General features: G+C 46.4%; 1 protein-coding gene across 1 annotated transcript; it reads left to right on the top strand.

Moving 5' to 3' along the window:
- Nucleotides 1-1,382: 1,382 nt before the first annotated feature.
- Nucleotides 1,383-35,206, top strand: LOC129148511 (ankyrin repeat domain-containing protein 26-like). The gene is made up of 6 exons (XM_054713502.1): nt 1,383-1,539; nt 9,309-9,486; nt 10,023-10,124; nt 13,476-14,408; nt 34,023-34,157; nt 34,857-35,206. Exons 1-6 carry the CDS (start codon nt 1,394-1,396, stop codon nt 35,028-35,030), a joined length of 1,668 nt encoding a protein of 555 aa, XP_054569477.1. The 5' UTR covers nt 1,383-1,393; the 3' UTR covers nt 35,031-35,206.
- The last annotated feature ends 25,970 nt before the right edge of the window (nt 35,207-61,176 follow it).

The raw sequence follows: 61,176 nt of genomic DNA, 5'->3' as shown, positions 1-61,176 counted from the left end.
CCGCCCCCCCCCCCCCCCCCCCCCTATGGGCCGCCCCCATGGGGGTGTGGCCAGCCTCGGTGAGGGGCTGATGGCTATTTTTAGGCTGGCCACACCCCCTTCAGGGTGGGGGTCCCCGCTGGGGTGCCCTGCCAGCCTGGGTGAGAGGTTGATGGCTGTTTGCAGGATGGCCAAGTCCCCCAGCGGGGACCCTCACCCTATGGGAGTGTGGCCATTCTGGATGAGGAGCTGAGGGCTGTTTTCAGGCTGGCCATGCCCCCTGGCAATCCAGGCTCCCAGCCTCTCTTTTTTTTCTTTACTTTTTTTTTTCCAGCATCTCCTTGAGTGGAGGCCAGGGCCGGCTAGAAGCAAGTATCTGGGATTTATTTATCTTCTATAATTGAAACTTTGTAGCCTTGAATGGAGGCCAGGGCCGGCCCCGGCAGGCAGGAAGCTTGGCTTCCTCCATCTCGAGGGGCAACTCAAGCCTCCTGTTTGCTCCAGCTCTGTGGCTGCTGCCAATTTTGTTGTGTTAATTTGCATACTCACTTGTGATTGGCTAGTGGGTGTAGCAGAGGTATGGTCAATTTGCATGTTTCTCTTTTATTAGTGTATATAGCCTTTCTTTTGCTGCCATAAAATACTAGGTAATGCATGGACAGATCATTAAATCTTGGTTTTATTTCCGTTATCCGTAAATATTGGCTAAAGTAAGTAAAGAAATACTTCTATATCCTTTAACTATAAGATTTTATAGTGATTGTATGTGACAGGGGAGTATTACTCATTTTTCCAGAATTGCACAATAACCAACGATTCATTGGTTTCACTCTGCTCCAGTGTTGTGGTAAACTTTTGTTAATATGTTTTATGAATACCACCACTTTTTTTTATACCCTCAAAGATCTAAAGAAAAAAGAATTGTAAATGGCAATGGGGGAAGGAATAGCTTCGTGCAGACACAGGAAAGCTTTCTATTTGTTTCTGAGGCACAATGTCACAATGTCCCCCAACTCTGGCTGTAATGCAAGACCTAGATGGGAAAGACAGAATAGGACACACTTTGCATCTCTGTCCTTTTACTTCTCTGTCTCTGCTAGATTAATGGGGTGGGGGTGTGGGAATGCTAGGTAGCAAAGAGTGGATGTGATGTGAATAAGAGCACAAACTTAAGACAGCCCTTTGAAAATCTTGGAAAATTCTGCTTCTTTACTGAAACAGAAATAAAGCAGAATTTACAGCTTCAATGACCTATAATGATAAAAACACAAAATATTTTTATTGATTAAAGTAATGGAAATTGAACTAAGAGTCAAATGATAAAATTAATGAAAACATAAACAGTCTTTTTAATGAGTAAGGTCATAACAATATCCTTAATATCAAACTTTCATCAAAGGTCAAAGAAGAAGAAATGAAACAAAAAAGCAATAAAAGGAAAGTGTCAGGAAACTTGTCTAATGGTCTTGCTGATAACAGTGATGCATGGAGTCCTCAAAGCAAAGGTGAACAAACTGATCAGCAGCAGTGTCCTGTTACGGAGAGTAAAGATCCGGAGAGGTAAGTCTACAGCAGTATTTAATAGTAGGTAATAATGCTTTTCCTATAAAAACAAACTCCAATTTGAGAAAAATATTCATGATTAACACATTTTATATTTTTACTGGGGAGATTGATCCTTGCCTGGTCATCAGAGAAAAAAGGTAAATCAACAAACAATGAGATACCATTTTTTGAATTTAAAATGATAAATATTTTATCTTAAAAATAACAACCAGAATTGGCACATGGGAGGAAAAGGCACTCCCCTGCACGACTGGTACATGAAATTGGCACCTTTTTTTCAAAGGGTAATTGAGCTGGTTTTGAAACTTCAAGTATATCATTCCTTTATCCCAATAGATTCACTTCGAGAACTAGATCCTACAGGAAAGCATGACTTGGATATACACACACATACACATTCTAAGGACATCAATTATATATTATTACTAGTGGCCCGGTGCACGAAATTCGTGTAGGGGGGGGGGGACAGAATCGCTCAGCCTGGCCTGCACCCTCTGCAATCTGGGACATCCCTCTCACAATCCGAGAACACTGGCTCCTAACCGCTTGCCTGCCTGATCACCCGTAACCACTCTACCTGCTAGCCTGCTTGCCCCATATTGGCCCCCCTTTCTGGCTTTCTCACCCTCAATTACCCCCCTGCTGGCCTGATCACCCCCAACTGCCCTCCCCTGCTGGCCAGATCACCCCCAACTGCCCTCGCTTGCGGGGGTGGTTCCTCCCAACTGCCCTCCCCTGCTGGCCATCTTGTGGTGGCCATCTTGTGCCCACATGGGGGCAGGATCTTTGACCACATGGGGGAGCCATCGTGTGTGTTGGAATGATGGTCAATTTGCATATTACTCTTTTATTAGATAGGATAGAGGCCTGGTGCATGGGCTGGTTTGCCCTGAGGATGTCCCGGATCAGGGTGGGGGTTCCCTTGTGGCGTGGGGTGGCCTGGGCGAGGGGACTGTGGTGGTTTACAGGCCAGCCACACCCACCAGCGAGCCAAGCGGAGGCCCTGGTATCTGGGGTTTATTTATCTTCTACAATTGAAACTTTGTAGCCTGGAACGGAGCTAAGCCTTCTGCTTGCTCCATGTCGGCAGTCATTTCTATTGGGATTTATTTATCTTCTATAATTGAAACTTTATAGACTTAAGTGGAGGCCTGGGCCAGCCAGGGTGTGTGGGAAGCTTGGCTTCCTCCATCGCCGGGAAAACCCAAGCCTCCCTCCTGCTCTCTGTGGCCGTAGCCATCTTGGTTGGGTTTATTTGCATATTTGCTCCTGATTGGCTTGTGGGTGTGGCTTGTGGGTGTAGCAGAGTGATGGTTAATTTGCATATTACTCTTTTATTAGATAGGATATTCACTGTAGTTTTGAGGCTGTAATAAGTATGGAAATAACTATTTTGCAGAAAATACATTTTAATTATACTTAATTAAACAAATGAACAAGGTTCTACAAACAAAGCAAATTTTAAATTTTATAAAAGCAGAAAAAATTTTTCCTATTTAATCATTTTTGAATGATCATATATTCAGACACTATAGTTGAGGTGTCACTTTAATGTTTGATTTTGAGGGGCTTGCTTTAGGTAATCCTGCTTTGAAAAAACTATCATGTTTAGCTTGAACGATTGAAGTCTGCTGTTTTTTTATAATTAACTCCCTGATACTTTGAAAATGGGTTTAATGAAGCTGAATTTCATTATCTGACGAATTGTCAATAAATGTTATTAGATTGTGGAGATAGGATCCAAGCACTGATAACTTTGTGATTGAGGTGTGTTGTTTCTTCTTCCTCCTCATTTTCACTCCCATCCTCATCTTCCCAGGTCATCACCTCATCTGATACTTCACTTTCAGTCATAGTGTGGTACCCAGGGTCACCTTCATCTTCTAACCATTGTAAAACATCTTCCTCAGCTACTTCTTCTCCACCAATATTCTATGTTGTCCCACAGTAATCAGTAACCTCCAGCCCTTCTAAATGCAAGTCTGCCTTCCTTGTCAAGTAAATTCTTCCAACCATTTTCCAATGTTTTCACTTTCACTTCTTTTCATACTGCAGCAAAATTTAAAAATTGCTGATTTTAAACAGGAATTCTTTAAAACAGTAAATTTTGTAAGACACGCAGTCCTCTTGTATGTTCATCATTACCTTCATTCTGCAATACAACCACTACTTCCTCTAAAAACTTTTTACAGATATTTATTTGATTGCCCTAATTATATTTTAAGGTTAGGGTTGGAATTATGTGTTTTAAATTACATACATAATTTTAACTTTATACTGAATAGGTCTAGTAATGTGTGCATTCTCCATTCACCAAAAATAATCAAATGCCCACAGCTGGGGCACGGCTCAGTGCACATGTGAACATTGGTGGCACAGGTTAAAACTTCTGCAGAAAGTCACTCTACTCACCAACCAAACCAACTACCCACACGCCATGTGGTGTGATCACGTCCTGATCATTTGCTGAACATTGTTTAGGAGCGGTGACCCTTAGATTTAAATATGCAGACTATAGTTGTCAATAAGTGGTGAGATTACTACAGTAGTTTTACAACATGTGGCCTATTTGATAAATTTGTTAAAAATAACTGTGAAGTGCTGGGGGGTAGGGGACAAGGGGGGAAGTCAGTGGGGGAAAAAAGAGACATATGTACTACTATTTGTAATACCTCAAACAATAAAATTTAAAAAAATAACTGTGAATTGATCACAAAAAATAACCTGTTAATTTAATTATAAGCATTTTTAATTTAATGGTTACATTTGTTAATTTTCACATATGACATATAGACCAGAAGTTTTATCTATTAAATTCGAAGTCTGTTAATTCAAGGTCCACAAAAATTGAGTGTTTACTGTACCAGTATATCCAGAATCCAATCACATCTTCCAGGCCAGGTCACTACCATCTGCTATCTAGATTAGCTTAATAATCAACTAATTGATTTTCTCCTTCCTCCCTTCTTCCCTTTCTCCCTCCCTCTCTCTCCCTCTCTCCCTCCTTCCCTCCCTCCCTCCCTCCCTACCTCCCTTCCTTCCTTCCTTCCTCCCTCCCTCCCTTCTTCTTCCCTCCCCCCTACCTGCCTCTCTCCTTCCCCTTTCTTCTTAATTTACTTCCATCAATTCTAGTCTTTGTTCAATCCTATCACAGTGAGCCTATTAAAAGATAAGTCAGATTGTACTGTTCCCCTGGTTAGTTCCTTCCAATTGTCTGTTTCCCTCAAAGTCCATGCCTTCCACAGGCCTCCCAACTGGGGATTGAACCCAAAACCTACATAGGTGCTGTTCCATCAGCTATGTTCAAAATGAAAACTGTTTTATATTCAATAATTAGAGACTTATTTTTGAAGTTTGGGTCAAGAGGAATGGTTTAATAATTGCTCTCAAGAAGATCCTTTTTAATATGTTTTTATTAATTTCAGAAAGAGAGGAAGGGAAAGGGAAAGAGAGATAGAAACATCAGTGATGAGAGAGAATCATCAATCAGCTGCCTCATGCATGCCCATTACTAAGGATCCAGCCAGCAACCATGCATATGCCCTGACTGGGAATTGATCTGGTGACCTCTTGGTTCATGGGTTGATGCTCAACCACTGATGTTTAGTGTTTAAATTTTTAGTTTTAACAAGAAGTGTAATTTGTCTAACTATATATAGGTTACAATTTTATTGTAATCCTCACTCAAGGATATATTCTTAATGATTTGAGAGAGAGACAAACATCATTGTGAGGGAGAAACATCCATGGGTTGCCTCCCAGTATGCTTCCCATCCAGGAACTGAACCTGAAACCCAGGTAGATGCCTTGATGGGGAGTCAAACTGGCAACCATTTGGTGTATAAGGTGATGCTCCAATCAACTGAGCCACCCAGCCAGGCTTTTTTTGTACATTTGTGGAGGTATATAATCACGATATTCTTATGCATGCATTTATTCCATAAAAAAGTAAGTATAATTTTCTGTTGGTAAATTTTAGCTTTTTATATTAAGACTAGAGGCACAGTGCACGAAATTCATGCACGGGTGGTGGTGGTGGTGGGGGGTGTCCTTCAGCCTGGCATGCACTCTCTCCAATCTGGGACTCCTCAAAAGATGTCTTACTGCCGGTTTACAGGGATCGGGCCTAAATCAGCAGTCGGACATCCCTCTCGCAATCCGGGACTGCTGGCTCCTAACCGCTCACCTGCCTGCCTGCCTGCATGATTGCCCCTAAACACTCTGCCTGCCAGCCTGCTCGCCCCCAACTGCCCCCCCCCCACTGCCAGCCTGCTTGCCCCCAAATGCCTCCCACCAATATGCTCACCCCCAACTGCCCCTGCTGGCCTGCTTGCCCCCACCTTTCTTCTCCACTGGCCTGCTCACCCCCAACTGCCCCTCTGCTGGACTAATCACTCCAAACTGACCCCCCTGCTGTCCTGATCACCTGCAACCTACCCCCACTGACGGCCTGCTCACCCCCAACTGGCACCCCTGCTGGTCTGCTTACCCCCAACGGCCCGACCCCCACCAGCCTGATCAACCACAACTGCCGTCCCATCCTGGCCTGATCACCCACAACTGCGCTCCCCTCTTGGCCTCTAACCGCCTCTACCTCGGCCCTGCCACCATGGCTTTGTCCAGAAGAACATCTGGAAGGTCTCCTGGAAGGTCTCCCAGTCTAATTAGCATATTACCCTTTTATTAGTCTAGATACAGGCCTGGTGCATGGATGGGGGCTTGCTAGTTTGCCCTGAAGGGTGTCCCGGATCAGGGTAGGGGTTCCCTTTAGGCGTGGGGTGGCCTGGGTGAGGGGGTCTGTGGTGGTTTGTAGGCTGGCCACGGCTCCATGGGGTGAGGGTCCCCACTGGGGGAAGGACGGCCAGCCTGGGTGAGGGGCTGAGGGCTGTTTCCAGGCTGGCCACACCCCCTTTAGTGTGGAGGTCCTCCTGGGGTGCCTAGCCAGCCTGGGTGAGGGCCCTAGGGCCATTTTCAGGTTGGCCACGCCCTCTGGTGATCCAGATTCCCAGACCGTCCTTTTTCCTTTCCTTTTTTTTTTTTTTTTTTAGCGCCTCCTTGAGTGGAGGCCAGGGCCAGTTGGAAACAGGTATCTGGGATTTATTTATCTTCTATAATTGAAACTTTGTAGCCTTCAGCGGAGGCAAGGGCCTGGCCAGGGAGGGCGGGAAGCTTGGCTTCCTCCATCACCAGGGGCAACCCAAGCCTCCTGCTGGCTCCAGCTCCATTGCCACTGCCATCTTTGTTGGGCTAATTTGCATACTCGCTCCTGACTGGCTGGTAGGTGTAGTGGAGTGATGGCCAATTTGCAATGTTTATCTTTTATTAGTGGAGACTAGTGGCCCGGGGCATGGAATTAGTGCACAGGGGTGTGTGTGTCCCTCAGCCCAGCCTGCACCCTCTCCAATCTTGGACTCCTTAAAGGATTGGGCCTAAATGGGCAGTTGGACATCCTTCTCACAATCCAGGAGTGCTGGCTGCCAACTGCTCAGCTGCCTGCCTGCCTGATTGCCCCTAACCACTTTCTGCCTGCCAGCCTGATCACCCCCTAACCACTCCCCTGCCACCCTGATTGCCCCTAACTTGCCCTCCCCTGCCAGCCTGGTGACCCCTAACTGCCCTCCTCTGCAGGCCTGGTCGCCCCCAACTGCCCTCCCTTGCTGGCTTGGTAACCCCTAACTGCCCTCCCCTGCTGGCAATCTTGTGTCCACATGGGGGCAGCCATCTTTGACCACATGGGGGTTGCCATCTTGTGTGTTGGATTGACAGTCAATTTGCATGTTGCTTCTTTATTACATAGGATTAGATGCAAAAGTTACCAAACAATTTCATTTTCAAAGAAAACCATAACTAATTGGATTGTTGCCATTTTCTAACTATGTATATAATGACATGCAGGTATTTTTCTCCAATTTTTTCCCAGTTTTATTGAGCTATAATTGACATTAACATTATATATTTTGAAGGGATACAGTGTGTTTATTCGATACATTTTATGTTGCTAAATGATTACCACAGGATTCTTTGTTCACATTTCCATTACATCACATAGTTAGCAATTCTTTCTTCGTGGTGAGGACATGTAGATCTACTCCATTAGCAACTTTTAAGTATATAATACAGTGTTGTTAACTATAATCACCATGCTGCACATCAGACAGGGTTTAATCATATATGAACATATATGACATTTATTTAAATAATGCTGGCAATATGAGAGATCAGTTGGTCATCCAAGAAAACCTATTCTGTACCCCAACACCAATATGCCAGCTGCTTCTATGGGGTAGAAAGACAAAGATTACATGGGGAAGTAGGCAAAATAAATAAGAATGGGTATGATGCAAATGCAATAAAAATGGGTATAATGGTTACAGATTATACCAATGAAGTCTGGGACTCCATTGTTTCATCACCAAGGTGGTTAATCTTTTCAGGATGATAGGTGGTTAGGAGGATGGACCACATTTCCAGGTTAACACCCAAGTCCAAGGGGGCTGGGAGGAACTTCCATACAGATGAGACTATGTTTTCTTTAATCAGAACAAAACAATCACGGTTAACAGAGCATGATTAAAATTTGTTATAAATATAGCTAGTCTCTACTATTTTATTTCTGCCCCTACCAGTAGGATTTCCTTCTTTCTCTTTCCCTGGCAAAATTCCATTGTGTGTGTGTGTGTGTGTATGTGTGTGTGTTTACCTAGCATATATGTGTGTGTGTACACACATTTACTATATAAACACACATATACTCATACATTCACATACTTAATACACGCACATACAAACAAACATCCTCTTATTTGTTCATTTATTGGTGGACACTTAATTTACACATCTTGGCTATTGTGAATAAGGCTGCAATGAACATGGGAGTGCAGCTATCTCTTTGAGGTGGTGATAAAAAATGTATGACTACTCTCTAAATGCTTGTTATATCCATTGGTCTAATGTTTGGTTCCAGTTCAACATTTCCATCTCTTCACACTGAGCCTTTAAGTGTCTTTAAGGATGAATTGAGCCCTGGCCTCTGTGGCTCAGTTGGTTGAGCCCCATCCCTTATACCAGAAGTTTATTGATTTTATTCCCAGTCAAGACATATACCTAGGTTGTGGGTTTGATTTCTGGTTTGGCTATGTATGGGAGGCAACCAATCAATGTCCTCTCTCACATTGATGTTTCTCTGTCTGTCTGTCTGTCTGTCTGTCTGTTTCTCTTTCCATTCCCCTCTTTCTAAGACCAATGGGAATACCCTCAAGTAAGGATTAAGAAAATGTAAGAAAATGAATGAATGGAGTCTCTTTTAGGCAGCATAGAGCTAGGTCTTATTCTAATCCGTCAAGCCATTCTCTACTCTCTTTTTAATTGAATTTATTGAGGTGCCCCTGGTTCACAACGTTACACAGCTTTCAGGTGCACATTCTACACCACCTCATCCGTACACTGCATTGTGTGCTCGCCACCCCAAGTCATCCTATGCCTTTTGATTGGAGAATTCAGTCCACTTACAAAGTAATTATTGGCAGGTAACGACTTCCTAACACTATCCAGTTGCTTTGTGGCTATTCTGTAGTTCCACTGTTCCTCTCTTGCTGCCTTCCTTTGCGAATCAAAGATTTCCCATAGTGTGCTTTGATTCCTGCTTTTTCTCTTTTGTGAATCTGCTGCAGGTTTTTGCTTTGTGGTTACCATGAGATTTACACAAGACATCTTATAACAGTTTATCTTCTGTCGAACACGTCTTTCGTTATATTTAACTACAGGTTTACCTTAAGAGGAGAAAAAAAGAAGACAGAAAAATGTCATCTGTTACGTGAAAAATACAAGGTACAGTTCAGAAATAAAGAAGAACACTCTATTAAAGATGCTGACATGAACCCACAAATTGAAACTGCCATCAGAGCAAAAAACATCACACTGACGATTATAAGAGAAAAGGAGGTAAATTTATCTTTGGGTAAAATCTCTTATTTCTAACAGTACTTCATCAATACTTATATCCCTGTCATTTAATGTATATTATTGAGTTAAAACAAACCAAAAAAAAATGTTCTCATTCAAAATGTGAACTGTGACCTTTATGATTTAAATTATTATTAAACTTATAACTATCCTTGGCATCTAATAGATGCTCTGTGAATGTTTTCTAAATGAAGAAATGGAAAATAAATTGAGCCTACCCATTAACATAAATGTTAATTCTGGCTCATAAAAAATGTTAACATACAGGCTAAATTGCCTTGAGACTGTGATGAAACTAGCCAAATGTTCATAAAGCAATTTTATTTCGGAATACTGTATTTTTGCTCTATGACAAATGTAGCTATCACAATTTTAGTTTTTCATGTAAAGGAAAGATCCTTGTACTTTAAAAGGCTACATCCTTTTCACAGTTTGTTTAAGGTACAGCTCTTAAGTTTTGGACTTTTTTTTTTTTAATGAAATGAGACAAAAAACTAAATGAAATGTGTCCTTAGGTTGTCGAACAGCAAAATTACACCCGGAGGCAACTTTCTCAAGAACAGAATGCCAACATATTACAGGACGGAATTCTGACCAAATACATTGGCAAACCAAAGGTGACAGAAATAGCTCATAAGAAAATGAATTCTGAGGTAGTTTATTTAGTCTTTTTCAAATGCATGTGAGTATGTGTGAGTTTGTATATACTTGAAAAAAACAATACTGTACATATGGAAACTATAGAGGATTTAAAAAGCATATCGGTGTGTGTGTGTGTGTGTGTGTGTGTGTGTGTGTGTGTGAAAGAGAGAGAGAGAGAGGGGGGAGAGAGAGAGAGAGAGAGAGAGAGAGAGAGAGAGAGAGAGAGAGAGAGAGATGACTGATGACTGATGACTTTTGGGGTCCATTGGATAAAATTATATTAATTCAAACCCATTTGTCCCAAGTAGTGACATTCACAATGGCCTCACCCAAAGAAAAGGCTTTTAATATTTTCCATAAGAATTGTTGTGTTGTCCATGATCTCAAAGGTATTGCTACCAACAACAGATGTTCCAGATTTTGGCAGTGATTTTATTTACTTGATATATTAAAATAGAGGTTAGTTTTCACTTCCAGTGATGGTATGGAGCAAAGTATAGCAGGTGCAGAGATCATAGTTCAGATGTCAGCCTCCTACTTTTGAGAAAAATAATAATTTGTTCTAAGTAGTATCCCTTTTTAATACAAGGGACTTCTGAAGAGAATGCAGACGATAATATATATTTAGTGATAATTTATTGGTATTTTATTCCTAGTAAAGTAGTTCAGCGTATCCCCCCGCCCTGCCATTTCACATTTAATACTACTTTAAACATCATGAAAACTAAATGTTATTGAAGCAACAAATAACCTCATTAAAAAAAAACTGTAAATTTTATATTATTCACCATTTGTTTTTTGAAACATGAGCTTCTTTTGTGTTTCTATATCTACACTAGAGAAGAACTATGGATTGGTGCCAAGGGCACGAATTGTGGAGTCTGAAAACCTGGGGGAAATCCTGAACTTGCATATCTTTTTTTTTAATTTCTTTATTGATTAAGGTGTCACATATTTGTCCTCATCCCCCCATTCCCATTCCCCCCTCCCAACGCATGCCCCAACCCCCTGTTGAACTTAACCGTTGGATAGGCTCATATGCATGCACACAAGTCCTTTGGTTGAACTCTCCCCCTCCCCCCACCCTCCCCTATCCTCCCTCTGAGGCCCGATAGTCCGATCGATGCCTCCTTGCTTCTGGTTCTGTTCTTGTTCCTCAGTCTATGTTGTTCATCATTTCCCCTAGATGAGCGAGATCATATGTCACTAGATATATACTTATGAGAACTGAATGTGAGACGAGCAATAATAGTTATGCTGACAGGCAGATGGATCAGTCTGTAGTGAGTTTCTTTCTGGACCAACAGTTCTTTTGAGACCCAATTTCAATGTCCACCAGTTCCTTATGTGTACATGTCAGCACTGACCCCTGAGCTCTGGATGGTGGACAAATGGTGGTAACGGAGGTCCGACTCCCTATGGTTTGGTCTCGGCGAACCCAGGGGCACAGCTTCACCCGGACTAAGGGGCACGTGGCCTCACCCGGATCTAGGGACACATGGTCTCACCCAGACCCAGGGATGCTTGGGCTCTCCCAGACCCAGGGGCACGTGTCCTCACCCGGGCCTAGGTGCACGAGGCCTCACCCTGATCCAGGGACACATGGTCTCGCCCGGACCCAGGGGTGTGTGGCCTCTCTCAGACCCAGGGGCACGTGGCCTCACCTGGACCTAGGTGCACGAGGCCTCACCCAGATACAGGGACACATGGTCTCACCCGGACCCAGGGACGCTTGGGCTCTCCCAGACCCAGGGGCACGTGGCCTCATCCGGGCCTAGGTGTACGAGGCCTCACCCGGATCCAGGGACACATGGTCTCACCCGGACCCAGGGACGCTTGGTCTCTCCCAGCCCCAGGGGCACGTGGCCTCACCGGAGCCTAAGTGCACGAGGCCTCACCCGGATCCAGGGACACATGGTCTCACCCGGACCCAGGGACGCTTGGCCTCTCCCAGACCCAGGGGCACGTGGCCTCACCCGGGCCTAGGTGCACGAGGCCTCACCCTGATCCAGGGACACATGGTCTCGCCCGGACCCAGGAGTGCGTGGCCTCTCTCAGACCCAGGGGCACGTGGCCTCACCTGGACCTAGGTGCACGAGGCCTCACCCGGATCCAGGGACACATGGTCTCACCCGGACCCAGGGATACTTGGGCTCTCCCAGACCCAGGGGCACGTGGCCTCATCCGGGCATAGGTGTACGAGGCCTCACCCGGATCCAGGGACACATGGTCTCACCCGGACCCAGGGACGCTTGGTCTCTCCCAGCCCCAGGGGCACGTGGCCTCACCCGGGCCTAGGTGTACGAGGCCTCACCCGGATCCAGGGACACATGGTCTCACCCGGACCCAGGGACGCTTGGCCTCTCCCAGACCCAGGGGCACGTGGCCTCACCCGGGCCTAGGTGCACGAGGCCTCACCCGGATCCAGGGACACATGGTCTCGCCCGGACCCAGGGGTGCGTGGCCTCTCTCAGACCCAGGGGCACATGGCCTCACCTGGACCTAGGTGCACGAGGCCTCACCCGGATCCAGGGACACATGGTCTCACCCGGACCCAGGTGCGCTTGGCCTCCCCCAGACCCAGGGGCACGTGGCCTCACCCGGGCCTAGGTGCATGAGGCCTCACCCGGATCCAGGGACACATGGTCTCACCCGGACCCAGGGACGCTTGGCCTCTCCCAGCCCCAGGGGCACATGGCCTCACCCGGGTCTAGGTGCATGAGGACTCACCCGTGCGTATCTTTTTAACCCCTCCGTTCCAGATTGTGATAACTGAATGAGTTCATTGATGGATATAGAAGTGCTTAGGAAAATGCTTGATTATCAGTTATTAGTAGAGGTAGTTTTTTTTATAACTGACTATGAAAGTATTAGAAAAGTAGAATATCTATGGATTAATATTGAAGACAAAAGAATTTTAGGAAATTTAGTTTATCCTAATATATGCATGGTTAATACTCTTATGTCTCTTATGTTCAGACTGTAATATCAATTTGTAAGTGTAGTTAGAATTATTAATTTTTTACTTACATGCATTCTGGGCTAGTGATGACTTGGAAAAACCCTTTCTAATTCTGAGACTCTTAAAATTGTGTTCTGTTTTTTTTTCCCCCACTAAGAAATTCATCATATTATATTACATTTTTTAACTTTGGAGAATTTATGCTTGTATAAAGTTAGAGGTTTGGAGCCAAATCTATTGTTTTCCAGTGGGATATCCACTTACTGCAACTTTTTATTATAAACACGGTTACTCTTTAATGTCAGAGGCTCCCATGACATGTCATTTCAATGTTTTAGCTAAAAGTCTCCTTTGTGTTACTTAGGTTTCTGAGAGTTCCGACAAAGACAAAAGGCTATTGCGTGAAAACCACATGTTGTGGGAAGAACTCGCCAAATTAAGACTGGAAATAGACACAATAAAAATTCAGACCCAGGAAATGGAAAAAAAATATGTTGAGGACATTGCCATTGCCCAAGAAAAGAATGCCTGTCTTCAAAAGACATTAAGAGAAACAGTATTTCAACACAATGCACAGCTTGACGTTCTAAGAGCTGAGCTTATCAAGCTCAAGTGTAAACTGGAGCATGAACAAGAAAACAGAATAAGACTTGAAGCAGAAGTTGAATCCTACCGGTGTAGACTGGCTACTGCTGTAGAGGATCATGACCCTTGTCAGGCATCCCAAAGAGACTTACCGTTTGCTTTCCAGAGATCAATAGATGAATGGTTTTCCTTATGGGACAAAATGAATTTGGATATGTCTAACGTGAGACAGAACAATGAGAACCTTTTTCAACGACTTGCCGGAGTAGAAAGTAAAAGCAACACCTTAGAAATGGAGCTCCGCCACGTAAGAGATTCTGTCCAGGAAAGGACATTGGTTTCAGGGGGAGGAAGAGACCACAGTCAAAACCAGTGTGAAAAGGAGGACGTGGAACACGTGAATCAAAGGGAACAAGGGGAAGTGGATCAAGATAGGGGAGAGCAGGAATCCTTAGTGGAGAAGCTATCTCTCATACAAAATGAAATTGTGCTGATTAGAAAGCAACTGAATCAGGCTCCCAATAACACTCACGGAGAAGAAAAGACAGTGATTAACACCCAACATCAGATTCCACATACCAGGAAAATATTTGATCATGAAAATGAAAATTATGTGCTTAAGCTGCTTCAGATGATTAAGGAGATAATCAACGAATGGGAACATTTCAAAGAAAGAAGACTTCAGACTGAAAAGGATAAGGGAGAAGGAGATGTAAGTATCCAGACAGATAAGAATTTTTCAAAATTTCTAAGAGAAAATTCCGAGTAATATTTGATGATGGCTAAATGTTGAATCTAGTTGAATATTACAAATGTAAAGATTATAGACCTAGCTGGTTTGGCTCAGTGGATAGAGCATTGGCCTGAGGACTGAACGGTCCCAGGTTCAAGTCCGGTCAAGGGCACATGCCCAGGTTGCAGCCTCAGTCCCCAGTAGGGGTGTGCAAGGGACAGTCGATCAATAATTCTCTCTCATCATTGATGCTTCTTCTCTCTCTCCCTCTCCCTTCTTCTCTGAAATATATATATATATATATATACATACATATACACATATACAGTATAGTTTATAAATGTGTTTGCTCTATCAGCTTTAAAGCAACATTGTATCCAGTAGGTGAACATTAGATCTGAGAGGTGCTTTGTTTTGAGTAAAGGCATTGTCCTGCCCATGAAATTTTAAGAGGTTACGTTATAGATTACTAATAGATAGAGTTTTATATTAATAACTTAGTCTTATATTGATAGAATGATAATTTTAATTTTTCTGTCACCAAGTTTAAAACAGGAAGTAGGTAAATGGAAATGCTCTACCTAAAATGAGTATTTTGACATTAAGATTCAATCAAATGGATGAATTTGACAGCTAAATCCAGGTTTCCCAGATGAACTGAAATGTAGATTCTCTATCATAGAGTACCTTTCCTTCAGTAGCATCTTAGACATTTTAGTTTGCATGATGTTATTTTTATTCATGCCCATTTGAATTACATTTGGAAGTATTTCAGTCTCAAGTAATCTATTCACATGACCTCTCAGCTCTTTTAAAGGCATCTGCTTTTCATTAAATCAAAATTTGGGACAAATATGATGTATTTTAGCAAATCTATATCTTATTTAAACTTTCCACTACTATTTAAATTGTTCTTTGCATACTTTTACAAATAATGTGCTCCTGAAGCCTCCAGTGCCCGCTTTCCCGCAGGCCTGAGCCCCGGAGTAGCTGGAGATGAGCTGGTGATCCCAACAGCCTGACGCCTGGCGGCGCAGGCAGCGTTCAGCCTGGGAACTGGCAAACGGGTAGGAGATGGCCCCGATCGCAGGAGGTTAGGCCTAGGGACCCTACCCACACAATTTAATGGTGTGCTGGGCTTCTCGTTTATTATAATTGTACCAGAGGCCCGGTGCACGAAATCTGTGCATGGGCGGGTGTCCCTCAGCCCAGCGTGCACCCTCTCCAATGTGGGACCCCTCGAGGGATGTCCAATTGCCCGTTTAGAACCTCCTGCTCTCTCCCTCGCTGTAGTCATCTTGGTTGGGTTAATCTATATACTCGCTCCTGATTGGCTGGTGGGCGTGACTTATGGGTGTAGCGGAGTATTGGTTAATGTGCATATTACTTTTACTATATCGGATTATCTTTATAGTGCACTTATATCTTTTTAAAAAAATATATATTTTATTGATTTTTCACAGAGAGGAAGGGAGAGAGATAGAAACATCGATCATCTGCCTCATGCACACCCCCTACTGGTGATGTGCCCGCAACCACGGTACATGCTCTTGACCGGAATCGAACCTGGGACCTTTCATTCCACAGACCGACGCTCTATCCACTGAGCCAAACCGGTTTCGGCAATAGTGCACTTATATCTTAAACCCTGGCTTTTATTCTGCAATTTGTATATTTTTTAAAAAATATTTACCCTTAGGAAAGTTGAGAATTATGCATCATTCTTTATAGAAGTCAAGAAGCTTTGTTTTCTACTAAATAACACTGCAGTTCATGCCATTAGAAAAGCCACCTCACAAATAGTTTTCAGATAAGCTCTTCACCTTGGGTTTTTTGGAGGTGTTGTAGGACTGTGCCTTTAAAATTCTTACATTCTAAAAATCCTTTGAGGCATCAGCTAAAGGTTTCTGAAGTCTTAAGGGTTTTATAATTCTCGGCTTTATCCTTAGACCATATCTTCCTGGACAGCCTGGAAGCCATTTCTTTATTTTAGCACTAGAGGCCTGGTGCACAAAACTGTGCATGGGTGTGGCCAGCAATTTTGTGGTTGTATAAAAGCGCAAGTGTCTAGCATGAAAAGGCAGGTCCCAGCTGACCTCCGGGCTCTGAGAAATACCAAGGCCTCAGGTCCCTGCATGTCCCCCTCCGCCTGAGTCACAGCACCCAAGTACCCACACGAAGATGCACTGAGCATGGCTGGACCCCACAGGCCAGGGCACAGCATAGACCTCAGGGCTGCCCAGTGGAGCCACACAAAAGCCGGGCGAGCAGAGTGTGCACTCTCAGCTGGCCTTGCAGACCAGCTACTGCATTAACCCATTGGGAGCCTGACCAGCCCCTGTGGTCCAGGCGCTGTGGCTGGCTCACTCGGAAGACACCACGTGGATGTGGGGTGTGATCCTCGCGGGCACCCGGCACCTGAGCATGGGGACTTCCCCAGTGTGTGAGCCCTGGTGTCCCGGGGGAGGGTAGCAGGGGGAGTGAGAGCGAGCTTGGTGGAACCCTGCATTCTCACCGCACCTCAGTCCCCATCACTCCTAGCCCCAGGTAGCCGGTGAGAGGTTGCAGCCCCATGTCATAGTGAGCCGTCAAAATCCTGGTCTTCCCATCGAACTCCTAGTCGAATGACTGCCCAATGGAACAATTTGCATATTAGGCTTTTATTATCTATAATAATAAAAGTCTAAGCAACCATTGTAACCAAACCGATGACAAAACAGGCTGCGTGGGGGGACCAGGCCAGCAGGGGTGTTAGTGAGGGGTGACCAATGACTGAGCAGCAGGCGGCGTGCAGCAGGCGACCAGGCCAGCAGAGGAGTTAGTGAGGGACAACCAAACGACCCAACAGCAGGTTGCATGGGGCAACCAGGTCGGTAGGGGGTGGGGGGGGCAGTTGGGGCAACCAGGTCGGTAGTGGGGAGCAGTGAGAGGCAACCAGACTGGCGGAGGGGGGCAATTGGGAGCGACCGGCCCAGGCTGGCGGGGGTGGGGGCACAGTTCAGAGTAACCAGGCAGGCAGGCGAGCAGTTAGTAGCCAGTGGTCCCAGATTGTAAGAGGAATGTCCAACTGTTGGAATCGGGCCTATACTGGTGGTAGAACATCCCCTGTGGGGTCCCAGATTGGACCAGGTGTAGGCTGGGCTGAGGGGACCCCCCCACTGTGCATGAATTCTATGCACCAAGCCTCTAGTATAGTATTATACAACAATTGGACATGTGGGGGAAGCTATAAATCGGAAATGGATATTTGAAATCCTTAAGTCCTGTTTCTTTTGTATTTAGAGGCCCAGTGCATGGGAATTCATGCACTTGGGAGGGGGGGTTCCCTCAGCCTGGCCTGCATACTCTCACAGTCCAGGAGCTCTCAGGTACCTAAGCCACAGTCTGGCCAACCTCTGCAGGAGGCGACCAGCGGGCCAATGGGGGGACAGTGCTGGCAGGCGAGTGGCCAGGCCTGCCCCCCAACCACCCCTCCACCGCTGTTGGCTGCCACCACGGTCCCCTCCCTCTGCCCTCTGGAACCCACCTTGGTTGGCTTGGGGCCACCCACTTGCCAGTTCTGCCCCCCGCCAACCATTCTGCTGTTGAGTCATTTTGCATATTAGGCTTTTATTATATAGGATTGTCTTTCTTTAGCTTATAGGTTTCACTTACACCTGCTTCCTAGCAAGAATCCCTGTCATCCTCGTTACAGTGCCATTGTGTTCACTTGTCCAGAAGACTTGCTGTCAGCCACCTCAGGGGCCATCAGGCTTCCACTCACCATTTCTTAGAGGACCTTGTGGGTTTTGTTCTCATGCGTCTCTACATTTGTCAGGTTCAATCCACCTCGCGATCAAAGGCTCTCCCACCATGTGTGTTTCTATTTCAGTGTCAGCACTGTTTTTATTTTATTTTATCTTGTTCAAAGTATTACATGTCTTCTTTCTCACGCATCGACCCCTCCCCAGGCACTCCCACCCCCAGGACAATTCCCCACTGCCCCAATGTCCATTTCCACTGATGATGCATACAAGTCCTTTGGTTGATCTCTTGCCCCACACACCCCTACCCTCCCTGCATTTCCTCTGAGGTCTCATGGTCTGTTCGCTGTTTCTCTCTCTCTACATCTATTTTTGTCATCAGTTTATGTTGTTCACTATATTACACAAATGAGTGACATCATGTCATATTTATCGTTCTCCGACTGGGTTATGTAGCTTAGCATAATGCTCTCCAGGTTCATCCATGCTGTTGTAAATGGTAAAAGTTCCTTCTTTTTTACAGCAGCGTAGTATTCCATTGTGTAGATGTACCACAGTATTTTAATCCACTCATCTGCTGATGGGCACTTAGGCTGTTTCCAAATCTTAGCTATGGTGAATGGTGCTGCTATGAACATAGGGGTGCATATTCCTTTCTGATTTCTTGGGATATACTCTTAGAAGTGGGATTACAGGGTCAAATGGGCATTCCTTAAGTCCTGTTTTTAACTTTTGAGACAACTCCATACTGTTTTCCACAGAGACTGGAAATAGCCTATATTCCCACCAGCAGTGCACGAGGGTTCCTTTTTCTCCACATCATCACCAGCACTTTGCTGTTTGTTGATTTCTTGATGATAGCCATTCTGACATGTGTGACATGGAACATAATTGTTTTGATTTGCATATTTCAGAGGATTACTGACTTTGAGCGTGTTTTCATGTTTCTTGGCCTTCTGTATGTCCTCTTTTGATAGGTTTCTATATAGGTCTTTTGGCCATTTTAAAATTGGATTGTTTATCTTAAATTTTTGTTTTATTTTTTTAAAATTTTTTTTTATTTTTTAAAGTATTACATATAGTAATACATATATCTCCTTTTTCCCCATTGACCTTCCCCCAGCACCCCCTAGCCCCTGTCACATGCCCTCTTCTCCCCCCACCCCCCACCCTCCACCTAGTGTCTTGTGTCCATTGGTTATGCTTATATGAATGCATACAAGTCCTTGGTTGATCTCTTCCCCAACACTCCCCAGCCTTCCCGCTGTAATTTGACAGTCTGTTCCATGCTTTACTGCCTCTGTATCTATCTTTTTGTTCATCAGGTTATAATGTTCTTTATTTTCCATAAATGAGTGAGATCAGGTGGTATTTTTCTTTCATTGCCTGGCTTATTTCACTTAACATAAAGAATTCCTTTTTTATAGCAGCGTAGTATTCCATTGTGTAGATGTACCACAGTTTTCTGATCCACTCATCTGCTGATGGGCACTTAGGCTGTTTCCAAATCTTAGCTATGGTGAATGGTGCTGCTATGAACATAGGGGTGCATATATTCTTTCTCATGGGTGTTTCTAGTTTCTTGGGATATATTCCCAGGAGTGGGATCACTGGGTCAAATGGGAGTTCCATTTTCAGTTTTTTGAGGAAACTCCATACTGTTCTCCATAGAGTCTGCACTAGTCTGCATTCCCACCGGCACTGCAACAGGGTTCCTTTTTCTCCACATCCTCGCAAGAACTTCTCATTTGTTGATCTGTTGATGATTGCCATTCTGACAGGTGTGAGATGGTACCGCATTGTCATTTTGATTTGCATCTCTTGGATAATTAGTGATTTTGAGCATGTTTTCATATGTCTCTTGGCCTTCCTTCTTTCGAAAATATTCTATTTATCTCTGTTGACCATTTTTTATTGGATCGTTTATCTTCCTCTTATTAAGTTGTAACAGTTGCCTGTAGATGTTGGAGATTGAACCTTTATCAATGATAACATTTGCAAATATGTTCTCCCATACAGTGGGATTTCTTGTTTTGTTGATGGTTTCTTTTGCTGAGTAATAACTTTTTATTTTGATTTAGTCGCATTTGTTTATTTTCTCTTTAGTTTCCATTGCCCTAGGAGTGGTATCAATGAAGAAATTGCTTTGGCATATGTCTGAGATTTCTCTGCCTGTGGATTCCTCTAGTATTTTTTTTGGTTACTTGTCTTATGTTTTAGTCCTTTATCCATTTTGAGTTTATTTTTGTGTATGGTGTAAGTTGGTGGTCTAATTTCATTTTTTGCATGTATCTGTCCAATTTTCCCAACACCATTTATTGAAGAGATTGTCTTGACTCTATTGTGTGTTCATGCCTTCTTTGTCAAATATTAATTGAGCATAGTGGTTTGGGTCGATTTCTGGGTTCTCTATTCTATTTCATTGGTCTATATGTCTGTTCTTGTGCCAGTACCAGGCTGTTTTGAGAACAGTGCCTTTGTAATACAGTTGGAAATCTGGTATTGAGATCCCACCTACTTTGTTCTTCTTTCTCAGAATTGCTGTGGCTATTTGGGGTCTTTTTTTATTCCAGGTAAATTTTTGAAGAGTTCTTTCTAGGTCTGTATAATATGCCATTGGTATTTTAATGGGGAGTGCATTGAATCTATAGATTGCTTTGGGTAGTATGGACATTTTACTGATGTTGATTCTACCAATCCATGAACATGGTATGTGCTTCCGTCTGTTTATGTCTTCCTCTATCTCTTTTTTTCAGTGTCCTATAGTTTTCCGCATATGGGTCTTTTACCTCCTTCATTAAGTTTATTCCTAGGTATCTTAATTTTTTTGGTGCAATGGTAAATGGGATTGCTCTTTTAGTCTCTCTTTCTCTAAGTTCACTATTGGTGTATAGAAATGCCATAGATTTCTTGGTGTTAATTTTGTATCCTGCTACATTGTTGAATTCATTTATGAAGTCTAATAGTTTTTTTTCTGGAGTCTTTCTTTTTTTTTTATGTACAATATCATGTCATCTGCAAATAAAGACCGCTTTACTTCTTTTCCAATTTGGATGCCTTTTATTTCTTCTTGTCTAATTGCGATGGCTAAAATTTCCAGTACTATGTCAAACAGGAGTGGTGAGAGTGGGCATCCCTGTCTTGTTCCTGATATCTTAAAAATTTTTAACTTGTATGAGTTAAATTTTGGAGATTAAACCCTTACCAGAGAATAGTGGTTTTGTAATACAGTATGATATCTGGTATTAAGATTACTCCTACTTTGTTCTTCTTTCTCAGGATTGCTGTAGCTATTTGGGGTCTTTTTTTACTCTAGATGTATTTTTCGAGTGTTTATTCTAGGTCTGTAAAATATGCCATTTGTATTTTAATGGGGAGTGCATTGAATGTATAGATGGCTTTGGGTAGTATGGACATTTTAATGATGTTGATTCTACCAATTCATTAAAATGGTATGTTCTTCTATCTGTTTATGTCTTCCTGTATCTGTTCTTTCAGTGTCCTGTAGTTTTTTGCAGATAGATCTTTTACCTCCTTAGTTAAGTTTATTCCCAGGTATCTTAATTTTTTTGGTGTGATGGTAAATGGGATTGCTTTTTTAGTCTGTCTTTCTGTAAGTTCACTATTGGTGTAAAGAAATGCCATAGGAGAACCAAGATGGCGCCATAGGTTAAACACCTAACCTGCAGCCGGGCACAACAATTTCAAAAATACAACTAGAGGTCAGAACGGACATCGTCCAGAATCACAGGAAAGTTGGTGGACTGAAATGCCCACAGCTGGGGGGAAGGAGAAGGCCACGGGGACAGTCGGGGAAGCCGTAAAAGCCTGAGGTATGGAGAAACGGGCGGAGACACGAGCACACGCGCCTGCGGGGAGGATGGAACCGGAGAGGAAGGGGCGGCTGAGGACCTGGCCTGCGTTCACTGGCAGGAAGGAGATAAAGGCTCCGGAGTGCGCTGAGCGTCGGCTCCGATTGCACTGAACCCCATTCCGGGCGAAACTCTGGGAAACTCACTCACTTTCGCAACTCCGCCGCCCCCGCAGGCCGCCTGGCCCGGGACGCTGGGGACGCCGCCGCAGCGGCGGCGCCCGGAGCCCGGCGGCCTCCCAGCACCCGTCCCCGCCGCGCAGCCCCCGCGCGCCTGGCGCCGCGGGCCGCGCGCCCCGCACACCGGACGGAGGCCCGGGAGCCCTCTCCGTGCACCTCCCGGCGGCGCTAGACTTCAGTAGAGTTGACTGAATTCACGGGATTAAGAAGTACAATATGGGGGGACGCCGCGGCGGCGACGCCCGGAACGCGGCGATGGCGGTGCCTGGAGCTCGGCTGCCGCCCAGCGCCCGACCCCGCCGCGCAGCCCTCGCGCGCCTGGTTCCGCGGGACGCGCGCACCGCGCACCGGACGGAGGCCCGGGCGCCCTCTCCGTGCACCTCCCAGCGGCGCTAGACTTCAGTAGAGTTGACTGAATTCAAGGGATTAAGAAGTACAATTTGGGGGGACGCCGCGGCAGCGACGCCCGGAACGCGGCGATGGCGGTGCCTGGAGCTCGGCGGCCGCCCAGCGCCTGTCCCCGCCGCGCAGCCCTCGCGCGCCTGGTTCCGCGGGACGCGCGCACCGCGCACCTGACGGAGGCCCGGGCGCCCTTTCCGTGCACCTCCCAGCGGCGCTAGACTTCAGTAGAGTTGACTGAAATGAAGGGATTAAGAAGTACAAATTGGGAAGTTTGAAAAAGATGGCGGTGGAGGTTAAAGGCTGTTCTGTTGCCTCGCACCCAGCGAAATCGGAGGGGATGAGGTGTGGAGGCGGGTGGGTCTGGCTGGTGGCGGGGGAAAGGGGCTTTTGTTCCAAACCTAGGGGAGATTAGCTCTCCATCACCCTGAAATCCATCTTCTGGCGAACCGCGGGAGACCCAGATGCCTGCGGGGAGAGGCGGGACTCTTGCGAAGGTGCGCCCAGCAATCAGTGTTTGCTGCGCTGGAGTGCGGAACGAGGGGACTTAGATACGTGGAAGGCAGAAGGACCAGACTCACAGCCATCGCGGCTCGCCGCACCATGGCCTGTTGGCGCCCTGAGACCCCGCCCCGCCCTGGGACCCGCCCCGCACGTTTTGAAGACCTGCCCCGCAAGTCTTGCAGGCACACCTGCGCCCCAAGCAACGGCTTATGCATGTGGGTGGCCTGCTCTCTGGCAGCGGACCAGATGAACTGCTGTTCTAGTCGGACTGCTCCAGGGCCACTCAGACAGGAGGAAGAAACTACAGTTTTTGCTGTAATCCTTGCTGAGTGCCTAAGGCAGTAGCTGATCTACACCCCATTGGAGACCCAGAAACGAGGGCATCTAGTGGTCTGTGGGAGATGACACCAGATTTCAACCACGTGCATAAGGGACACATTCAACAGGAATATTCAGTGAGCGCCAAAGCTTTGCTGCACCAAGACCCGGCCCATAAACGAATCTCCTGCACAGCAACTCTTCCTTTATAGACAAAGAGAGCCCCCCCAGTGACACCAACAACAATCAAGACTTAACTATACAAAGGAGGACCAAGATGGAGGCATAGGGCGGAAGCCTGATTGCTGCCTACCACAACAACTTTGAGACTACGACAAGAGAGCAGAGCAGACACCATCCAAGACCACCATAGGGCTGGCTGAGTAGATTCTCTACAACTAGAATAAAAGAGGGGTATGTGGGATGATGCTGATGCCGGTGACCCAAAGACCACACTTTAAGAACTACGGCTCAGGCGACACAAAAGAACTATGGCTCAGGCGATACAACAGCGGCCTGGAACGTGCTCGGCGCAGTTCCCCCGGCGGTCTCCGGCTGAGGGGACGGCTCCACTGGCAGCCAAGCACGGACAGACGAGCCCCTATGAGACATGGGGTGGGAGACTCCGCGCTTGCTGACCTCCGAGTCCGTCAAGAATCTCAATGCCCTGGAAGCGGCCAGGTGCGCATGCTCGGCGACCGGCCACCGATGCAGACCCAAGGGCCGACGCAGCGACGCCAGACCGGCCCACCGCCATGCACCAGGCACACCGGAGCTTCGCCGAGCCGCCGCCCGACGAGTTCTGCAGCAGCCATACTGGAGCTCTGGAAGGATGGCCAGGGGAATTGCTGAGGGGGGATTGACCGGCAGGAATTGGGATCGGGAAGACAGGGCCCCGCTGAGACCCGGGTGCGGGCGGGGTTGCACGCCTCTGGGCTAGGGTGTGGTCACACGCCTCTGGGTATAAGTGAGGCCTCACGTCCCTGGGTCTAGGTGAGGCCGCATGCCCCTGGGTCCAGGTGAGGCCGGACTCCGGGTCCGGGTGAGGCCATGTGCCCCTGGACCCGGATGACGCTGGATCCCGTGCCCGGGCGAGGCCAAGCGCCCCTGGGTCTGGGAGAGCCCACACACCCCTGGGTCCAGGCGAGACCATGTGTCCCTGGATCCGGGTGAGACCTCGTGCACCTAGGCCTGGGTGAGGTCACGTGCCCCGGGGTCTGAGAGGCCAAGCGTCCCTGGGTCCGGGTGAGACCATGTGTCCCTGGATCCGGGTGAGGCCGCGTGCACCTAGGCCCGGGTGAGCCCAAGTGGCCCTGGGTCTGGGAGAGGCCAAGCATCCCTGGGTCCGGGTGAGACCATGTGTCACAGGATCCGGGTGAGGCCTCGTGCACCTAGGCCCGGGTGAGCCCAAGTGGCCCTGGGTCTGGGAGAGGCCAAGCGTCCCTGGGTCCGGGTGAGACCATGTGTCCCTGGATCCGGGTGAGGCCTCGTGCACCTAGGCCCGGGTGAGCCCAAATGGCCCTGGGTCTGGGAGAGGCCAAACGTTCCTGGGTCTGGGTAAGACCATGTGTCCCTGGATCCGGGTGAGGCCTCGTGCACCTAGGCCCGGGTGAGCCCAAGTGGCCCTGGGTCTAGGAGAGGCCAAGCGTCCCTGGGTCCGGGAGAGACCATGGGTCCCTGGATCCAGGTGAGGCCTTGTGCAACTAAGCCCGGGTGAGGCCACGTGCCCCTGGGTCTGGGAGAGGCCAAGCGTCCCTGGGTCCGGGTGAGGCCATGCGCCCCTGGATCCATCCGGGTGAGGCTGGGTCCCAGGCCCGGGTGAGACCACGCGCCCCTTGGGTATGGGTGAGGCCACGTGCCCCTTAATCCGGGTGACGCCATGCCCCTGGGTTCGGCCGAGACCAAGCCAGAGGGAGTCGGACCTCCATTACCACCATTTGTCCACCATCCAGAGCTGAGGGGTCAGGGCTGACATGTACACATAAGGAACTACTGGACATTGAAATTGGGTCTCAAAAGAACTGTTGGTCCAGGGGGAAGCTCACTATAGATTGATTCATTTGCCTGTCAGCATAACTATTATTGCTCGTCTCACATTTAGTTCTTGTTAGTATATATCTAGTGACATATGATCTCGCTCATCTAGGGGAAATGATGAACAACATAGACTGAGGAACAAGAACAGAACCAGAAGCAAGGAGGCATCGATCGGACTATCGGGCCTCAGAGGGAGGATAGGGGAGGGGAGGGGGAGGGGGAGAGTTCAACCAAGGGACCTGTGTGCATGCATATGAGCCTATCCAACGGTTGAGTTCAACAGGGGATTGGGGCATGCGTGGGGAGAGGGGTGGGATGGGAATGGGGGGATGAGGACAAATATGTGACACCTTAATCAATAAAGAAATATAAAGTAAAAAAAAAAGAAAAAAAAAAAAAGAAATGCCATAGATTTCTTGGCATTAATTTTGTATCCTGCTAAATTGCCAAATTCATTTATTAAGTCTATTAGTTTTTTGATGGAGTCTTTTGGGTTTTTTATGTACAATATCACGTCATCTGCAAATAAGGACAGTTTTACTTCTTCTTTTCCAATTTGGATGCCTTTTATTTCTTCTTCTTGTCTGATTGCAATGGCTAGTACTTCCACTAGTATGTTGAACAGGAGTGGTGAAAGCTGGGATTCCTGTCTTGTTCCTGTTTTAGGTGAAATGGTTTTAATTTTTGCCCATCGAGTATGAAATTGGCTGTAGGATTGTCATATAAGGCTTTTATTATGTTGAGGTATGATCCCTCTATTCCCATCTTGCTGAGGGTTTTTATAAAGAAACGGTGTTAGATTTTTGTCAAATGCTTTTTCTTCATTGATATGACTATGTGATTTTTATCTCTCAATCTGTTTATGTGATGCATCATGTTTATTGATTTGTAGACATTGTACCATCCTTGAATCCCCAGGATAAATCCTAATTGGTCATGGTGTATAACCTTTCTGATGTAATGGTGGATCTGATTTGCTAGAATTTTGTTGAGAATTTGGGCATCTATGTTCATGAGGGATATTGGCCTGTAATTCTCTTTCATTGCGTTGTCTTTATCTGCTTTTGGTATGAGGGTGATGCTGGCTTCACAGAATGAGGTTGAAAGGTCCTCCCAATAGAATTTTTTGGAATAGCCTGAGGAAGATAGGTTTTAGTTCTTTCTTGAATGTTTGGTAAAACTCCCCTGTGAAGCTGACTGGCCTCAGGCTTTAGTTTGCTGGAAGATTTTTGATGACTGCTTCAATTTCTGCCATAGTTATCAGCCTATTGAAATTTTTAGAATCGTCCTGACTTAGTTTTGGAAAGTTGTGTTTTTTCTAGTAATATGTCCACTTCCTCTAGTTTCTTGGAATAGTTGTTCATAATATTTTTTAACAATCCTTTGTATGTCTATGGGGTGTGTTATTTTGCCTCTTTCATTTTGGATTTTGTTTATTTTTCTCTCTGTCATTTGTTTATGCTCTGATCTTTATCATCTCCTTCTGCTTACTCTAGTCTTTTCCTCTTGCTCTCTTTCTAATTCTTTTTTTTTTAATATATTTTATTGATTTTTTACAGAGAGGAAGGGAGAGAGAGAGAGAGCTAGAAACATCGATGAGGGAGAAACATCGACCAGCTGCCTTCTGCACAACCCCTACTGGGGATGTGCCCACAACCAATGTACATGCCCTTGACCGGAATTGAACCTGGGACCTTTCAGTCCGCAGACCGACACTCTATCCACTGAGCCAAACCGGTTTTGGCTCTTTCTAATTCTTTAACCTTTTGCACTTCGATGTTGAGTGTGACTCGATACAGTTAGCATCAATAGCAGGAATCGAGAAAAAAGCGAGTGCAAAGGGTTAAGTTTTATAGTTAGATGATTTATTACCTTTTTTTTTTTTTTTTTTTTGCGGTAGGCCTGTAGAGCTATAAACTTACCTGTCAGGATTGCTTTCACTGTGTCCCACAGGATTTGGATTGTTGTGTTTAATTGTCATTAATTTCCAGGATATTTTTAATTTATTCTTTGATCTCTTTGGTAACCCAATCATTGCTTAATTGCATGCTATTCAGATTCCAAGTGTTTGGATTTTTATTTTGTTCTTGTAGTTTATTACTAATATTATGCCATTGTGGTCTGAGATGATGCTAAATATGATTTCAATCTTCCTGAATTTGGAGAGGCTTTGCCTATGACCCAATATGTCATCTATGTTTGAAAATATCCCATGTGCACTTAAGAAGAATGTACACTCTGAGGATTTGGGGGTGAAATGTTCTGAAGATGTCAATTAAGTCCATCTGAGCTAGTGAGTCATTTAGGATTGCTGTTTCTTGGCTGATTTTTTGTCTAGAGGATTTATCCAGTGATGTTGGTGGGGTATTAAAGTCCCCTACTATGATCATATTGTTTTTTTAAATAAATCTTTATTGTTCATATAATTACAAATGTTCCTCTCTTTTCCCCCCATAGCTGCCCTCCGCCTGGTTCCCACCCCACCCTCTAACCTTACCCCACCCACTGTCCTCATCCATAGGTGTACAATTTTTGTCCAGTCTTTCCTGCACCCCTAACACCCCTCCCTCCCATGAATTGTCAGTCGACTCCTTTTCTGTGCCTGATTCTATTATATTCATCAGTTTATTCTGTTCATCACATTTTTTATTCACTTGGTTTTTTAGATTCGTTTGTTAATAGATATGTATTTGTTGTTCATAATTTTTATTTTTATCTTTTTCTTCTTTTTCCTCTTCTTAAAGAATACCTTTCAGCATTTCATATAATACTGGTTTGGTGGTGATGAAATCCTTTAGCTTTTTGTTATCTGTGAAGCTCTTTATCTGCCCTTCAATTCTGAATGATAGCATTGCTGGGTAGAGTAATCTTTGTTGTAGGTTCCTGCTATTCATCACTTTGAATATTTCTTGCCACTCCCATCTGGTCTGCATAGTTTCTGTTGAGAAATCAGCTGACAATTGTATGGGTGCTCCCTTGTAGGTAACTGTTTGTCTCTTGCTGCTTTTAATATTCTCATTGTCTTTTGCTCTTGGCATTTTAATTATGATGTCTTGGTGTGGTCCTCTTTGGATTCCTTTTGTTTCTGGTTCTCTGCACTTCCTGGACTTGTAAATCTATTTATCTCACGAGGTGGGGGAAGTTTCCTGTCATTACTTATTCAAATAGGTTTTTCAGTACCGCTCTCTTTTCTTCTGGCACCCTCAAAATTCGTATATTGGAATGCTTGAAGTTGTCCCAGAGGCTCCTTACACTATCTCATATTTTTGGACTCTTTTTTTCTTTTTGCTTTTCTGGTTGGGTGTTTTTTGCTTCTTTGTATTTTGAGACTTCATTCTCGCGATCCTCTAGTCTGCTGTTGGATCTCTGTGTATTATTCTTTATTTCAGTCAGTGTATGCTTAATTTCTAGTTGGTCCTTTTTCATTTCCTCGAGGGTCTCACTAAATTTATCGGCCTTTTCTAGAAAATTCTTGGAAAACCTTATAACCGTGGTTTTGAACTCTATATCCAGCACTTGGCTTTCCTCCAATTCTTTCATTTGTGACCTGTTTCTATAGAGCCCAGTGGCTCAGCCTCCCCAGTTACCTGAGGTGGACACTTTTTGTGCACCCTTTTGTGGGCTGTGTGCACATTCTTGTAGTTAAGCCTGGATTGTTGTTGGTATCACTGGGAGGAATTGACCTCCAGGCCAATTGGCTGTAAGGATCAGGTGTGTCTACGATGGGAGAACCTCTGTGCTGGAGATACCGTTATGAGATAAGACGTGCTTCATTGTGGCTTTGGCGCTCATTGAGTCTGCCCCCTGAGTGTGTCTCTTATGGATCTAAGGAGTTGTAATCTGGATGGTCCTACTCTGACCCCTGGGTACACCAGCTCTTGGATCTCCCAGGAGATGCTAATATAGCCTCTGCCTGAAGCCACCCAGCAGGAGCTACGGAGAGATCTGCAGATTCCTCCTCTATGTTTGGGTTTTGGAGGTGCCCAGATGAGGCCCAGCTGTGAAGCAATGCAAGCTGCTGCGGGGCCTTGGGCCTTCTTTTGGATGTTCTCGGTCTAACTGACTGACATGCAGTTTATTAGGTAAGTTTAGATTTCAAAGGACCAGGCCAGTCATATGCAAAAGCCTCTGCTGTCAGCTTGGACTGGGCAGAGTCTCAGGGCGGAGCAACTATCGATGGCTTCCCATCAGCATTGCCCTAAGAGGCCCCCGGGTCTCAGTGTCCCACAGTAATCACTGCAAGCACCTCTGAGAGAAACTCTTCCTCGAGTTTCGCTCGCTGCCAGCCAGTCCAGTTTCTCCCCATATGAGTCTGGGTCCCCAGAGTCTCACCTGGAACTGGAGTTCAGAGCAGTAGGGAGCTTTTGTCTCCCTCCCGCTTGAAAAAGACAGCCGCGTACTCAGTTGACAGTCCTCTCCATGCGCACTCCTCCGTACTTCTCCACTTCCGCAGATCCTCTGAGTCTCAGTGTGCTTTTCTCTTTCCTTATAGTTGTAGAATTTCCACTCAGCCAGCCTTCTGGTGGTTCTGGATGATGTCCGTTTTGTGTTTTAGTTGTAGTTTTGAAATTGTGCGTGGCAGCAATTCAGGTGTTTACCTATGCCGCCATCTTGGTTTCTCCCCTACTATGATTGTAATGTTTTCAATCACTCCCTTGATATCTTCCAATTTTTTTTATGTGTTTTGGTGTATTGTGAAGTGGCCTTCATTTTCAGGTCTATTTTATCATATATATATGTATTTCTAAACCCAGCTTTATTTTTCATTTCCATTTGCCTGGAAGATATTTTTCCATCCCTTCACTTTCAGTCTGTGTGACTCCCTTATTCTGAGGTGGGTCTCTTGTAGACAGCATGTATATGGGTCATGATTTTTTATCCATTCAGCCACTCGATGTCTTTTGTTTGGAGCATTTAGTCCACTTACGTTTAAACTTATTATTGATTGGTACTCATTGGTACTTATTTTTATTTTTTGTGCCTGTGTTCCTTCTTCCCTTCTTATTTTTTTTCCTTTTATAGCAGTCAATTTAGCATTTCTTGCATTGCTGGCTTGATGATAATAAACTCACTTAGTCCTTTATTGTCTGTGAAGCTCCTGATGTCCCCTTCAATTTGAAATGATAGCCTTACTGCATAGAGTATTCTTGAATTCAGTCCCTTGCTTTGCATCACTTTGTATATTTCATTCGATTCCCTTCCGGCCTCATGTGTGTCTGTTGAGAAATCAGTTGTCTAATGGTAGATCCCTTATAGTAACTTTCTGTCTCCCTGTCAGCCTTTAAGATTATTCCTCTGTCATTGGTGTTTGCCAATTTAATTATGATGTATGGTACTTTGGTGGTGGACTTTTTGAGTTCATCTTTTTTGGGACTCTGTGTGCTTCTTGGACTTGTGTGAGTTTTTTCTTCCCAATATCAGGGAAGTTTTCTGTCATTATTTCTTCAAACAGGATTTTATTCCTTGCTTTGTTTCCTCTCTTCTGGCACCCCTATTATGTGGATGTTATTCATTTCCTGTAGTCCCATAGCTGCCTTAGGCTCTCCTCCTGCTTTTAAGGTGTGTTTTTTCCAGTTGCTGCTCTGCTTGGGTGTTTGTTTTTTACCTTGTATTCTAGTTCACTGATGCAGTCTCAGCTTATTCTACTCTACTGTTGATACTTTCCATTGTGTTCTTTATTGCAGTTATGTCATTTGATACTTTCCATTGTGTTCTTTATTGCAGTTATGTCATTCTTCATTTCCACTTGGTTCTTCTTTATTTCCCCTTGATTCTTACACATGTTGAATTTTTCTTCCATCCTTTTCAGTGTCCTTGTAATCATTGCTCTGAATTGTTGCTCTTACAAATTGCTTGCCTCCATTTTATTTAGTTCCTTTTCCGATGATTCCTCCTTTTATTTTGTATGTTGGCTGTTTCTTTTTCTCCACATTTTTGCTGTTCCTTTGTGTGTGTTTTTCTATATATTAGATCAAACTTCTATGTCACCCAGATTTTTTTGAGTTTGTCTTGTATAGTGGATGTTTTGTGGGACCCAGTGGTGCAACTCTCAGGTCTTCTGGCTGGATATTCTAGGGATGCTCCCTACTTGGGATATTTGGGTTCTCCTGGTGTAGTTGGGTCTTGAGTGTTATTGTCCCATTCAAGGATAAAGTCTCCTCTCCAGGTGTCTGGTTATGTGGATCACTGTATACCATATTAACAGAATAGCATAAAATACAGCTCGACAATACATGATACAAAGGGACCAAAACAAAAATGTACTCACAAGATCAATAACCCCAATGAAAGTGACCATCAGAGGAAAGATAATTAGAAGAGAGAAAACAGAGCAAAAATGGTATTGAGAAACATAAAAAAGGTAAGAGAAAAGGAAAAGCAAAATGAGGAAGAAAAAATATCCCATATATGGGGAGAAAACACCACAAAACAAACAAATAAACCAAAAAATACAAAAAACAAACACCCAAAAACAAGGGTGGGATGGGGGGCAGAATCTGTAGAGGCTCTCTTCATCCAGAAAGGTAAATGAATTGAATGAATAGAGCAATGGCCATGGTTCAGTGTAGAGGAGGTAGAAAGAGAATGAGTGGATAAAAAGAAAAGTAAAAAACAAAATAAAAAATTAAAAGATAAGAAAATGACAAAAAACAATTTTTAAAAATTTATCTATCTATATATTCATCTATTTTTGGAAAAGGAGAATAGAGGAGAGAACAGATAGACTTGAGTTTAGTGAGTGGAACTAATTAAGCCATTAGGAGGAGAGCAAGAAAGGAGAGAAAAAACAAAAGCATAAAAAATTGACCAGAGAAGAAAGAGAAAAGAGAAGGGTGCTTGGACTTGAAGCAGGGGAGAGGAAATTAGATACATGAGTAAGCCAACAGAGACTACAGTAATAACATGTAAATAAAGCAGATAAAGAAGATCAATTTTTAACAAGGGGTAAGAAGAAAGGAGACAAAAATTATAGCAGGGATAGGAGAAGAAAAACAGGATGTCAAAAGGGTATAAAAAATAAGATAAAAATGGGATGAAGAAAAATAATACAAAAAATAAAAGACTAATAATAGTAAATAAAAAATTAAGTAAAAGATAAATATGAAAAAGTGAAATGTGATTCATTTCAGCCCAGTTTTAATGTCCCGTGGCCGCTGGTTTAAGACCCCTCTCTACTGTTCTGTCTGCCACTTCTCAGTTTCTTGTTAGGTAGTCAGTACCATGTAGAAGTTCCAAGTGATCCACGACTCCTCTGCGTCTGTCTCCACAGTCTTGGTTGCAGGCAGACGGGGCCAATCTGCCCACTTTGTCTAGCTGCTTTCATTCTTACGTACACCGGTGTCTATTTCTGACACGGCCTTTAGGTGAGGTTGCTGCTGTATTGGTTTCTGGGACAGAACATCACCTTCACCCAGTTCCCAAGGGCTCCCTGAGGCTATTCAGAGCCTCAGGGGCAGTCTCAGCTGTGCACCTGTATGAGGACTGACCATGTGGCCTGGGCTGCTTCGTTCTTCACAACATGGGGGCTGGGTTCCCAGAGTGAGCTTTCCTGGGGAGAGAGTCAGATGGCAGCAGACATCGCAGTCACACAAGTAGTCACCATTATCACACACCTTCCTGCAAGTGTGTTGTTTATGGTGGTGATGATGTTGTTTTGTTTACTATGTTCCCTTATTTTGTGGGAAGTAACCAAGAATTTCAAGATAGCATTATTGGATTAAGCCTCCCACGCCCACTTTTTCTGGTTCTAAAAAATGTAGGGCCGAAACCGGTTTTGCTCAGTGGATAGAGCGTCGGCCTGCAGACTCAAGGGTCCCAGGTTCGATTCCGGTCAGGGGCATGTGCCTTGGTTGCGGGCGCGTCCCCAGTGGGGGGTGTGCAGGAGGCAGCTGATCGATGTTTCTAACTCTCCATCCCTCTCTCTTCCTCTCTGTAAAAAATCAATAAAATACATTTAAAAAAAAATGTAGGGCTATGTCGCTAAACTTGAACAGTGAGAATTTTAATTTCTCCATAAATCAGGGAATCATTTCTTCTTGGAATGCAATTCAAATTAGCATCAAATGTTTCTGTTCAGTAAAAGACCTATGGCATTAGAATCGGTATTTATAAGATTCATTCATTAGTCTCATTTTGGAAGTCTTACCTTGGGAAGCATTTGATGACAGTTCTGAAAACCATAATATGTTATCTCTAAAACTCTTTTAAAGATTGTGAAGAGTTGAGATGGGAGAAGAGGTAAGAGCTTTTCTAGTAAGGGGCAATGTGTAGTCATTTTTGTGGGGGAAAGACATGAAACAGTCATAGAAAAAGGAGCATAAAGTCAAGTGCAGGCGTTGTGTGGCAAAGATGACAACAATAAATGTACGTTTGTGACTCCTGGTCATTTTAACTTTGGTTTTGATTCTGACTAATTCAAGCTTCCACATTCCAAGACTCTACCACCATACAGATAACGTTTTATTGCAACTGAACTCATTTCAAAATGCCATACTGATGAACACACCTCCATAACCAAACTACATTCTTTTATTCATGCAGGATGATGATCTTATAGCAAAACTGCCACCGGCATCTTCAAATAAAGAAAAGACACCTCAACAGGAGTTCACAGTGAACGCACTTCTAAAGGAATGTGAAGAACTAAAGGCTGAAAAAGACAAGTTGAAACAAAAGGTAGTAAAACTCAGAGCCTACAAGATAATGCATATGGCAGAAGAGTCTGAAATGGAAAAGTATAAATTGAAGTTTGAAGCAACTGCAAAGGATGTCGCCGACAAAGTGCAACTACTCGACTTATATTTACAGGTTAATTTATCGATTTAATGTGCTATAATTCACTTCACTGCAAATTACATTTTGGATAAATACAGTGTTTTTGCCTTTCCTTTACTTCCTTGAAGAGCAATTTATTTTATAGATTTTTGGAAGAAAGGTGGCATTTGTTTTTGCTTTTTATTATTTCAGTTTCCATCACTATTATCACTGAATTGATCTTTCCAATAGATTCTTAGTAGTAAAATCATTTTATTTTCAAGACCAGTTAATGTTAAACAAGACTATTTGAGAGAAAAGGGGGGATGAGATTTAAAAATTGTTCCATACTCTTGAATTAAGTTATATCCTTCTACTTTAAAAATTTTAAACTGATTCTGTTATTCTTTGAATTATCAGATTACACGAGTACTAATAGAAGAATGATTAACTTTAGAACTCAGATTTAATTCAGTGGACATTGATGATAAATATTTTACATGTCAGCTTTTTTTCACACCTAAAGCTGATCTCTGAGTCGTTGACTCAAAACTAAAGAAAACAATGATAACTGTTCAGATTATACTTACTTTAAAAATGTATCCTTTTTATTTGCTTTAGACACAAAGCATCTCAAGAAATCCCGGAGCGTTAACATGTACTCGTAATGCTACAATAGGAAGTCATTTGGAACTCAGAACTCCTCTTTCGCAAACTACTCAAGATGAAATCAGAAAGTGTATTAGAAATATACAAGAAGAACTGAAATGGTGGAACTTATTGGAAAGGAAATGAACTTTATAAGTCAAATGGAGAATCAGAGAAGACAAATTTAACTGAGTAATTAGCCTCTAAACTTAAAACATAATTACTGTTGTGCCAGGTTCATGAGCTTAGTGGGGCGTGAAAGCTCACTAAATAGTATAACTTTGTCAAATGATGTGAGTAAATAAATTTACCAGTCAAATGTTCTTCCAGGACAGTTGCATCTCCCTCCTTTTTTGGTTTTACGTGCCTGTAATTTGTTCCCCTTAATATTTTCATGCAGTTAACCTGATCTGCCAATCTTCAAGCTGAATGTCTTTGAAGCTCCAAAATTTAGCAATCCTATATAATAAAAGGCTAATATGCAAATAGACTGAATGGCGGAACAACTGGTCACTATGACGCGCACTGACCACTAGGCGGCAGATGCTCAATGCAGAAGCTGACCCCTGGTGGTCAGTTCAGTGTGCTCCCACAAGGGGACCGCTGCTCAGCCAGAATTCACACTCATGGCTGGCGAGGGCAGTGGTGGTGGCGGGAGCCTCTCCCGCCTCCACAGCAGTGCTAAGGATGTCCACCTGACAGCTTAAGCCGGCAGTCGGACATTCCCCGAAAGCTCCCAGACTACGAGAGGGCACAGGCTCAGCTGCGGGACCCCCCTCTGAGTGCATGAATTTCGTGCACCGGGCCTCTAGTATTATTATAAAATCGCTTGTTAGAATTCCTGTAAATAGAAACATTTATGATAACAACTTAAACACAATGGGTTAAGTGACTCCAATACAACCTGATACTTGGTAAATTTACTTTCTTGATTGTGACCTTTGTTGTTATCACTAGAGGGCACCTTTACACAAACTATCCTTTATACTTTTCCACTCTATATAAAGACTTACATGTTAAATAGGGAAAGATTAACATAGGGGTGAGGGGCAGTGTAATTGACAAAGTGGCTAAAAATAATGTGATCTGCAGGAGGAAGGTGTGGGGATACAGAAAAGGCAGATCGCACCTCCATCGCCGTGGTAACAATGTTATAAGCAATGGCCTCTGGAGCTGTTTTCGGTCGTTTGATCACCAGTCAGGCCATCTTGTTCTCTCTCAGAAGTTGTTGCTCTAAATGATGCCTTGGTGTCAAATGATTAAATCCCTAAGGTAATGAGTGGATTGTACAAGGGTGGTGAAGGCCAATGCTTGACAATGTCTTTGAGGGATTTATTTTAAATCTCTAAAGTGGCTACTAAATATGTCCAAGGGCATCTGCAAGGATCTTGCAAGTACAGCCCTTCCAGAGGCAGCAAGTATTACCTGATAAGCTGACTGCATCACTGACAGCCCTCCCTACTTGGGATTACTTAGCTCGGACCCCCTCTCCCCACTCCCTAGAAACATAAATACTTTTCAGAACAGTTTAGAACCTATACTTGCACAGAGTAGCTCTGCTCGGACACATTTTCTTGGTTAAAATGCTATTTTAATGGGAAATCCCATTTGCTATTGTGGCTACTTGAAAAAATGCCAGTCACTCAGGGAAAAAATAAAATACTAAGCATTTGCTGTTTGCAGTCTTCTCAGGGCTCAGAAGCAGCTAGCAGAGGTCAGCACCGAATTGCTCCTTCTTGTAGGAACAAAACAGATGACTGAGCACTACTAATATGAGGCCAGTCCTGGAGACACCTTGTGGTGGGAATCCTGATAATAGTTTTGCAGCCAATAGAAAACTTGGGGATTCCTACTCTGAGAATCTTTTCTTATGAATTAAATAAACTTGTAATACTAAACTGATTAATTTCTGTTTTTAAGTGAAAAATTTTGTCGTCTTCTTATTTGGAGAACATTCTTAATTGCTGCTTTCCTTACGGCATTTTTATTTCAGTTTTTATAAACTGTCTTGCTGAGCAGTTGTACATTTTCTAAATAGTGAAATGAAGGAAATACTTGAATTTTTATTTTATATCTTTGCATTTTTAAATGAGGTTTACTTATGTTTGTATCTTGCCAGCCCTTGAATGACCGACGACTAAGATGGCAATGTCAGGCTATCTTGACATAGCAACTAGCTTTCATTGTGTATCAGTTACTAATACATCCATTCATTATCTCATTCATGGAGCTTTTAAGTTCCATAATTCGTTTGGTTCTTCTTATAGTTTTCATCTCTTTGGTAAAGTACTACTTTTGTTCATTAATTTTATTCCTGATTTAATTGAGCTGCCTTCTTGTATCTCATTGAGTTTCTTCATGACTGCTGTTTTGACTTCTCTCTCCTTAGATCACGATCATCCATTATTTTGAGTTCCTTTCTGGAGAACTGTCATTTTCTTCCTGTGTAATTGTTATCTTGTGGTCCATGCTGCTTGAGGGGTTGTTCCTCTGCTGGCACATTTGAAGCGGTGAGCACTTTTCTTATTTAGGAACATTTTCCTTTCCACAATTCAGCAGGGTGATAATTTGAGGTCTTTCTTTCGTTGTCCAGTAGATGGTAGAATAGCACAGTTTTTGTTTTCTCTTACCTGTACTACTTAAGCTTGGGAGGAGTATGCTTGTGAGTAAAGGTGTAGGAGGCTATGCCTTGGACTTGGGAGTGGAGGTGGGGTGACCAGGCTAGTGGGTCCTGGTGCTGGATCTGGGTTGACTGGGTCTCAGGGAAACTACCCCCGCCCCAACCCGGGCTAGGGGATGTGACCAGTTGAGGGCAGACAGTTTATGAGCCCATTGAGCTGCTACCTCATTCCTTATGGCCACTGGCAGCAAGGTACTGTGGCCTGGAGGCTGGAGACTTTGCTTTGCTGCTGCTGCTGCTGCTGGTCTGTGAGGGCGTGAGCAAGGCTGCAACTGGGGAGGGATCTGGAGTTGGGGGGTGGGAGAGTTAGGAATGCTGCTGGCAGTTGCCCTGCACTGGTTTGTCATGTGGGAGCTGCACCCCGACTCAACCACTGCTTCTGTGTTTGCTGGGCCTGTAGGTTGAGCCTTGCTGCAGTGATGTGTCTGTCCCTGTTGTCCCCTCTACCTGCGTCTCATCCTGCCTCTCCTACACATTCCAATACACCCACCTTCGGAAGTACTGGCCCATGGACCTTTTAGCATGGGGCACACAGGAACCTGTGTTGGGTTCTGGATGTCCGACTAGTTGTCAATTTCAGGGGACATACTAAGGAGGTCTCACTTCACCATGATGTTGTCACTCACTAAAATACCCATTTCAATCAGTGCATGTTGGCTTTTATGGCCTTAATGCAGAGAAAAACAGCATAGGCCTGTGCTAAATGAGGCTTCAACCTTGTTTCTCCATTTGGCTTCATCGGAACACATCATAGAAGAGCAAAGCTGGGGATTTTTAGACCAACTTTTGGGAAAATATGGTCTAAGTGCTTCAAAGTTGTGAAACTGGACTACTGGGTACAAAAGAAAATGAAGGGCAAATTCTTCTATAAATTGGTAAGCATGAGGCAAACCTAAAATAACCTTTTAGTTCTCACCAGGAAAATCAGATAATGTCTCATTTTAGAAGATGAAGATGAAAGAGTGTGCAGCTGCAGAAGCCATACAAGAGGTTTTTTATTCTACTGCCGCGCTTTGTAAAATCTGGGGTATTTAAAAAATTAAATCCAAAGTAGAATAAAGGATTTGAGAAAAAAGCATTGAGTGCAAAGGGTTAATGGAGAGTAAAAAAGTGCCTCTTTATCCAGATACAGAGATTAGTCACACTTGCCTGAAGAATGCCTGGAAATACTTGTTATACAGCTGTTGTTTACAGAGTCGTTATATCTAAGGCAGAAGGTGCCTCTAGAGCTGCTGGGAATATAATTATTGCTGCTAGGACAACATAAAGTAACTAGAGGCCCAATGCACGAATTCGTGCACCAGTGGGGTCCCTGGGCCTGGCCTTTGTGATCGAGCTGAAACAGACATCCCCTGAGTATCCCAGATTGCCAGAGGGCACAGGCCAGGCCAAGGGACCCCACCAGTGCATGATCAGGGCCAGAGAGAGACCCTGGGAAGGCTCCAGGCCATGTCCAGCCCATGTCACTCAGTTGGGATCAGCCGAACCCCAGCAGCAAGCTAATCTGCCGGTAAGAGTGTCTTCCTCCTGGTGGTCAGTGCATATCATAGCAAGCAGTTGAGTCACCATAACATATATCATTAGCATATTACACTTGGATTGGTTGAACAGTCAACCATACACTTAGCATATTAGGCTTTTATTACATAGGATACTCTGAGAGGTGGCAACATGCTAAATTGGAAGAATGGGGTGGGTTCTGGGATGGGCCATTATGAAACAACAGATTTCTACAGATTTTTAAGCTGTGATTCTGGAGAGTAAAATGTTAAAAATGCCTTAATATTGAATTTGTATTTCAATCCCCTTTATTTGCAAGGTTTTGACATTTTGGACTATCTCTACCTCATTTTTCCAACTTTAAGCACAATAATTATAATAAACTACCACTAATCAGTGCTTTCAGTTTTCTCCACTTTCAGAATATTTAGATGTGTTGCTTTTCTCACCATAACACGAAGGTTAGCCTTGCCCACTTGATCTCATTTAGTGGTATAGATTATTGTGTATCTGTTTTGATGATTTTTACCTTTAATACTTACATTCTAGTTTAATTCTGGGATGTTTATTCTATACATCAGAAATAATTTCAGTGTTATGTAATGGTATTATAAAATACAAAAGGTAAAATTAGGGCAGATATATCACTAGATTTTCTTTATTTTTTTCTTTAATCCTCAACCAAAAATATGTTTTTTAATTGTTTTCGGAAGAGTGAGAGGAACATGGATCAGTTGATCCCCAACAATTGATTGAATCAGCTACCTAGATGTGTGCCCTGCTAGTAATGGAAACTAAAGCCTTTTGGTGTGTGGGCTGACACTCTAAGCAACTGAGCCACCTGCCAGGGACTAGTTATATTTTCTTGCACATAAAATATTTTACTTATAACTGAAAACTGGAAAATTTATTTCAGGAAATTTTTTTAAGAGATGAAATTTATTTGGTTTCAAAATATTTTGTGTTCAAGTGTTTCTCAGTATTTGTATTTCTAACACAATTCATGGCATGACACTTCCTGAATCATTGCTCTTCAAATCTGTTAAATAGGGAGACTCAATTTTACATTGATTGATTTTAGACTTTTGTTCCATTTGTGACACTTTCATAAAATATTAGAATTATAAATATTTTAAGTTTTTCCATTTCTCAAATGTGTATTCAATAGTTTAGCCACTCTGTATAAAAATACATGAAAGTTAAAACAGTTACGATTCTTAAGATTTTAACTTGAGGGAAACCGCGCCATCCTGAAAGGGAAAGTGGATCTTATCGGAAGCCTGAAAATCCACAACCGCAGCAATCAACGAACAGCTGGAAGCCCCAGAAAAACTGTCCCCAATTGGCGCAAACACAAGGATTCAAGGGAGCTCTTCACTCCACCACGGAAAGGTCAGATTTCACCTTGGATAAGGAGAGAGAGAACTACATAGCCAGACATCCGGAGAAGAGAGACAATGGGGAGACAAAGAAACAGCTCGCATATGAAAGAAAAGCAGGTATCACCAGAAAAGGAAGTAAATGAATTAGTGGCAAGCCACCTATCAGAGCAAAAATGCAGAGAAATGGTCATAAGGTGGCTGAAAAGAATGGAAGACAAACTCGACAATGAGTAAGAACCAAGAGGAAATGAAGAGGAACCAAGAAGAAATTAAAAATGACATTGCTGCTGTAAAGAACTCAATAGAAAGTATCAAGAGTAGACTAGAAGAAGCAGAGGACCGCATCACTGAGCTAGAAGACAAGATGGGAAAAAATACCCAAGTAGAGCAGCTTCTAGAAAAAAAAAATTAAAAAGCAGGAGAGCCCTAAGAAAACTTGGGGGACAAAACAAAACAACATATGCATAATAGGGATTCCAGAAGGAAAGGAAACTGAGCAAGGAATAGAAAACTTGTTTGAAGAAACAATGACAGAAAACTTTCCTGATACGGGGGGGGGGGGGGGGAAACCCACACAAATTGAAGAAGCTGTGGTACATCTACACAATGGAATACTATGCTGCCATAAAAAAGAAGGAATTCTTACTATTTGCAGCAACCTGGATGGGATTGGAGAACATTATGCTAAGTGAAATAAGCCAGTCCATGAAAGGAAAATACCACATGATCTCACTCATTTATGGATAATAAAAAAATTATAAACTGTTGAACAAAAAGATAGATACAGAGACAGTAAAGCATCAAACAGACTGTCAAATTACAGCAGGAAGGTTAGGGAGAAATGGGGGAGATAAGAGATCAACCAAAGGACTTGTATGCATGCATATAAGCATAACCAATGGACACAAAACTCTGGGGGGTGAGGGCATGTATGTGAGTGGGGTGGGGGGGCAATGGTAAGATATGTACACACATAATACCTTAATAAAAAAATGGAAAAAAAAAGAATGTGTATCATAAGGCAACTTTAATAAACTCACAAAGAAGATAAAAAAAAGAATGATAGCAATAAGGAAGGAAGGAAGATAAGGGAAGAAAACACAACAACAACAATAAAGCAAAAGGCACAAACAAGAAACACCCAGGAGGGAAAGATGGCGACCGGCAGGAAGGTAGGGAGGGAGTGTGAGAGAGTGAAGGAGCAATAGAGCAGTGTGTAGATGTGTGTGGTGGGTGTGTGTGTATGAGCTAGGGACAGTTAGATTCTGCAGGTCTTCCAAGGGGCTGCCAAACTGGGCAATCATAGACTGCGGAGTCCCGTGCACAACACGGACATTTCTGGGCGGCCAGTGCAGGCACAGAGACCACGCCATCTTGAGATACAGAACTGCTTGAGACTAGGATCCTTGCCTCAGCACCACCCAGTTTGGTCTCAGACGCAAACCAGGACCCTGCAGCCACTGGGGACAAAGACCTGCGACCACAGCTGCAGACCAACAGACAACAAGAATCCAGAAATCCCGGCTGCAGATTTCTGTGAGTCAAGAATCCTATCCCCCTCCCTGCAGGCTCGTGGGCACTGCCATAGTAACTGATAGACCTACCACTCGCATGGGCCGCAGTGCCACTACGGGAATTTGACCCTGAACATGCACAGAGACTGGGAATCTGCTCCCCATGATGCAATCAGGCGACCAAATTCAAGCCCATGCAGGGCAGGAGTGCCACCTGACTTCGATTCTGGGCAAGCACACACGGAAGTCTGTTTTCCGCAGCGCAGGAGCACTCCTCCGGCCGACACAGTGCTACTGTGAAACCTAGTCCCCCAAGGTGATTGGGACCCCTATTCTCTGAGCGGGAGGCAGCACTGAACACCACTGACTTGACTCTGTTTCTTATCGCATACGCCTTGGATATCTGACACGCAGCGCAGTCACACTAAGAGCCAGTGACTCCAATTCTTGGTGCGTGCGCACAAATGGGCCCTGATTCCACAGGGAGAAGCAGGATAAAGCAACAGAGACTCTGATACTTGATTCTTGGTGCAGACACAGGGGCACTGTGACTCCTGGCATGTGCTAGGGCAGTGGTCGGCAAACTCATTAGTCAACAGAGCCAAATATCAACAGTACAACGATTGGATAGACCAAAAAAGAATTCAGAGTAATGGTCATGCAATTCAAACATTGGATGGATGAGAAAATCAACAACCTATGCAAGAATCAGGAAGAAATGAAAAGTGATATAGCTACAATCAAAAACACCATGGAAAGTTTCAACAGTAGACTAGAAAAAGCAGAGGACCGAATTAATGAGTTAGATGATAAGGTAGAGAAACAAGCTCAATCTGAACAGCAATTGGAGAAAAAAATTAGAAAGCAGGAGGAGAGCCTACGGGAGCTTTGGGACAACATGAAACAAAGTAACATACGTATAATAGGCCTGCCAGAAGGACAAGAAGAGCAGCAAGGTTTAGAAAATCTATTGGAAGAAATAATGACAGAACACACCCCGGATATGGGGAAGAAAAAAGTTACACAAGTACAGAGAGTCCCGAGCGAGATCAATCCCAAAAGATCCACACCAAGACAAGTCATAATTTCAATGGCAAGTATTAACAACAAAACGAGACTCTTAAAGGCTGCAAAAGAGAAACAGATTGTTACCTACAAAGGATACCCCATCAGATTATCAAATGATTTCTCAACAAAAACACATCAAGCTAGAAGGGAATGGAAGAAGGTATACAAAGTGTTGCAAAGCAAAGGACTGAATCGAAGAATACTCTATCCAGCAAGACTATCAATCAAAATTAAAGGGGACATAGGAGCTTTGCAGACAATAAAAGGCTAAGGTAGTTTATCACAGCAATGCAAGAAATGCTAAAGAGAATTCTGTAAAAAGAAGAAATAAAAAGGTAAGAAGGAACACTGGCACAAAAATAGAAATTACTCCAAACAAGTACCTTTCAGTAATAACTTTAAGCATAAGCGGACTAAATGTTCCAATCAAAAGCCATTGAGTGGCTGAGTGGATAAGAAAAACACGACCCATATATATGCTGTCTACAAGAGACCCACCTCAGAACAAGGGACTGACACAGACTGAAAGTGAAGGGATGGAAAAATATCATTCAGGCAAATGAAAAAAAAAAAAAAAAAGCTGGGTTAGCAATACTTATATTTGACAAAATAGACCTCAAAGTGAAGGTCATAACAAGAGATAAGGAAGGCCACTTCATAATATTAAAGGGATCGATACAACAACAGGATATTACCCTGATAAACATATATGCACCAAATGCAGGAGCACCCAAATACATAACAAAACTCCTGGAAGATATCAAGGGAGAGATCGACAACAATACAATCATAGTAGGGGACTTTAATACCCCACTGACATCACTGGGTAAATCATCTAGACAAAAAATCAGCAGATACAGAAATCCTAAATGACTCACTAGATCAGATGGACTTACCTGACATCTTCAGAACATTTCACCCCAAAGCCACAGAATATACGTTCTTCTCAAGTGCACATGGGACATTTTCAAAATAGACCACATATTGGGTCACAAGCAAAGTCTCCCAAAATTCAATAAGACTGAAATCATACCAAGCATCTTCTCAGACCACAATGGCAAATAAATAAATAATAAATAAATAAATAAATAAATAAATAAATAAATAAATAAATAAATAAATTAGAAATAAACTACAATAAAAACAATCCCAAAATCTCAAACACTTGGAAGCTGAATAGCATGCTATTAAATAATGACTGGGTTACTAATGAGATCAAAGAAGAAATTAAAAACATCCTGGAAACTAATGACAATAAAAACACAAACAATCCAAAACCTATGGGACACAATGAAAGCAGCCCTGAGGGGGAAGTTTATAGCTCTACAGGCCTACCTGAAGGAGAAGGAGAAGGAGAAAGAGAAGGAGAAGGAGAAGGAAGAGGAGGAGGGGGAGGGGGAGGGGGAGGGGAAGCGGGAGGGGAAGGGGGAGGGGGAGGAGGAGGAGAAGGAGGAGGAGAGAAAAGAAAAAATGGTAGTAAATCATCTAACTGTACAACTCAAAGAATTAGAGAGCAACAAGAAAGGCCCAGAGTGAACAGAAGGAAGGGGATAATAAAAATCAGAGCAGAGGAGAAACCAAGATGGCGGCATAGGTTAAACACCTAACCTGCAGCCGGGCACAACAATTTCAAAAATACAACTAGAGGTCAGAACGAACATCGTCCAGAACCACAGGAAAGTTGGTGGACTGAAATGCCCACAGCTGGGGGGAAGGAGAAGGCCACGGGGACAGTCGGGGAAGCCGTAAAAGCCTGAGGTATGGAGAAACGGGCGGAGACACGAGCACACGCGCCTGCGGGGAGGATGGAACCGGAGAGGAAGGGGCGGCTGAGGACCTGGCCTGCGTTCACTGGCAGGAAGGAGATAAAGGCTCCGGAGTGCGCTGAGCGCCGGCTCCGATTGCACTGAACCCCATTCCCGGCGAAACCCTGGGAAACTCACTCACTTTCGCAACTCCGCCGCCCCCGCAGGCCGCCTGGCCCGGGACGCTGGGGACGCCGCCGCAGCGGCGGCGCCCGGAGCCCGGCGGCCTCCCAGCAACCGTCCCCGCCGCGCAGCCCCCGCGCGCCTGGTGCCGCGGGCCGCGCGCCCCGCACACTGGACGGAGGCCCGGGTGCCCTCTCCGTGCACCACCCGGCGGCGCTAGACTTCAGTAGAGTTGACTGAATTCAAGGGATTAAGAAGTATAAATTGGGGGGACGCCGCGGCGGTGACGTCCGGAACGCGGCGATGGCGGTGCCTGGAGCTCGGCGGCCGCCCAGCGCCCGTCCCAGCCGCGCGGCCCTCGCGCGCCTGGTTCCGCGGGACGTGCGCACCGCGCACCGGACGGAGGCCCGGGCGCCCTTTCCGTGCACCTCCCGGCGGCGCTAGACTTCAGTAGAGTTGACTGAAATGAAGGGATTAAGAAGCACAAATTGAGAAGTTTGAAAAAGATGGCGGCGGAGGTTAAAGGCTGTTCTGTTGCCTCGCACCCAGCGAAATCGGAGGGGATGAGGTGTGGAGGCGCGTGGGTCTGGCTGGTGGCGGGGGAAAGGGGCTTTTGTTCCAAACCTAAGGGAGATTAGCTCTCCATCACCCTGAAATCCATCTTCTGGCGAACCCCGGGAGACCCAGATGCCTGCGGGGAGAGGCGGGACTTTTGCGGAGGTGCGCCCAGCAATCAGTGTTTGCTGCGCTGGAGTGCGGAACGAGGGGACTTAGATACGTGGAAGGCAGAAGGACCAGACTCACAGCCATCGCGGCTCGCCGCACCATGGCCTGTTGGCACCCTGAGACCCCGCCCCGCCCTGGGACCCGCCCCGCACGTTTTGAAGACCCGCCCCGCAAGTCTTGCAGGCACACCTGCGCCCCAAGCGACGGCTTATGCATGTGGGTGGCCTGCCCTCTGGCAGCGGACCAGATGATCTGCTGTTCTAGTCGGACTGCTCCAGGGCCACTCAGACAGGAGGAAGAAACTACAGTTTTTGCTGTAATCCTTGCTGAGTGCCTAAGGCAGTAGCTGATCTACACCCCATTGGAGACCCAGAAACGAGGGCATCTAGTGGTCTGTGGGAGATGACACCAGATTTCAACCACGTGCATAAGGGACACATTCAACGGGAATATTCAGTGAGCGCCAAAGCTTTGCTGCACCAAGACCCGGCCCATAAACGTGTCTCCTGCACAGCAACTCTTCCTTTATAGACAAAGAGAGCCCCCCCAGTGACACCAACAACAATCAAGACTTAACTATACAAAGGAGGACCAAGATGGAGGCATAGGGCGGAAGCCTGATTGTTTCCTACCACAACAACTTTGAGACTACGACAAGAGAGCAGAGCAGACACCATCCAAGACCACCATAGGGCTGGCTGAGTAGATGCTCTACAACTAGAATAAAAGAGGGGTATGTGGGATGATGCTGATGCCGGTGACCCAAAGACCACACTTTAAGAACTACGGCTCAGGCGACACAAAAGAACTATGGCTCAGGCGATACAACAGCGGCCTGGAACGTGCTCGGCGCAGTTCCCCCGGCGGTCTCTGGCTGAGGGGACGGCTCCACTGGCAGCCAAGCACGGACAGACGAGCCCCTATGAGACATGGGGTGGGAGACTCCGCGCTTGCTGACCTCCGAGTCCGTCAAGAATCTCAACGCCCCAGAAGCGGCCAGGTGCGCATGCTCGGCGACCGGCCACCGATGCAGACCCAAGGGCCGACGCAGCGACGCCAGACCGGCCCACCGCCATGCACCGGGTGCACCGGAGCTTCGCCGAGCCGCCGCCCGACGAGTTCTGCAGCAGCCATACTGGAGCTCTGGAAGGATGGCCAGGGGAATTGCTGAGGGGGGATTGACCAGCAGGAATTGGGATCGGGAAGACGGGGCCCCGCTGAGACCCGGGTGCGGGCGGGGTTGCGCGCCTCTGGGCTCGGGTGTGGTCACAAGCCTCTGGGTATAAGTGAGGTCTCAAGTCCCTGGGTCTAGGTGAGGCCACATGCCCCTGGGTCCAGGTGAGGCCGGACTCCGGGTCCGGGTGAGGCCAAGTGCCCCTGGACCCGGATGACGCTGGATCCCGTGCCCGGGCGAGGCCAAGCGCCCCTGGGTCTGGGAGAGCCCACACACCCCTGGGTCCAGGCGAGACCATGCGTCCCTGGATCCGGGTGAGGCCTTGTGCACCTAGGCCCGGGTGAGCCCAAGTGGCCCTGGGTCTGGGAGAGGCCAAGCGTCCCTGGGTCCGGGTGAGACCATGTGTCCCTGGATCCGGGTGAGGCCTCGTGCACCTAGGCCCAGGTGAGCCCAAGTGGCCCTGGGTCTGGGAGAGGCCAAGTGTCCCTGGGTCCGGGTGAGACCATGTGTCCCTGGATCCGGGTGAGGCCTTGTGCACCTAGGCCCTGGTGAGCCCAAGTGGCCCTGGGTCTGGGAGAGGCCAAGCGTCCCTGGGTCCGGGTGAGACCATGTGTCCCTGGATCCGGGTGAGGCCTCGTGCACCTAGGCCCTGGTGAGCCCAAGTGGCCCTGGGTCTGGGAGAGGCCAAGCATCCCTGGGTCCGGGTGAGACCATGTGTCCCAGGATCCGGGTGAGGCCTTGTGCACCTAGGTCCGGGTGAGCCCAAGTGGCCCTGGGTCTGGGAGAGGCCAAGCATCCCTGGGTCCGGGTGAGACCATGTGTCCCTGGATCCGGGTGAGGCCTCGTGCACCTAGGCCCGGGTGAGCCCAAGTGGCCCTGGGTCGGGGAGAGGCCAAGCGTCCCTGGGTCCGGGTGAGACCATATGTCCCTGGATCTGGGTGAGGCCTCGTGCACCTAGGCCCAGGTGAGCCCAAGTGGCCCTGGGTCTGGGAGAGGCCAAGCATCACTGGGTCCGGGTGAGACCATGTGTCCCAGGATCCGGGTGAGGCCTCGTGCACCTAGGCCCGGGTGAGCCCAAGTGGCCCTGGGTCTGGGAGAGGCCAAGCGTACCTGGGTCCGGGTGAGACCATGCGTCCCTGGATCCGGATGAGGCCTCGTGCACCTAGGCCCGGGTGAGCCCAAGTGGCCCTGGGTCTGGGAGAGGCCAAGCGTCACTGGGTCCGGGTGAGACCATGTGTCCCAGGATCCGGGTGAGGCCTCGTGCACCTAGGTCCGGGTGAGCCCAAGTGGCCCTGGGTCTGGGAGAGGTCAAGTATTCCTGGGTCCGGGTGAGACCATGTGTCCCTGGATCCGGGTGAGGCCTCGTGCACCTAGGCCCGGGTGAGCCCAAGTGGCCCTGGGTCTGGGAGTGGCCAAACGTTCCTGGGTCTGGGTGAGACCATGTGTCCCTGGATCCGGGTGAGGCCTCGTGCACCTAGACCCGGGTGAGCCCAAGTGGCCCTGGGTCGGGGAGAGGCCAAGCGTCCCTGGGTCCGGGTGAGACCATGTGTCCCTGGATCCGGGTGAGGCCTCGTGCACCTAGGCCCGGGTGAGCCCAAGTGGCCCTGGGTCTGGGAGAGGCCAAGTATCCCTGGGTCCGGGTGAGACCATGTGTCCCAGGATCCGGGTGAGGCCTCGTGCACCTAGGCCCGGGTGAGCCCAAGTGGCCCTGGGTCTGGGAGAGGCCAAGCGTCCCTGGGTCCGGGTGAGACCATGCGTCCCTGGATCCGGATGAGGCCTCGTGCACCTAGGCCCGGGTGAGCCCAAGTGGCCCTGGGTCTGGGAGAGGCCAAGCGTCCTTGGGTCCAGGTGAGACCATGTGTCCCTGGATCCGGATGAGGCCTCGTGCACCTAGTCCCGGGTGAGGCCACGTGCCCCTGGGTCTGGGAGAGGCTAAGCGTCCCTGGGTCCGGGTGAGACCATGTGTCCCTGGTTCTGGGTGAGGCCTCGTGCACCTAGGCCCGGGTGAGCCCAAGTGACCCTGGGTCTGGGAGTGGCCAAACGTTCCTGGGTCTGGGTGAGACCATGTGTCCCTGGATCCGGGTGAGGCCTCGTGAACCTAGGCCCGGGTGAGGCCACGTGCCCCTGGGTCTGGGAGAGGCCAAGCGTCCCTGGGTCCGGGTGAGACCATGCGTCCCTGGATCCGGATGAGGCCTCGTGCACCTAGACCCGGGTGAGCCCAAGTGGCTCTGGGTCTGGGAGAGGCCAAGCGTCCCTGGGTCCGGGAGAGACCATGTGTCCCTGGATCCAGGTGAGGCCTTGTGCAACTAAGCCCGGGTGAGGCCACGTGCCCCTGGGTCTGGGAGAGGCCAAGCGTCCCTGGGTACGGGTGAAGCCAGATCCTGGGTCCGGGTGAGGCCGTGCGCCCCTGGATCCATCCGGGTGAGGCTGGGTCCCAGGCCTGGGTGAGACCACGTGCCCCTTGGGTATGGGTGAGGCCACGTGCCCCTTAGTCTAGGTGACGCCGTGCCCCTGGGTTCGGCCGAGACCAAACCAGAGGGAGTCGGACCTCCGTTACCACCATTTGTCCACCATCCAGAGCTGAGGGGTCAGTGCTGACATGTACACATAAGGAACTACTGGACATCGAAATTGGGTCTCAAAAGAACTGTTGGTCCAGGGGGAAGCTCGCTACAGATTGATTCATTTGCCTGTCAGCATAAATATTATTGTTCGTCTCACATTCAGTTCTTATTAGTATATATCTAGTGACATATGATCTCGTTCATCTAGAGGAAATGATGAACAACATAGACTGAGGAACAAGAACAGAACCAGAAGCAAGGAGGCATCGATCGGACTATCGGGCCTCAGAGGGAGGATAGGGGAGGGTAGGGGGAGAGTGGGGGGAGGGGGAGAGTTCAACCAAAGGACCTGTATGCATGCATATAAGCCTATCCAACGGTTAAGTTCAACAGGGGACTGGGGCATGCGTGGGGAGAGGGGTGGGATGGGAATGGGGGGATGAGGACAAATATGTGACACCTTAATCAATAAAGAAATTAAAAAAAAAAAAAAAAGAAACACAGTGGGATTGCCAGACAGCAGCAAAGCCCCATTTGAGGTTAGTAATAATAAATAAAAGAATTTGTGTGATTTCAAAAAAAAAAAAAAAAATCAGAGCAGAAATAAATGACATAGAGACAAAAAAAAAGCCAATACAAACGATCAACGAAACCAAGAGCTGGTTCTTTGAAAGGATAAACAAGATTAATGAATCTCTAGCCAGCCTCACCAAGAATCAAAAAGAGAGGACTCAAATAAACAAAATTAGAAATGAGAGAGGCAAAATAAAAACAGACCCCACTGAAATAACAAGTATTGGTGAAAAATAGTATGAAGAACGCTTCTCCAACAAACTAGACAACCTGGAGGCAATGGACATATTCCTAGAAAAATACAACCTTCCAAAACTCAATCAGGAAGATTCTAAAAATCTCAATAGTGTGATAACTATGGAAGAAATCAAAGCAGTCATAAAAAGCTCCCAGCAAAAAAAGCCCGGGGCCAGACGGCTTCACGGGGGAGTTATACCAAACACTTAATGAAGAACTAAAACCTATCTTCCTCAGACTATTCCAAAAAATCCAAGAGGAAGAAACACTTCCAAGATAATTCTATGCAGCCAGCATCACCCTAATAGCAAAACCCGATAAAGACAACACAATGAAAGAGAATTATAGGCCAAATTCCTCATGAACTTAGATGCCAAAATCCTCAAGAAAATTCTAGCAAATCGGATTCAGCAGTACATCAGAAAGATCATACACCATGACCAAGTAGGATTTATCCCGGGGATGCAAAGATGGTACAATATCCGCAAATCAATAAACGTGATACATCACATAAACAAATTGAGAGATAAAAATCACATATTCTTAACAATTGATACAGAAAAAGCATTTGACAAAATCCAACACCGCTTTTTGATAAAAACTCTCAGCAAGGTGGAAATAGAAGGATCTTACCTCAACATTATAAGAGCCATATATGACAAACCCAAAGCCAACATCATAGTCAATGGGAAAAACTAAAACCATGTCCCCTAAGAACAGGAACAAGACACAGATGCCCACGCTCACCACTCCTGCTTCACGTCCAACTGGAAGTACTAGCCATTGCAATCAGATAAGAAAAGAAATAAAAGGCATCCAAATTGGAAAAGAAGATGTAAAACTGTCCTTATTCATAGATGACATGATATTGTACATAGAAAACCCTAATAAATTCTGCATTTGCAGGAATTTGTGGAAAGGAAATGGTCTGTTGGGAGCCTGGAAAACACCGCCAGGATCTAGGGGTTAAGGTTTCTCAGTACCCTTGCCCAGCCCATAGGCCAGGTGACCTTCAGATGCCTGTATTATCTCAGGGCTCAGTCCTCAGTGCACACTCAGTTCCACTTACCTTATCATTTATAGGACTTCTCCTTCCTGTCCACAACTGCTGTCCTCTGTCTTCTAGGCAATTCTTCCTCTAAGCAATGTTAGTTAAAGTTAGAACCCTAATTCAGAAAATGTTCCCCCCTTTTTTTCACAACCATCTATTGTTAAGTCTCATCAAATAATTGAATAGATACCCCCTCCCCTGGGAACTTACATTTATGTGATTTCACAATGGACATTCTAATTGCTTGGACCACATCCCACTTGCTAAGACTATTATCTCACCCCTTTAGCATTTCCCAGAATGCAGACCTAAACAGAGAATTCTCTGACCATAAATAGCCCACCCTAGAGTCCTTTAAAAATCTCACCCTCCGTCTTTGGGTGCTGGTGCCATTTTGGGGCTCAGCCCATCTGATATCCAGATGACCTAATAAATTCATAATTCTTCACCCTTTCTGGCCTTGTGCGTTCCTCCTTCGGTGACCCGACCATTTGATACCGAAACATGGGAGGGTTCTATGGGGATGGGGAACCATCGCACTAGCTTCGGTCACCCAAAGTTTGATACTCTGAGAGCAGTAGGCAGTGGCAGCTCAAACCTGGGCTTACCTCCAAGTTCTATTGGGGTGACTCGATTATAGGCCTCAATTAGACCTCCCTCCTTTATCAACCATCCTGAGCCAGCCGATGACTATGCCACATCTGGATCCTCTCCTTCTTTGCTGACCCTCCATTCCACACCCGCCAATCTTCTCTAGGTGAGTGACGGTCCACAATTTCAGTCATCTCGAGTCTTCTGCCCACTCTCTCAAACTAACTTCTCGAAAGTCTCTCATCTAAGTCCTAGCGCTAGGCCAGAAGGAAGACTCCTCAGCCATTTGGCTGTGGGTCCTTCTGGAGTGGAGGTGCAAAGTTCAGAGGGTCATCTCTCATTTCCCTAGGTGATTTGTTTAGCTGCAGGGATGCCTACCCTAAACAGTCACCTTTGGGTTTGTGGTCTGTCACTCACCCTTCCTCTCTCGTGGGCCACACCACACTCCCTCTGCCCACTCACAAAGGAGATCAGGCCCAACCACCTCATTTTATTTGTAACACTGTTTGGCCACAATATAAACTAGATAATAAGTCTCAATGGCCTAAGAATAGCACTTCTAATTTTAACACACTGCAAAATTTAGATAACTTCTGTCATGACAATGGAAAATGGTCAGAGATTCCCTACATCCAGGCCTTTTTCACTCTTCAGTCCCAATCCTTTCTCTCAGTTCTGCTCTACCATCAGATCTTTCTCCTTGACACATATCATCATACCCCTAACATTTCTGATGCTGAATGTACTTTTGACCCAGCAGACCATCAACCTCCATCTTCTTACACAACCCTTCCCTCACCTGCAGTAGATTCCCAAAAGCCAGACCCTCCTAACCAGCAACCACCTTCTCCCCCAGCCCCTGAAAGCTGAAATCCCAAGAACTTCAGCTCCAATACAGCCTTTTCCCACCTAACACTTGCTCTAGGGCCATTCTAAGACAGCCTTCCTCAACAGCTGCTTCCATTCCTGTACCCATTCTACCCCTGAGGGAGGGAGCAGGGTATCGTCTGGGTACACATTCCATTTTCCATGTCAGACCTCACACAGATTGAGAGGCATCTCAGGTCTTTTTCCACCGACCCGACCACCTTTACTAAGGAATTTAAGTACTTGACCCAGTGCTATGACCTGACCTGGCATGGCATCTGAGTCATCCTGTCGTCCTCTCTCACCCCAGAGGAGAAGGATCATGTCTGATTAGCAGCTCAGGACCACGCCGTGCCCTCCATAGACAGGACTCAGTGGCCAACCCAGTTGGTGCTAACAGGGTCCCCCGAACTGACCCAAGATGGGACTATCAGGTCAATTCTCCAGGGTGCTGGCTCTGTAGTCTATCTCATTGTCAGACTCCAAAGGCTGCCCATAAGGCGGTCAATTATGACAAACTTAATGAAATCACCCAAGGCCCTGACGAAAACCAAGCTCTCCTCTTCTCTGGCCTCACAGAGGCCTTACACAAATTTACCAGCTTAAGACCCACCTCCCCAGAGGGAGTCCTTCTTGTGAACACCCATTTTATATTTCAATCATCTTCCTACATACACCATAAACTTCAAAAAGTACACACAGGTCCACAAGCGCCTCAGAAAGAACTAATTAACCTGATTGCTGAGGTTTTTAATAATAGAGACGAGGAGACCCCAATTCAAAAACGAAGGTGAGATCAGGCCAAGACGGAAGCCCAGGCCAAGGCCTATCAGCTCCTAGCCGCTGCTCTCAAGAACCCCAAATGAAGTGCAGGTCCTTCAACCGAGGGTAAGTCAGGGGTTAAGCCTCTTCTGGGCCCATGCTTCAGATGCAACAAGGAAGGGCTATATCCTGCTCAAACCAGAGACCCCCCGGTTGTGCCCTGCTCACAGTGAAGAAGGGAAGGCAATGGAAATCAGACGGCAATCTGGCCCCTCCAGGTCAGACATCAACCAGCCCAGCAAGGCCACCCTCTGGATCCGCTTTGGAGCTCCCAGACCTCCTGGGAATGGCCACCGAAGACTGAAGCTGCCCAGACCCTGACAGGGCCCCCCAGACTTACATCAGCAGGTCAGAGCCTCGGGTGACAATACGGTGGCAGGTAAGTCGATCTCCTTTTTAATTGACAATGGGGCTACTTATTCTGCCCTCCCTGAATTCACTGGGACCCTTGTCCCCTCCTCCGTCTCTATTATGGGGGTTGACGGATTAGTTTCACAGTCATTAGCCACCTCACCTCTACACTGTATCTTATTCAATACCCCCACCAACTCGTTCCTCTTTCTACCTCAGTGCCCGACCAGGGCTACAGCGCATCCCCTCATAAAACCTGGTTGTCCCCAACAACAGTCACCTACCTCAGTTTCACTCTCACCCCACAAATCCACGCCATTCCTTAACCTTTTGCACTCGCATGTCGAGTGTGACTCGACACGGTTAGCATTAGAATAAAGGAATCGAGAAAAAAGCTCCTCCATGACTCCTTTCTTCTGAACAAGAAATACTCTCCTTTCTCAGGCTCGCTGGGTACTCTCGCCTCTGAGTTCCCAGCTTCAGTCTTCTCACAAAGTTCCTCTATGATAGGACTCCTGCCTCACTGAGCCTTTAGATCCTTTAATGCTCTGAAAACTGCTCTCACCTCGGCGCCTTCTGACTTGCCCTCACCTCCTTCCCAAAGAACAACTTTCTTTGCTGCAAAACTAGGAATGCTTGCTTAAAAGTCTGGCTACTATCAGAAGCTGAACTCATTATCACCCCAGCCTTACTGAGCATGTTATCACTAAGGAAAAATGTGGCAGTTTTAAATCCAAGCGCCTAGACATCTGGGGACAGGCTGCAGGGCCTGCTCCCCCCTCCCCGCCGCCTTTTCTCCAGACCTCCTATGCCTACACATAATTTTCAAGAGTCTTTGGTAACTTAAAGGCTTTGGAGCATTGCTGGGTTAAATGATAAACATTGAAATACTTAAAACAGAATAAAATACTGAAACATTGATTGTTAGACATATTTTATTTTGCCTACTCTTAGTTTTCATTACCCAGGGTCTCTTGTACTTTGAGAAAGGCATATTAAAGTAAGAGTGTGTTTAAAGTGTGTTCATAAATGTAAATGCTGCCCTGACCAGTTTGGCTCAGTGGATAGAGCATTGGCCTGTGGACTCAAGGGTCCCAGGCTCGATTCCGGTCAAGGGCATGTATCTTGGTTGCAGGCACATCCCCAGTAGGGGGTGTGCAGGAGGCAGCTGATTGACGTTTCTCTCTCATCGATGTTTCTAACTCTCTCTCCTTCTCCTTCCTCTCTGTAAAAAATCAATAAAATATATTAAAAAATAAAATAAAAAATAAATAAATGTAAATGCTGTTTGTTTACTTTTGGGCTAAAACTGGTTATTTGTGAATGGGTAGAAGGATTGTGTCAACCAGTGAGTCAGGACCTGATCACCCCTGATGTCCCAAAGGAACCCCTTCTCTCCTAGTAAGCTAAAGCAGCCCCGCCCAGACCCTCTCCTGTTGCTTACATCCTTAAGTTGAAGCCTGCACTTTCTTTATTTCCAGCACTCATCCCCAGTTCTTGACCCTATCATTGAAAGCCTCACAGGTCTTCCTGCTTGGTATTTGGGAACCTCTCTCCCAATTTTCTAGGCTTCTTAAACGTCAAATCCCTGGACAAGACTGGCAAATTGACTTCACTCACATTCCTCCTATTAAAAAACACACACACCGCAAAGAACACTATGAAGGGAAAGATTCCATAATACAGGGACATAACAGAGCAGACAGGAGGCCAAGACAGTGGCTCAGAGGAAGCCTCTATCTTACCAACTCTTATTACACCCTAATACACTTCAGAGGAACTTCAGTCCCTAGTAGCCATGGTTAAAATTTCAGGGAAAATATATCCTTCCCCAGGGACAGGCCTGTGTTATCTTACAGGCTATTCACAATTCTCTATGTATAGGATACATTTACAACTCCGAAAACCCCTCATCATGTGTCCTAACCTAGCCTTCCTTCTGCAAGATACCTCCCAAACCTGTTCAACGTGCTACTCAGGATCTCCCCAAGGAGAAGTTAGACCTCCTTCTTTCCCCAATCATCAGGTTAGGGATCAAATCCCTGGACAAGACTTGCAAATTGACTTCACTCACATTCCTCCTATCTTAACCCCCCACAGATATCATCTCAGACTGAGTAGAAGCATTCCCCACTGCATCTGAAAAGTCCTCCGAGGTCACACAGCTCCCATTCCGCATATCCTTCCCAGATCCGGCCTCCCCACCTCATTACAAGCAGATAATGGACCTGCTTTCATGGCTCAAATGACTCAACGGGTCTCCTCCACTCTGAACATCCTGTGGAACGTACACCCCCACCAGCCCCAACCTTCAGGCAAAGTAGAAAAGTGAAATTCCTTCATTAAGTCCCACCTAACTAAAGTAACTCAACACTGAAGAACCTTAAACTACTCTCCTACCGCTCACCTTTATGCACATCGGGGCAATCCCCCCATGCACCCTCCTGTCTTAGTCCCTGTGAACTCATGTATGGAAGACCCTCCTTATTAGGAAACTTCCCTTCCACAGAGACCCCTCTCGGAGACTATGTCCCCATTTTAAATCTCACCCAACCATTACTGAGAGAGCATGCTGATCAAGTCCTCCCTCCACCTTCATCGGGAGCCATCCCCCCTACTCCTCTACAGCCAGGGGACTGGGTCCTCCTAAAGGGAACCCACCCGTCGAATAATTTACAGCCCCGATGGCAAGGCCCTGACCAGGTACTGCTAACTACCCCACTGCAGCTAACTATCAGAGCAAACCCCGTGGTCCCACCTTTCCAGATTAAACCCTAACACCCCCCCCCCCCAACAACCTCCAACACGTGACCTGGAGTCGCCTGTTACAGCCACCAGATTGGGCCCACCAGACCCCACGTTACCCTCATCTATCGCTCACCCAATGTAGATGTAGCCCGAAATAATCAGTCTTTACCTGTCCCTGTAACCCACCATATCCAACACAAAAGGGCGGTTCAGATAATCCCTCTCCTCATAACTCATGGCATCACAGCAGAGGTTGGATCTGGCACAGGGGGCCTAACCACTGCTCTATCCCCTTTGGAAATCCTGTCTCAGGACCTACAAGAAAGCGCAGGATGCTAGCAAGGGGCACAACTGGGAAAACAAGAACCTCGCCCCCAGGGTGACCTCCCCTCCCCCAGCCAATAACTAGGCAGGCAACCGAGACCCCCGATCTTTTCCCCCCTAAAGATCACATCTAGGCCTCAGTTGTATTTCAGCTCCAGGCCCAGAAAAGCAGCAAAGCAGACAAGTGACGCTGCGACAGCCTCAGGACCAGCTTCCGCCTCCCAAGTCCCTCAACGGGACCGTTTCCGAGCCTTCCATGTGGCCTAATGAATTCATAATTCTTCACCGTTTTTGGACCTGTGTGTTCCTCCTTCTGCGACCCTAACCTCCATGGCCCCAGCATTCTGAGAATGAAAGTAAAACTCCTCACGCAAAACCACATCTCATCTCTTTGTTGCATTTATAAAGACCCCAAACAGGCCCGGGTTTCCGAATCGTCCCAGCTCAAGTGTCACCATCACGTCCTCACAAAGTGGCACTGCAGCCTTTCACCCTCTTCCCCCATCACCCACCAGGGACTCATCATTCTGGACGCTAGGACCTGGGCGGCAGGACCTGAGCGGCGCCGGCCCTCAGGCTGGAGGGTTCAGGGGGGTCGGGCTGCGGGAACTCTGTGAGCAGAGAGGCGTCCGGGAGGCAGGGGGACCCCGATCTCGGTCTGTTGGGGCTCCAGGAGCCTCGGACACACCCCGCACCGCCGGCAGCGGCCTCCCAGGCCTCCTCCTACTCACGTCCAGGGCCTAAGATGCAGGGGTCCTCAAACTTTTTAAACAGGGGGCCAGTTCCCAGTCCCTCAGACCATTGGAGGGCCGGACTATAGTTTAAAAAAAACTATGAACAAATTCCTATGTACACTGCACATATCTCATTTTGAAGTAAAAAAAACCAACAAAATGGCAAAAACACCCGCATGTGGCCCGCGGGCCCTAGTTTGAGGACGCCAGCCTAAAAGGTTAAAATGTCCACCACGTGGAGGAAGGCGGAAATCCTGCCCTAAAGGGATGCAAAGGCACCAAAATGCCCTTTAGCTGCGCCCATGTCAGCGCATTTCCTTCTGGGTAATGTAGTTTTCTCACCGCCCAGGATGAGTATGAGCATCCCAGCCAATGACTTAGGTCAGTGGTCCACAACAGCATTAGTCAACAGAGCCAAACAGCAACAGTACCACGATGGAAATTTCTTTGGAGAGCCACATTTTTTTAAACTTAAACTATATACATTGTGATTAACGTAATTAGGGGACTCCTAAACTGGCCTTTGCTAAAAACTCAAGGGGCCAAAAAGCCGCATGGGGCTCATGAGCTGCAGTTTGCCAACCACTGACTCAGGTGAATGAAGGTGTTGTGGCCCAGCAAGCGAGGCCTGGGGAAGGAGAAGATGCGACCAAGGGCCTGGCTAACTGGAACAGACTGAGGCATCTCCAAGGTGAAGAGGATGGGAAAGAACGCAAGAGATCCACCAAACCATATCTACACGGGGGGAAAGGGGAGACATCTGTAATACCATCAACATTAAAAAGTACATGTATTGTTTTATTTATTTTAAAATAATGTTGCTCAGCTGGTGTTCTTAAGTGGGTGATCCTTGACCTATGATCCAGGAGGTCATGGTTCTTTTATTTATTTGTTTGTTTAATTTTAAATTTTAAAAATTATTTGTTTAAAGCATTACATATATTACATATGTCTCCTATCTCCTTCATTGACCTCTCGCCAGCCACGCCCCCCCACCCTTCAGCACATGCACTCAGCCCCCTAATGTCTGTGTCCATTGCTTAAGCTTATATGCATGCATACAAGTCTTTTGGTTGATCCCTTTTTTTTTTCCAGTTTTAATACAATTTATTTATTTATATATTTTAAATATCTTTATTGATTAAGGTGTCACATTTTTGTCCTCATCCCCCCAATCCCATCCCACACCCCTCCCCACGGGTACCACAACCTCCTGTTGAACTTAACCATTGGTTAGGCTCATATGCATGCACACAAATCCTTTGGTTGATCTCTCCCCTCTCCCCCGACACACCCCTATTCTCCCTCTGAGGCCCGATAGTCCGATCGATGCCTCCTTGTTTCTGGGTCTGTTCTTGTTCATCAGTCTATGTTGTTCATCATTTCCCCTAGATGAGCGAGATCATGTGTCACTAGAGATATACTTATAAGAACTGAATGTGAGACGAGCAATAATAGTTATGATGGCAGGCAAATGAATCGGTCTGTAGTGAGTTTCTTTCTGGACCAACAGTTCTTTAGAGACCCAATTTCAATGTCCACCAGTTCCTTATGTGTACATGTCGGCACTGACCCCTCAGCTCTGGATGGTGGACAAATGGTGGTAATGCAGGTCCGACTCCCTCTGGTTTGGTCTCGGCGGGACCCAGGGGCACGGCTTCACCCGGACTCAGGGACACGTGGCCTCACCTGGACCCAGGTGCGCGTGGCCTCAACCAGACCCGGAACCCAGCCTCACCCGGATCCAGGGGCACACGGCCTCACCCGGACCCGGGATCCAGCTTCACCCGGACCCAGGGGCACGAGGCCTCACCCGTACCCAGGGGCATGTGGACTCTCCCAGACCCAGGGGCACGTGGCCTCACCGGGAACGAGGGGTGCGAGGCCTCGCCCAGGGCCCGGGACCCGGATCCAGGGGCACACGGCCTCACCCGGACCCGGGATCCAGCTTCACCCGGACCCAGGGGCGCGTGGCCTCCCCGGACCCAGGGGCGCGTGGCCTCACCCGGACCAAGGGGCGCGTGGTCTCTCCCAAACCCAGGGGCGCATGGCCTCACCCGGACCTAGGTGCGCGCGACCTCATCTGGACCCGGGATCCAGCCTCACCCGGATCCAGGGCCCATGGTTTAACCTGGACCAGGTGTGCGTGGCCTCACCCGGACCCGGGACCCAGCCTCGCCCGGATCCAGGGGCACATGGCCTCACCTGGACCCGGGATCCAGCTTCACCCAGACGCAGGGGCGCGAGGCCTCACCCGGACCCAGGGGCGCGTGGCCTCTCCCAGACCCAGGGGCGCGTGGCCTCTCCCAGACCCAGGGGCGCGTGGCCTCACCCGGACCCAGGGGTGCGTGGCCTCACCTGGGCCCGGGACCCAGCCTCACCCGAACCCAGGGGCACATGGACTCACCCGGACCCAGGGTCGCGTGGCCTCACCTGGACCCAGGACTGGTTGATCTCTTACCAGCCCTCTCAATCCCGTGCCTTCACTCTGAAGTTTGACTGTCTGTTCGATGCTTCTATGTCTCTGAATCAACTTTTCTTCATCAGTGTATTCTGGTCATTATATCCAGAAATGATGAACTCATGTAACACGGGTTCTTTTCTTAATCAGGGGCAGACATGGGTTTTAGGCTCAATTCCCAGTGTGGGGGTGGGATGGTGCAGGAGCAGCTGATCAGTGATTCTCTCTCATCATTGATGCTTTTATCTCTCTCTCTCTCCCTTCCAAACTCTAAAATCAATAAAAATCTTACCTAATAGGAGAAAAACAAGTAAATCGACCGTACCTCTGCTACGTCCATAGCCAATCAGAACGAGTATTCAAATTAACCCAAAAAAAGGGTGGTTAATTTGCATACATAGGCTCCCAGCGACTGGGTCCCGGGAATATCCTGGCACCCAGGTCACAATGAGGTAGGCCCCGCGTAGGCCCTGAGCAGCCTGAGAAGGGCCTGAGCCACGGGGCTCCTGGGCAAGCCTGCTATCAGAGCCTAGTGGGGAGGGGCAGAGCCAGCAATCAGAGGAAGCTGGGGGCCCCTTGCCTAGGCCTAAACAGCCTTCCCTCAGCCCACCCACTGCAGGAACCTGGCCCATGAGCTGGCAGGAACACCTTCACAGGCATCCGAACTCTCTGCCCCTCAACCACACACCCCAGCAACACACTATTCCCCCAAATCCAGGAATTATCCCCTCATTTCAGGTCTTCTAAGCACAGTAAAAACTTAGGGATGGGGCACACCACCCACAACTCATGCTTCGAACGTGAAATTATACTGAGACCAAGCCTCTCCTTCTGGAAATGCTTCTCCCAGATACTGAAGAATGTTCTCACCATTGAAAATACACAGCACCATTTCCTGTAGCATCCATGCTACCTCCAGGACTGTCTGGGTAAGGAGGTGGGAAGAGGAGTGCTTTATTTTTGATAAAATTAAAGTGCAAAATACCCCTAAAATGGAA

This window comes from Eptesicus fuscus, unplaced genomic scaffold (genome assembly GCF_027574615.1).
Source record: "Eptesicus fuscus isolate TK198812 unplaced genomic scaffold, DD_ASM_mEF_20220401 scaffold_72, whole genome shotgun sequence".
Lineage (NCBI taxonomy): Eukaryota > Metazoa > Chordata > Mammalia > Chiroptera > Vespertilionidae > Eptesicus > Eptesicus fuscus.
The sequence above is the reverse complement of the archived record's forward strand: the minus strand, read 5'-3'. Positions and strand labels throughout refer to the sequence as shown.

Excerpts from the sequence above, each read along its gene's own strand:
- LOC129148511 (XM_054713502.1), top strand. The coding sequence starts at position 1,394 with ATGAAACAAAAAAGCAATAAAAGGAAAGTGTCAGGAAACTTGTCTAAT. Across the intron at positions 1,540-9,308 it reads GAGAGTAAAGATCCGGAGAG|GTTTACCTTAAGAGGAGAAA; the intron begins GTAAGTCTACAG and ends ATTTAACTACAG. Across the intron at positions 34,158-34,856 it reads AAGACAAGTTGAAACAAAAG|ACACAAAGCATCTCAAGAAA; the intron begins GTAGTAAAACTC and ends TATTTGCTTTAG.